The sequence below is a fragment of the Microtus pennsylvanicus genome, chromosome X (genome assembly GCF_037038515.1).
Source record: "Microtus pennsylvanicus isolate mMicPen1 chromosome X, mMicPen1.hap1, whole genome shotgun sequence".
In the NCBI taxonomy this organism is placed as follows: Eukaryota; Metazoa; Chordata; class Mammalia; order Rodentia; family Cricetidae; genus Microtus; species Microtus pennsylvanicus.
Genome location: NC_134601.1, coordinates 36,416,777 through 36,488,210, shown reverse-complemented (window position 1 = coordinate 36,488,210; position 71,434 = coordinate 36,416,777). Strand labels below are relative to the sequence as shown.

Genomic DNA, 71,434 nt, shown 5'->3' with positions numbered 1-71,434 from the left:
CAAGATATCTCTTTCCTCATATCTGGATGGGGGAAAGACAGGATTCCTTATGGAGATGTTGCTTTTAAAAAAAAATCTCAAGCACAAATTTTTCCCCTATAAAATATTCACTCTTGGCCACCTATACTTTCAGAATGGGGACTTAGGCTCTATCTTAATGAAAGGGTATTTAAATTATATGTAATTGTTCTGCACAAGGTATTTGCTCTTCTCCATTTGTCCATGTACTCCACTTATTGCCATGTAAAACTACTTCACATGTTTTTGTTGCTCTAATTATTTCTTCTTTGGTCATTTAGAGCTCTTTCAGTGGTCTCCTGTATTGAATTCATGTGCCTGAGTTGTGGAATTTATATTCTATGTTCATTCACTACTAGACGCTCTAGCCAAGCATAGTGGTACATACTTCTAATACCAGAGGATCTATCCTGTCAGGCTAGCCTGGGCTACATAGCAAGCCCATTCCTTAAACAACTACAGTAAAAGATGTTTTAGTCTTACCTTACATACGTCCTGTTCAATTCCCAGAGTCATGCATTTCACCAAGAATTTGTGATACATTTTTTTTTTTGGAGAATGGCATTTAAAACCAAATATGTGGCTGGGTGTAGTGGCATGCACTTTTAATCCCAGTACTTCATAGTCAGAGACAGTGGATCTCTGTAATTTCAGTGCTAGGCTGATGAACATAATGAGTTTTGGGACAGCTGGAGCTATATAGTGAGACCTTTTCTCAAAAAAAAAAAAAAACAAAAACCAAAGAACAATAACAAAAAAAGTTTAAATCAAGGATGTGAGTGTCTGCCATACTCATTGCTATGCTATATAATTACAACTCATCCTTAGTTAAAATATCAAGCTCATATGTACACGTTTAGTTAGTTGCAGATGAATATATGCAGCATCTGCCCCAGGTATTCAAGTTGCCACAACTAACAGCTTCTCTCCCAGGCCATGGCTGGCAGCCTGGAACATGCACTTTCACCATTAATTTCTGTGCTTAGGATCATGTGCTTTGCAGTCATACATGTGTATGAAGAAAGGGCAGTGCTATCTCACTAGCAGGATGTGGCAGACATTCAATTAGAAGCTCATGGAAAGAACATGAAGCTGGGATCCTCTTAAAAACTACTCTATAGGCACTAGCTGCCTTTCCTCCCTGGAGATGGAGAACTGTGTGGCCAGAGATCCTCAGCTTGGTTACAGATGACTATCACCTTACAATCCTTTTCTAAACCCTTAACTGGCATTATCTTATTTCTGGAAGCAGGACTTCTAGATCAAAAGCCATTCATGCTATTAAATGAAATAATGTGCTGAGAGAGGAGATTTGTCCACTTGGCAGTGTTCAAAGACATAGTTGGCACATTAAAATTTTTAGCAGTTTGTATAGATAGAAATTCATGAATACGTTATTTCCAAACTATAGGTGGTTTGGAGTCGATTGAAGCAGCAATGAAGGGTAACTTTTATGAACTGCTCACAGAAGGATGAAATCAAATACATTTCGTTGGTTAAAGTAAAAGTTTCTAGTTAGAGGTTAATTTGATGGCTTCATGTTGATTAAGGCCAACACTTGTTTTACTGTTGATGTTTGGCTGGATTTTGTTTTGGTTATGTAATAACACAAGGGGCAAGAATCATTTTAACTTAAAGTTATCGCATAAATTGGCTTGCTTCACAGCACTGACAAATGAATGGTTGCCCATTGTCCCTTCATTCTACAAAAGCATTAGGGTTTTCCCAGAAAAACAGAAACAGAAACAACCCCTCCCCCCACAATACATAGAGGTTTAATATAGAGGTGTTATGGAATGGGCTCATATGACCATGGAAACTCAGGAAGACACATTACCTGCAACCCATAAGCTGGATACCTATTTAGGCCAGTGCTGCAGGTCAAACTGAATCTTAAACACCATGGGAGTTGAGCCTAAGGTGTAAGTTGAGTCTCTGTCCTATACTGGAGGCCCAAGGACCCAAGAGTTAATTTCCGGTGCAAGTTTGCAGAATTTAAAGGACCAGAAGCTGGAGTTCCACTAACTCGATGGATTAGATTCAGCTTCCTCGCACTGTTGAAGATGGATGGATCTGCCTTAGTCTACTGACTGAAATTCTAAGCTCTTACAGAATCAAAATACTCAGAAACTTCTTACCATCTGCTACTAGTGTCAGTTGTCTCAGTCAAGTTGGCATAAATTTAGCCATCACAGCCAGATATTGTCAGCTTTTATCTCTATTATCAATCGGATCTGCTTGGATTTCATGAGTCTGTTCATTGGAAGGCTCCTTACAGTTGTTAAATTTGGAGATTCCTGAGAGTTACCAGGGTTAGCAAATGAAGATACAGACACTCAGCTGAAAGTCAGCTTTTAACTTTTTAAAACTTTATTAGTGTGTGTGTGTGTGTGTGTGTGCACGTGTGTGTCAAGGTATGCATGTGACGATTGGAAAACACTGTGGTGTTGATTTCTTCCACCTTTGCTTGGGTTATGGGAATCAAACTAGTTTGTCAGGCTTGAATATCAAGCACTTTTACTTTCTGAGCCATTTCACCAATCCCTGAATCTCAGTTTCAACCAAGAAAATCATATATACCACAAACAGGAAAAGATACATGTGTAGGAATAAATTTTAATTGATTTAAATTAGCATCTGGCATAGTCCCAGCTATGCTAGAGACTGAGGCAGGAGAATCACAATTTCATGACTGCAGATTGAATTTAAGGCCAGAATGGGAAAGTTAGTGAAATCCTGTGTCAAAATTTAAAAAGTAGAAAGAGGGTTGGGATTGCAGCTCAGTGACAGACTTCTGGTCTAGCAAGAACTCAAGTTCAGTCCTAGCCCTGCAATGATAACCAGATCACCGTCACTTGGCAACAGTGCAGGCTTTGTGAAGTAGCCTCAACATTCTCCCACCTGACACATCCACCATTGTTTAGCTAATGAATGGGCTTTCACAGGTGTCTTGAAGGATGCAAATGTTTTGCTCTGAAAGAAAGGCAAAAGCAGTTTTCGATCTGGGGACCGGGAGAGCCATCATTGGGGTGAGTGAGTGTGGCGGCGGGGAACAGGGAACTCAGACCTTCCTCATCCCTCCTCCACTGCCTAGTCATCCTGCAGGGGCTATACTGCCCAATACCTCCTCTCTCTTCCTATCCCACCCAGCTTACATCCAGAACCCCCTGCCCCCTGTCTCCCTCCCTCCCTCCCTCCCTCCCTCTTTGGCGGCATAGCACCTCCCAGCTCAGCCTGCTTGGGCGCTGGGAATGAACCCGAATCGGGAGGGCAAAGGGGAGGGCAGTAATTCCTTTGTCTCCATAGCCAGCCTGCAGCAAGCAGGGTGGGCCCTTTGTTTGCAAGCTACCCAAGCAGCACGGAGATCCGATCTGGATACCAGGAGAACCATCACTGGTGAGTGACATCACTGAGAAGGTACATCAGTGGGCAAGAAGACATGATCCTGTAAAAGAAGATCCATAGGGGAGTATTCGTAGGAAGAGATGGGCAGGCGCCAATGCAAGAATACACCCAACAATCTGAAAAACAACATGAAACCACCAGAACCCAGCAACCTCACAACAGGAGGACATGAACACCTTAATCAAGAAGAAGTAGAAAAAACTGATTTTATGAAAGGAATAGAGGCCCTTAAACAGCATATAAAAAACACCCTCATAGAAATGGATGAGAAGTATAACAGAAAGTTTGAGGAATTGAATAAATCAGTGAATGATACCCTAGGAAACCAAGGAAAAACAATCAAGCAGATAATGGAAACAGTTCATGACTTGAAAACTGAAATGGAGGCATAAGAAAAATATGATCTACAGACATCAACTAAGGAGGGCTCATAAGGATTCACAAAGATTGAAGCAACAGTCAAGTTGCTGCAAGGGCCTGCAGTAATTCCTCTGGATATATCTTAAAAACTTCCATGGTTGTTAGATTTGTGGATTTTTTGTTTTATTTTTTAACTTTTTATTGATTCTTTGTAAATTTCACATCATGTACGCCCCACACTCATCTCCTGGTCCCACTCATCACCTGATCCATCCACATCTGCCCTCAGCCCTTGCAACCTAATCCCCAAAACAAAACAAAACAAAACAAAATAAAATCTTTCCATGGAAGCTGCAGTGTGGAAGTTACAGTATGTCATATAATATACACTTTTGCCAACATAGCTTTACCAGCAAACATCCACTGCAGTGAATCGTTAGACTGGTTTGAGGCCTCTGGCTTCTGCTGCACTATCAATACTGAATCCTCACCCAGAGCTTCTTTCCTCCTCTCTATTATCCTGCTGTTGCCCTGTGTCATGGAAATCCCACAGCTTGTGTTCTGCAGTACCAGCCCCTTCAGACACTTCAGCAGCTCATAGATGGGGAAGATTTTGGGTTGCAGCAACTCAAAGACGAGGATCTAAGCTTGGATGGTAGCTGAGTTGGTCAGCCCACCTGTTCTCCTGCACCTTCACCACCAGAACCAGCTCTCTGCCCTACCCAGGTGAGAGATAGGACTAGCTTTCCTGTCTGTGGCAGCTGGCAAGGAATAGGACAAGATCTTCTGGTGGGTCCCATACCATCAGGGCTAGTTTTTCCTCATCCAGGACAACAGGGCCAACTCCCCAGCACTGGCCTGGAGAGGAGCAGGAACAGTTCACCCAAGTGCTGCAGCCACTAAGAAGCAGGGCCATCTTTCCCACACCCACTCTACCACGCTGCCGGAGCAGGACAAGTCTAACAAGTGCTGCAGCTGTGAGTGGCAGGACCAGCTCTCCTGCAACCATTTCATTAAGACTGGATATCTGTTTTGTGAATATCTTAATGGTGGGAGTAAGGGTATCTCTGACACTTTCATCTTCTCTTGGGACCCTTTTCCTCCTACTAGATTGCCTCATCCAGCCTTGATATGAGGGTTTGTGCCTAGTTTTAGTTTGAGCCATGTGTTCAATGGATATCCTTGGGAGGCTTGTACTTTTTTGAAGGGAAATTTTAAGAAAATGGAGGTATGTGGGAAGGACTGGGAGGAGTGTAGAAAGGAAAATTTCAGTAGAGGTATATTAAAAACAAACAAAACAAGAAAGAAGGAAAGAAAGAGAGAGAGAAAGGCAGAAAGAAAGTACTTAGATCAGAAGGATACCTTATGCTCTATGTGATATACATAATTTTCATATATATTTGTTATATAAATATGCATATATACCTTTAATATGTGTATACTTCTAAATATACATTCAAATTTACATATAATTCTTTACTACATCTCATATATCTTTGCACACACACATACATTTATTTATCTATTATATCTTTGGTTTATTCATTTTCTTAATTTGCTTTGTCCTTGAATCCTTTTTTCCTGTCAGAATCCTACACTTCCACTAAGACCAGAGGTATTATCTCTGCTATCTCTGGTCTTCAAGTAGTAAGGGGACTTTCTAGTTTGCTATATTACTTGACAGTATGTCCTTGGATCAACAAATGGAGACCATTACAGAAGACCACAACTGGGCAAAATACAGAGAACAATAGATCTTGTGATACCCAGCTCCAGTAAATAAATCTGGACCATAGCTAGTTCATCTATGGATCAAGGAACATCCTTGAAGATGAGGATAAATGAGTGTAAAAGCCAGAATATTGGGATATCTGTTGTGAAAGTCTCTCATAGAAATAAATGTATAAGGGCAGGAGATATGACTCAGTGGTTAACAACAATGGCTGCTCTTTCAGAGGACCTGGCCTCAAATCCCAGCACCCATGGAAGTTTTTAACAATCAGTAACTCCGTTTCCAATGTTCTGACATGCTCTTCTGCAGGGAACCAGGCATGTGTTTGATATACAGACATACATGAATAGAAAATGTCCAAACCTACAAGATAAAATAATGAATAAAAAATGTACAGAAGCAAGACCAGAACAATGACAATATCATCATGCTAACACAGAATGGGAAAAAAAAAACAATTTCACAAGGTCCTATCCATAAACAGAGTGCAGCAAGTATATAATCACAAAATCAAGGATAAATAAAACAATACACAAGGCATAGAAGCAAAAATGATATAAATAATCAGATTTAAAAATTAAAATAGTAAATATGTATGTATTAAACTCAGTACTTTGAAAATAGGGGATCTGTGAGTCCAAGGTCTGGTCTACAATGTGAGTTTCAGAATAGCCAGGGCTGTTACACAGACAAAACCTGTCTCTGAAAAACAAACTAACTAACCAGAAAATAGGACTATTCGACTGTGTATGTATGTGTTTTAATAATAATTCTGCTGAATTTTATTGAAAAACATAGTTTCATGCCAGTAAGAGATCGTATGATTGAAACTTCTGGGAGACAATAAGAAAATAATTAATTTTACAATCAAATACTTAAGAAGAAACCATAGTACAATTTTTAAATTTTATGAAGAATTAAAACAGCCCAAACAATAATGTATTTCTAATCCTTTCTTAATTTACTAATATTTTCAAAATAAATGAACAATTCTAGAAAAAAAATGAAACTTTTGTCATTTCCCACAATTATGCTGTAAGACATTAACCTACGTCTTGATTAACTCAAACCAGTGATAAAAGGAATATACTTGGTACAAATACAGTGAAAGCAAAGACTTAAAAAAAGAGAAAGAAACATATACAGTACAGATGTTTGGGGAATGGTAGCACACACATAATCCCATCACTCAGAAGTCTAAGGCAGGTGAATGACAACTTCAAGGCCAGTTTGAGCTATATAGAGAGAGTCTATTTTAGAAAACAAAAACATAAAGGGAAAGAAGGAGAGAGGGAAGAAGAGAGGGAGGAACACTAAACAAATAGAAGGTTGACTTGATTATTAAGCAAAAATCTAGTGTCTTGGATTTGGTAACACAACATATATAAAATGTATAGGGATCTCTACAGCCTTCACAAGCCTGAAGCGAGATGACCGACTGGATGCAAGAAAGCAGTCCTGTTCAGTATAACTAAGAAACCAGTGTTGATTCAAACTTCTGGAGCCTGACCCTGGGTAGTTCTTTTTTCCTTTTTTCTAATTATTTAAAAAAAAATACCAATCCAAATTCCCACTCTCTCCCCTATTTCCACTCCCTCCACACACCCTCCCACCTCTCCCCCTCCAATCCTAAAAGAGAGGAAAGCACCCTGCCCTGTGAAAAGTCCAAAGTCCTCCCCACTACATCTAGGTTGAGCAAGGTATACATTTAAAGAGAATAGGATCCCAAAAAGCCAGTACATGCAGTAGAGACAAATCCCAGTGCCACTGTTAGTGGCCCCTCAGTCTGCCCCAAATGCCAACCACATTCAGAGGGACTAGTTTGATCCCATTCTCGTTCACTCCCAGTCCAGTTGGAGTTGGTGAGCTCCCATTAGCTCAGACAAACTGTCTCAGTGGGTGAACCCCTCATGGTCTTGACCTCCTTGCTCATATTCTCACTCCTTCCATTCTTCAACAGAATCTTGGGAGATCAGTCCAGTGCTACAATGTGGGTCTCTGTTTACATTTGTTGTTGGAAGAGGGTTCTAAGGTGATATTTAAGATAATCATCAGTCTGACTACAGGCCAAGGCCAGATCAGGCACTCTCTCCTCTATTGCTTAGGGTCTTAGCTGGGGTCATCCTTGAGGATTTCTGGGAATTTTTTTAGGGCCAGGTTTCTTGCTAAGCTCATAATGGCTCCCTCAATCAAGATATATCTTTCCTTGCTCTCATATCTGTCCTTCCTCCATCTCAATTATCCCATTTCCTCAAGTTCTACTCAACCCTTTCTTTCTCCCCTTCCTTCTACCCCCTTGCCCCCATGCTCCCAATATTGTCAGGAGATCTTGTCTGTTTCCAATTCCCAGATGGTCTATATATGTTTATCTTTGGGTTCACCTTATTACTTAGCTTCTTTAGGATCATCAATGTCCTTTGCTCATAGCTAGTATCCATGTACAAGTGAGTACATACCAAGTTCATTTTTGCGGGTCATCTGGGTTGCATCACTCAGGATAGTGTTTTCTAATTCCAATTATTTGCATGCAAAATTCAAGATGTCATTGTTTTTTAACACTGAGTACTCTAATGTGTAAATGTGCCACACTTTTTTTTATCCATTTTTCAGTTGAGGGGCATCTAGGTCGTTTCCAGGATCTGGTTGTTAAAATAATGCTGCTATGAACATAGTTGAACAATTGGTAAGATTTCCATATTACTATGTTGATCCTTCCTACCCAAGAGCATGGGAGATCTTTTTATTTTCTGGTATCTTCTTCAATTTCTTTCTTCAAAGACTTAATGTTCTTGACAAATAGATCTTTCACTTCCTTGGTTAGTGTTACCCCAAGATAATTTATTTGTGACTATTGTGGAAGGTGATGTTTCTCTGATTTCCCTCTCAGCTTCTTATCCTTTGTGTATAGGAGTGCTACTGAATTTTTTTTTGAGTTGATCTTGCATCCTGCCATATCACTGAAGGTATTAGCTGTAGGAGTTTTGGGGGTCACTGATGTACACTATTATATCATCTGCAAATAATGAAAGTTTGACTTCTTCCTTTCCAATTCAAATCCCCTTGATCTCTTTATGTTGTCTTATTGCTATTGTTAAAACTTCAAGAACTATGTTGAAGAGATAGGGATAGAGTGGACAGCCTTGTTTTGTTCCTGACTTTAGTGGAATCACTTTGAGTTTATCTCCATTTAATTTGATGTTAGCTGTTGGGTTGCTGAATCTTGCTTTTATTATATTTAGATATGATCCTTGTATCCCTAATCTTTCCAAGACCTTTATCATGAAGTAGTATTGAATTTTGTCGAATGATTTTTTTACAGCATCTAATGAAATGATTATGTAGTTTTTTTTCTTTCAGTTTATTTATATGATGGATTTTATTGAAAAACTTTTGTATGTTGAACCAACTCCACATGTCTGGGATGAAGCCTACTTGATCATGATGTATTTTTTTTTTTGATGTAATCTTGGATTCGGTTTGCCAGTATTTTATTGAGAATTTTTGCATCGATGTTCATGAGTGAGATTGATCTATAATTCTCATTCTTGGTTGAGTCTTTGTGCGGTTTTATTATCAGGGTAACTATAGCCTCATAAACATAATTTGGCAATGTCCCCTCTGCTTCTATTATGTGGAACACTTTGAGGAGTATAGGTATTAGCTCTTCTTTAATGTTCTGGTAGAATTCGGCACTGAAACAATCTGGCCCTGGATTTTTTGTGGGAGGATGGGGCTTTTGATGACAGTTTCTATTTCCTTGCAGCTTATAAGTCTATTTAAATTGCTAACCTGGTCTTGATTTAATTTTGGTATATGGTATTTATCTAAAAAATTGTCCATTTCTTTTACATTTTTCAATTTTGTGGAGTAAAGATTATTGTAGAAGACCTAATGATTGTTTGAATTTCCTTAGTGTCTATTGTTATGTCCCCATTTTCATTTCTGATTTTGTTAATTTGAATGGTCTCTCTCTGCATTTTGATTAGTTTAAATAAGGGTTTGTCAATCTTGTTGCTTTTCTCATGAAACCAGTTCTTTGTTTCATTGATTCTTTGTATTGTTTTGTGTTTCTTTTTTGTTGATTTCAGCCCTCAATTTGATTATTTCCTGTCTTTTACTCCTCCTGAGTGAGTCTGTTTCTTTTTTTTTTCTAAAGTTTTCAGGTGTGGTGTTAAGTCACTAATGTGAGCTTTCTCCAGTTTCTTTATGTGGGCGCTTAGTGCTATGAACTTTCCTCTTAGCACTGATTTCATAGTATCCCATAGGTTTTGATATGTTGTGTCTTCATTTTCATTGAATTCAAGGAAGACCTTAATTTCTTTATTTCTTCCTTGACCCAGGTATTGCATTCCTTCCCTTGAAGGAACAACTCTGTGTGCTTAACATTCTGGGTACTCCAATTATTTATCTGTGAACAGGAATGTTTCCTACAATAATGGGTGTCTGAATACTTAAGTGGATGATGAAGCAACTTTGTTTGCTACCAATCACCTTAATCTCTTTTTTTTATTGAGAAAAGGAAGAAAAACTAGTTTCCGCCTCCTCCCAGCCTCCCATTTCCCTCTCCCTCCTCCCACCCTTCCCCCCCTCCTCCAACTCTTCTCCCCCTCCCCCCACTCCTCTCCCCCTCCCTCTCCAGTCCAAAGAGCAGTCACCTTAATCTTTTAATGTTGCCAATATTAAATTCTGTAAACAAATACCCAATTCCCTTGTGCTCCAATGACTCCTTCCTACTATGTTATTTTATGTTTCTATTATTGTACTGTTCTATATAACCCTTATAAGTAAAATCACACATATTTGTCTTTGTAAGAGTGCCTTAGTTAACATATTGTTCTAAAATACTTTTCTCACGTTCTTGGTTTTCTCCTTACTCTATTGATTATGAACTTTGATATACAGAAGTTTTAAGGATTACTGCAGTGCAAGTATCACAATTATCTGGTTATTCCTATTGTTCCTTATGCGGACATCAAATATTTAAATCTATAAAAGATGCAAAAACTTTGTGGCAGATCAATACAGGGCTGTAGAGAGAATGAAGATGAAATAAATGAACATATGCTTAAGTTTAGAAATGAAAAAGGAACCATGACAAAAAAAAACCTAAAAATTTTATTAGGTTCCATTTTACAAAACTATAATAATGTTTTGATAAAAATACATAGATTAATTCTAAACATTATTTGAAATAATGAATAAAAATAAATACTTCATATAGTACATTAGAATTTAAAAGCTGCCCAATGCATGAAATTATAGTAATGGAAAGAACATGCTATGATCACAAGGCTAGAAAAATAATGAGAGAGAAAATAAAGTCTAAAACCAAACATGAGCTCATAGAGTAAAACCATATATAATAAATCCTTGAAGTATGGATGAAGTATTCATCAAATCTGCTTAGGACAATTTTTATCAATCTCATTTTAAGGTCATTCAAAATTTAAATTACCTAAAATGTTGCAATTAAGGAGTTAAAGAAACGCTGTAAAATTTTAAATATACTGGGAAAAAACAGAGAAAGTGCTTTCTATATTTAAATGTGAATAAGGACTGTCTAAGTAAAACAGAAAACCTAGAATGCCACAAGAAAGCTCAGCACATTTGAATATGTAAGCATTTACCATTTAAAATTAAGCATCATGAAGGAAAGTAAAATGCATGAGGTAAGGCAAAAGAAAATATGTAAAATGTAAAGTATGGATAGATCAATTATCAGAAATTGTCTACAACTTCTCACAAACTAAGACAAAGACAGCAAAGCCACCCAATTGGAAAAGAGAAAAGTATAAAAATTTTTTCATAGAAGGACTATAAGGGCAACTAATACTTTAAATAATGTTCTTATAATTATTAATTATAAAATTAATTTAAGAATAAGAACAATCTTGTTATATTTATTTTTATAATGAAATTTTAAACTTTTAATAATATTTACCACTATGAGTGATTATTTAGTTTCACTTGTTATTGGGGACTAAGACAAATGATAGTATTTTAAAGGGAAATTTGGCAGGGTCTCCATAAATTTTTCAGTGCAAACATTATTAAAAAATGATCACAGTTTTGTTTAAAAATATTTAGATTTCTTTTCCAAATATGAGTCATGCAACAAGATGTGTACTCTGCCATTGTTGGGGAACAACCCAAATTTCTATTAAATAGGTTATGGCTAAGAATATTAAAATATTACTTTGAAACCCAGTAATGTATCAACAGCCATAGAACGATCTCTAATATGTTACTTAGTTAAAATATATAAGTGAGAAAATGACACGTGAAGCCCAATTGATATAAAAACTTCCAATGATACAAGTACATAGCTAAAATGTTATCCCAAATTGTTCACAATTGTTTCTGGGAAAATAGTAATAAAAGGCAAGCTTTCTCCTTTTATTCTGTGAAATTCTTTCTCTTGAGCAAATTATTTTTCTTTAAGCTTCATATGTTTTCTTATTTCTTTTTAAATATAGGTACAACCATTCATTTAAAAGTTTCCCTTATTTCATTAATTTATTCTAAAAGCAAATTTTAATCATAGTGAATTTATTCTGCTTACTTAGAGAATTACAAAATAATTAAAAAGCTGCATACCTGCCAAATTGTATTTGTTTGCAGGTAACCAAAAAAAAATCACTGGACATTTTGTCAACAGTCACAGTAAGTTCAACACACAGTATATTCAGTGGTTACCTGGTGAGCCTAATCCTTAGTCCAGAATGCTGGTAAGTAGCCAAAACTTACAGTGAATAATAACCTGTTTTATTTCAAAGTCGTTGTATCTACCATACTGTCACTATGAGTCATAATCATATTAGTCTTTGCTCAAAATGTGAATCATGGTGATTATGAACAACTGGCAGCTTTTAATACTTAAGCAGTATATTCAAGCAGTATACTTCAAAGCAGTTTTTATTTATAAACATTTTATCTTCTTTTGCATCTCATCTGAATAAAATAAATAAACCAGTATTTTACTTTTGTTGATATATACTAGATAATATTTGATATATTTTAAATCTTGCTCTTAAAACAAAGAATTTTACATTTTCTCAGAATATCTTTCAGCCAACCATACAAGATAATGTATCTAGTACACTTGAACAATCTCAAGTCTAATGAGAACTTTGCAGTTTCATTCTTTAAGACGTAGAATAAAACATATAATCTTGACAAACCTCATTTTTTCCATGTATAAGATATAAGAAAATATTTGTCCTTGTCTTTTCACAAAACTGTTTAGAAGATTCACCTTCAATAATGTGTGTGTAGGGGAAGTGGAGTCTACCAACTGCAAAGCATAATATAAACATGATATGTGACTGTTAGATGAAAATCAGGCAGTTATTGATTCAATTAACAATGAGATGAAATAATGATTTGAGCCATGTTTTTCTCTTCAAATTGTTTTCTTGTATTGTAGAACCAAGGTTCAAGAATAAAATGTAATAAATATATTTCCAAGTCACAATCCTTAGGGTTACACAGCTGGTATAGGACAATTGTCTGTATTCTGTCAATTATATTTTAAATAAATGCTGATTGCCAGGTAGCTAGAAAGTATAGGCGAGACAACCAGACAGGAAGTAGAGGCAGGTCAAGGAGAACAAGAGAATTCTGGGAAGAGGACGCAGTCCTGGCCCAGCCACAGAAGAAACAAGATGCAATTGCCTCGCTAGAAAAGGTACCAAGCCACATGGCTAACATAGGCAAGAATAATGGGCTAATATAAGTTATAAGAGTTAATAAGAAGCCTGAGCTAATGGGCCAATCAATTTATAACTAATGTAGACCTCTGTGTGATTTCTTTGGGACCTAATGACTGTGGGAACCAGGGAGAGCAGAAACCTCTGTCAACACAGAGCTCTATAAGAAGATGTAAAATCTCTTTTATTATGATGGCTTAAAAATAAGAATTAGTCCTTTTTATGCCCACATTGTTATCTTTTGGTTGGTTATGCTCTTTGATATTGGAACTGCTGTTTCAGTGTCCTGAGAGAAAAAATGAGTTTATGTGATATGGCAGGAGGTTTGCAGAAACCAGAGCCAGGCAACAGCATCCATTAACTGTATAATGACTCAGTGCTTTTATTTAACTAAATGGTACATTAATTTTATTTAAAAAATATCTTTTGCTATAAAAATCTTTAAATGCTAGGAACAAAAGAAAATAAAAATGTTTGCATTTTTAATGTTTTTCCACATTGCAGCTTGGTTCTATGACACAAGAAAATAAATTTTGAAAGGGCAGAATAAGGCTCAAATCATTATTTTGGCTCATTGATGACTGAACATGTACATATTCTATCCACTATAAACTAGGCTCAGCTTGGATACCAGGGAAAACCCCAAACAGTGATGAGATTTGAAAATTGCTAGAAACTGTAAACACAGTAACAGAGCAAAGAGGATGAATGAATGGACGTCTGCCTGATGATCAGACCTGAGTACTTCTGGTGCTTCTTGTCATTGGCTAAAAATTACCTTGAAAGAGTTCAGTTCTACCTGACAAGCTGAGACATGACCTGAGAGATTAATCATTTATTGCTGGCAACAGTCAGAGCACATGGGTCCACTTATCTCATGGCCAGGAAGAAAATAAAAGAAAAAATGTAGAAGAGGTCTTGGTTCCCACAGTCTCCTTTTATAGTTTGTCACCCCATAACTTTTTCTAGGCCTTAACTCCTAAAAGTTATTTTACTTTCAGATGATATCAACATAGGAATCAAGTCACAGAAGGATCTGAGAGACATTCAACATTCAAACTACTAGCTTTCATGTTATCTCTACTAGTCTGTATTGGTAGACTGTAACAGTCTGTGAATATGACATGGTTCAGAAAGAAATCCTTGAACATCAGTTTATCGGATGTCCAAGATGCAAGAAGAGCAATGTCAACATGCATAATTAGTCCAGAAACAAAACTATACCTTTATTCTTCTGAGTTTCATTTTAGTTGTTATTAACCCTCATTTAGAAGATATTATGTGTCATTCTATTTTCTGTTACTCTAAGAAAACACCAAAATATGTATAGTTTTTGCAGAATAAAAGCCGATTTGACTCACATTGTCTTATGCTTCTTGAGGTTGAGAGGTTAAAGATGGTGCTGCTAGTATCGGGTCAGCATCTGCTTTGCATACTTCTGCTCTAGCAACAATATAACATAGTGAATGAAAAGCACAGTTTAGGGTGATTGTCTCCTATCCTTAAAATAAAGTCACCAAATGCCATTATGAGAGCTCTAACTTCATGACCTCCATAATCTTAATATTCTCTCAAAGATCCCACCTCCAGATCCCACTAACATGTAACTTTAAGAATTAGTTTCTATATGCTTTTAATAATGGACAAATATAAGGGGTAAGTGTGTGCCCACCTGGTCGGCCGGATGCCCCAGGAATGAAGTATAGGCACCCTCCAATCCCCTAAAGTTTCTGGCCATTCAGTAGGACTTCTCCCTGGCTACTGGCTTTATCTATCCCATCCCAACTTTCCCCCAAGCAGCCCCTTCCATCTGCAGGGTCCTAGAATCCCCCAACTCAGCTGGCTTCGGGGCTGAGGGCCTGGGGACAGAGTGGTGAGTGCTAGTGCTGTATGGGTTTCTTTGTTCCACTAACCCTGTACCTTCCAAGCCCACCCTTTTGTCTGTGAGGTCCTTGGCCAGCAAGAGGCCCTGATCCTGTACCAGGAGGTCCATCCAAAGGGGTAAGTGTGTACCTGCCTGGCTGGCCAGACACCCTGGGAATGGATTACAGGCAACCTCCAATCTCCTAAACTTTCTGGCCATTCAGGGGGACTTCTCCCTAGAAACTGGCTTTCTCTAGTTACCTCATCTCATATTTCCCCCAAGCACTCATTTCCATCTTCAGGGTCTTTAGATCCAACACCACAGCCTACTTCAGGGTGGGGGGGATCTGAGAGCCAACTCCAGTGCTGAGGGGTTCTAAGAGATGGCAGACCAAGAAAAAAATCCAAAGTACACAGTTTGTCACAGCAAATATTGAACCAAGACGCCACAACTCTCCTGACTGCATTTGAAGGAAGAGATGGGGAGGCGCCAATGCAAAAATTCTTCCAATATCCTGAAAAGCAAAATGATAACACCAGAATCCAGCGAACATGCAACAGAAAGACTTGAACACCCTAATCCAGAAGAAGTAGAAGAAATCAACTTTAAACATAGCATTATAAAAGTGATAGGGACCCTTAAACAGGAGATAAAAAACTCCCTCAAAGAAATGGATGAGAAGACTAACAAAGTTTGAAGAAATCAATAAATCCCTCAAAGAAACCTAAGAGAACCAACAGAAAGCAATCAAACAGGAAATGCAAACAGTTCAAGACTTGAAAACTGAAATGGAGGCAATGAACAAAACACATACTGAGGGACGACTGAATATGGAAAATCTCGGTAAATGAACAGGAACTACAGAGACAAGTATAACCAACAGAATACAAGAAAAAGAAGAAAGAATCTCAGACGCTGAAGATACTATAGAGGAAATAAACTCATTGATCAAAGAAAACAGCAAATCCAACAAATTCTTAACACAAAACATGCAGGAAAACTAGGACACCATGAAAAGACCAAACCTAAGAAAAATAGGGGTAGAAGAAGAAGAGTTACAGCTCAAAGGCCCAGAAAATACATTCAACAAAATTATAGAAGAAAACTTTCCCAACCTAAAGAACGATATTCCTATGAAGGAACAAGAAACATACAGAACACTGAATAGACTGGATCAAAAAAAATTCCCTCGCCGTATAATAATTAAAACACAAAACATACAGAATAAATAATAAATATTAAGAGCTGCAAAGGAAAAAGTTCAAGTAACATATAAAGGTAAACCTATCAGAATTACACCTGACTTCTCTATGGAAATCAAGAAAGCCAGAAGGTCTGTGATAGATGTGCTGCAGACACTAAGAGACCATGGATGCAAGCCCAGAGTACTATAGCCAGCAAAGCTTTCTTTCACCCTTGATGGAGAAAACAAGATATTCCAGGACAAAAACAAATTTAAACAATACGTAGCCATAAACCCAGCCTTACAGATAGAACTAGAAGGAAAACCACAACCTAAGGGAGCCAACAACACCCATAATAACACAGACATCTAACAACCCTCTACCAACACAACTCAAAGAAGGGAAACACACAAACTCTACCACCAAAAAAATAATAATAACCGTAGATAACAACCACTGGTCATTAATATCACATAATATCAATGGACTCAATTTACTTATAAAAAGACATAGGTTAAGAGAATGGATACGAAAACAGGATCCAACATTCTGCAGTTTACAAGAAACATACCTCAACCACAAAGACGACATTACCTTAGAGTAAAGGGTTGGTAAAAGGTTATTCAATCAAACAGACCTAAGAAACAAGCAGGTGTGGCTATACTAATATCAAAAAAAACCTGACTTCAAATTAAAATCAATCAGAAGAGCTGGAGATGCACACTGTATACTTCTAACAGTCTCAATCCTGAATATCTATGCCCCTAATATAAAAGCACCCACATATGTAAGAGAAACATTACTAGAACTCAAAGCACACATCAAACCCCACACACTAATAGTAGGAGATTTCAACACTCCTCTCCCACCAATAAACAGGTCAACCAGACAGAAACTTAACATAGAAATAAGAAAACTAACAGTGGTAATGAATCAAATGGACTTAACAGACATCTATAGAACATTCCACCCAAATAGGAAAGAAGATACCTTCTTCTCAGCATTTCATGGAACCTTCTCAAAAATTGATCACATATTCGGTAACAAAGCAAACATCCACAGATTAAAAAAAAATTAGCAATCACGTGTATCTTATCGGATCACAATGGAATAAAGTTAGAATTTAACAACAAGTCTCCCCCAGAAAGCCTACAAACTCATGGAAGCTGGACAGTCAACTACTGAACCACCCCTGGCTCAGGGAAGAAATAAAGAAAGAAACTAAAGTCTTCCTAAAATTCAACGAAAAGAAAGACACAGCATACCCAACCCTATGGGACAATATCATAGCTCTAAGTGCCCAAAAAAAAAAACAGAGAAAGTTCACATTAGAAACTTAACAGTACAACTGTAAGCTCTAGAAAAGAAAGCAGACTCACCCAGAAAGAGTAGAAGGTGAACCCAAGGAAAAACACATAGTTATCCTCTTGGCTTTGGGAAGTAGACAAAATTGCCGGGGAGAAAATTAGGATCTTGGGGGTGGGGTGGGATGAGGGTAAGGGGAGATGGGGAGAGAAAAGTGAGAAGGGAAGGAGGGGGGGAACTTGGGGAAACAGGAGGATTGGGATAAAGGAAGGTTGGACAGGGGAGCACAGAAACACAATTCTTAGTTAAGGGATCCACCTTATGGTTGGCAAGAGACTTGACCCTAGAGTGGCTCCCAGGAGCCCAAGCTGAGGTCCCCAGATAGTCCCTTGGGCAGCTGAGGATAAGGAACCTGAAATGACCCTATCCTATAGCAATACTGACGAATATCTTGCATATCACCATAGAACCTCATCTGGTGATGAATGGAGATAGAGACAAATACTTTTGTGAGGGAAACCTTAGGGACTGAAATTATACTGTGTTTATAAAAAGGCTAAACTGTAAAAGGCTGGCTATTAAAATAAGCCATCAACAGAGAGATTTACCTAAGGAAATAGCTCAATTAAATTATGTGGTGCCTCTGGGGTTAGAGGAATGAATAACACCTACCTCTCATAATTAGACACTAAGAAGAGGGGTAGGGACTCATGAAGAAAATCACAAAGGTTTCAGGAAATAGAAAAGTTTCTGTTTCTGAATGTCTTTATCTGTTTTTAAGTCCTCATTACAAATGAACTTATTACATGACCTTTGAAGTGTTCGTTGATCATGGTATAAGATGCCAGATAAGGCTTTGTAAATAGTTATCTAATTATATTTTCTGTTATCATAATATTAATGTTCTGTAGATCCTCAATTATTATATAATAATTCTCATTCCTAATATATCATGACATTTGTAATTAGACCTCACAATTAAACTATAATGCTGGAATACTCATCATTTAGTCCACATATTTTTTCTTCGTACTGGGCATTGAAATTAGGGTTTCATGCATGGTTAGGCAAGGCCTCTTTCACCAGTCCTCTTTTCAGTCTTTATTTTGATGCAGTGTCTCACTAACTTCCCCAGGCTGGTCTTTCAGTGGTTTCTTTTATGTATTTTTAATTTTTTAAATTGAATCTTTAGGGGTTTCACATCATGCACCCTAATTCTCTTCACCTCCCAGTCTCGCTGTATTTCCCATTATCCATGTACCATCCCCCCACAAAACAAAATAAAGTAAGCAAGCAAGCACAAAAAAGCAAGAACAAAAAAAGAAAACCCAATAACACAAAAACAAAACCAAAAACCACACGCAAAACCAAAAACTCTCTGCTTCTCTTTCTCTCCCAAATCTCCATCACCTTTTTTATCCATCCTAATGGCATTGGAAGTTTCGGTGTGTCATATAGTATACTGCTTTTTCCCATCAGCTTGACTGGCAACTGTCCATTGCAATGAGTCACTGGTCTGATTCAAGGTCTCTGAGTTTTGGTACAATATCCTCAGTGGATCCTCACCAGAGTCCAGATAACTTCCTTTTCCTTACACTATCCTCACATGAAAGGGTACCACAAGCGCCTAACCATCAGAAAAGCAGAATAATAATTTCAACATCGTAGGATCTTTTGGTTACTTAATCATGTGTCTCTCAGCCTCTAGAAGTGGGTTAAAATAAGTAGATGTAAAGCTACATGTTTATGCTATTTTCTTATGTAACCTAAATAAACTAAGATACTAATGGTCTGTTGGAATAAACACTCTGTAGCGATCAAGTTAGTGCTTTACTTCAGTTCAGAAGGTCAGCATAGGGAAGATTCTGAGGTTCCCAATGCCTAAGGGCTGATCTCTATGTACCTGATCTTTCAGAGATCAATGTGAAGCACCTGAGTAAGTGGTGTCAGTTTGAAACTCTTTCTAGAAGAACACACATACTTTTTGGTTATAACTAATCATGTACAAAAAGAACATTCATTTCTTGCTAAAGTTGAATAAGAATTCACTGTCATGGAAAGTTCTTAGAACTTTGTAAATCAGTATATAAAACTTGCCTAGGGTGAAACTGTAAGTCAGTTACCCAGAACCAAGAGTCCTTACAAGGCACAAATCTCTGTAAGGGACAGTCTAAAATGGAACACTTTCTTAGAAAAACATAACCTTAGAGAAAGAAAGAAAAGGGAAAGTATGTACAAATGAGTATAAGCGCATGTGATCAGGGCTGTAGTGGGGATATACAAAAATGCTTGAGTGACACAAATGAAGTGTAATTAATTCTGTGTGGGACAGTTAGAAAAAAAATCACAGAAGGGAAATCAAATTTAGCTAGGCCTTCAGGGCTGAGTGGGTGTTCACAAGTTATGCAAAAGGTAAAGAATGCATTTATCACGAATCCTTATCTGTGTGTTTGTATATGTGTTTGGGTGTGGGAATTTATATTTTAAAATATTGATTAACATAATATTAGTTTATACACCAAAGCTATACATTTGTGGTTTGTACAGTAAAATGTATGTATATGTATATATGTAGTACAACAGGTGAACAATATTCAATAATATTTTATATTAAATATATTAAAATAACTAAAAGAATAAATTTAAAGTGTATCAGCATAAAATGAAAACTAAATAAGGTGATGAATGTTTTTTATTAGCTTTATTTAGCAATTTCACATTGTATAAAATTAGACTATTTCATTCTTGGTTTCTTTGCTTCAACTTTTTTTTCTTTTTCTTTTTTTATTGAGAAAAGGAAAAAAAAGTATCCGCCTCCTTCCAGCCACCCATTTCCCTCCCCCTCCTCCCACCCTTCTCCCCCTCCCCCCAAACTCCTCTCACCCTCCCTCTCCAGTCCAAAGAGCAGTCAGGGTTCCCTGCCTGTGGAAAGTCCAAGGTCCGCCCCCCTCCGTCCATGTCTAGGAAGGTGAACATCCAAACTGGCTAGGCTCCCACAAAGCCAGAACATGAAGTAGGATCAAAACCCCGTGCCATTGTCCTTGGCTTCTCATCAGTCCTCATTGTTTGCCATGTTCAGACAGTCCAGTTTTATCCCAGGCTTTTTCAGTCACAGTCCAGCTAGCCTTGGTGAGCTCCCAATAGATCAGCCCCATTGTCTCAGTGGGTGGGTGCACCCCTCGTGGTCCTGACTTCCTTGCTCATCTTCTCCCTCCTTCTGCTCCTCATTGGGACCTTGGGAGCTCAGTCCGGTGCTCCAGTGTGGGTCTCTGTCTCTATCTCCATCCCTCACCAGATGAAGGTTCTATGATGATATGCAAGATATTCGTCAGTATTGCTATAGGATAGGGTCATTTCAGGTTCCCTATCCTCAGCTGCCCAAGGAACTAACTGGGGACATCGCCTTGGGCTCCTGGGAGCCACTCTAGGTTCAAGTCTCTTGCCAACCCTAAGGTGGCTCCCTTAACTACGATTTGTGCTTCCCTGCTCTCCTATCCAACCTTCCTTTATCCCAATCATCCTGTTTCCCCAAGTTCCCCCAATACTCCCCTAGGCATATTTTGTCTTTAGAACATAGTGTTTGTCTATTTTTCTGCTTTTTGGCTATTATTGCTTTTTTTTCCCTTTATATCTATATAAATGCTAGAAAAACAAATCTGTCAATACACAAAACACAATGTTTTTCTTTTGTCTCTGCCCTGGAGTGCCTTTGATAAAAGGAAGTCTAAGCCAGCCTATGACCTCCTTTCAGGTCAGTGCCAGGGAGCTTCATCCAGACAGGTTCTTTGAATTCCAGCAGTCATGTTTGCCTCCAGCCAGCTCCATGCCTATGGTGTGGTAGCATTAGGGACTGTGACCAGCTGCAGTATTTTAGTGACTATTTACAGAAGTTGTCAACAGTCATGAATCCCAGGACCATTTCTCATCCTCACTTTCATTATAAAAACATAAAATAAAAACCAACCAAACAATGCAAAAAAAAAACAAGTATTCACCCCTAAGGCATCTAAGTGCCAAAAGTTCTGTAGTTATGATAAGCTTATTTGAATATTATAATTCCCAGTTATAGTGCCCATTCTACCACAAAAGAGCTACAAAATCACACTCTGAAGCTTTCTTCGATAATGCAGAGAATCAATGTAAACCCTAGAATGGATGTCAAATGAATTAGCACTCTACAACCATGTGAACTCACATAAATTATTTTCTTTCTTGAGCCTCAATTGTTTGACCTTTTGAACTCTCTTGCCCAGTCCAGGGTTTACAACAAGCCTTTCATCTGGATCACAGTTGATTCTGTGATAGCCTGTAGCACTCTATGTTGTCGATGTTCATTAATATTTACTCTCTTCCTATTACTGTATAAATGTCCTCACCTCATAGACTATATCATATTCATTCATGCATCCCTGGACCTACCATGGTTCTCAGCATATAACAGTATTAGACAATGAGCCAAATTTTCCCTTATGCTTGGTAAAGTTCCAGATAGTATTTTCCTCCAAATAAACAGGAGAGAACAATTGACAGGGCCAAATGTGTTGTGATTATTTTTTTTCAAATCATTTTCTTTTTTGTTTCTTTTTTATTACTTTATAAATAATACCAATCAAGATTTCCCCTTCCTCTCCTCTTCCCACTTCACTCTTGCTCCCCCACCTCCTTTCTCCACCCCCTCCAGTCCTACTTTTTAATTTTTTTTATTTATTAAAAATTTCCACTTCCTCCCCTCCAATTCCCTCCCTCTTCCCCCTCTCCAGTCCTAAGAGAATGCAGGGTACCCTGCCCTGTGGGAAGTCCAAGGCCCTCCCCTTCCATCCAGGCCTATGAAGGTGTGCATCCAAACAGACTAGGATCCCAAAAAGCCAGTACATGCCATAAAGACAAATCCCAGTTCAGAATTTTAAGGGCCAAGTGATCATAATGAAATTATGAGGATTCAGCTAGACTCCCATGAACATTAAAATTAAATATTCTACATGTTGCTTTTCACTTAGTCAGCTACTTAGGCACATTGAAAATTCTACTATTTTCTTTATCTCTATGCTAAGGTACATGGAATCCAAAGATAAACAAGATAAGATTTGTACTTCTGATGGGTTCAGTCAGTGGGAGGCAGAATAATTCTGATATAAAAAATAAATAATTATTATACACAGTTACTGCCTGTTATAGAATGAGAACGGAGTGTTCTGTGGGATGAGAGGTAGTGATTAGCCTCACCTTCATGGGTGGAGCTTCAAGGGGCAATCAGAAAAAAAAGAAGAAAGAAGAAATAGAACAAAGACTTAAAAGTAGAGATGAGACTTGAGAAATGTCTGAAATCATTACCATCAAATTCTTAAGTGAAGGAAATAAATATCAATATTTCTTGCAGAAGAGGCACCCATCATGGAAGGATGAGAAAACAGAGCATGCAGGTAATAAGAAACAACTTTGATATGATTAAAGAAACTCAAGAGGTTGGGAAAGGTGAGGTAGTCCATAGACAAAGGTTACTATCAAACCAAACCTTCAATGTGAACAAGAGTACAGAGATGAAGGAGATATGGGAAAATAAACCATAAAGGCAAGAGAGGCTAAATAAAGTTGTCAGAAACTGTGGCAGAGAGTAGAGGAAAAGGAACAGTTGCTTGTAATTCTTGAAATGAAAATATAAGAGCTTTCTGGAATATCTAGGGAATTAATATAGAACAAAAGTTGAGTTTCTCCTATAAACAAGCTAATACCCAATTAAATTTCAGCCACAAACTAGCCACTGTACAGGGCAACTGAGTAGGTATTTTTATTGACCTAGAAATAAAACAGTACATTAAAAAGTTCTACGTACAGTGTATGTCCTATGCAGTAATTGACAAATACCTAAGTCTTTTGTGCAAATTTACTCAATCATGATTTTTTCTACTATAATACAAAGCACATTCCTAGATGGAGTACGTAGGAAAGCTGTATATACTCTCTTGAAGTTTAGTGTTTTGGCTTTCTGTTGTTGAAAGAAAAATAACCATAACCCAGTGGTTTTATTTTAATTTATGTAAATTAAAAGACATATTGGTACAATTTAGATAGATGAACTGCTTTTGGGTTCGATCAGTTTGCAATCAAGTTAGTAGCAATGGGTGTAATCTCATTAGAAGTTCAACTTGGGTATGGTATGGTATTGACAGAATTCTTTCTCCAAGGTCAGTCCTAGAAGGAGTTTCTCTGACTCGGGGAAAGCTCAAATACCTTTTTTAAAGGGCTTTGTCTAAGTCTGTTTAATTCCTAATGATCTGGATTAAACTTCCCTTTTATGAAGTCTAAACTAATTATTGGCCATAATTGTATGTATAAAAATATCTTCATCCTGTCATAAACTACAAGTTAGATGTTAGTCACTGGTTCTGCCCACACTTGAGGGACATGATTATGTTGATATAAAAGGTGGAGAGAATATTATTGTTTATATTTGATGATTTCCAAAGTAAACATATCATAGATTTGAACAAGTCTAATCATATATTAAATGCATAAATATGTATTGATTCTACTCTCAAAATTATCTTGCTGAATTGCTACTTATGCAAATACCCAAATCTCTAGACCTAATACTCTATTCCCTAGTTAATTATAAAGTAAGGGCAACCATTTATATTTATCCAAACAAATATACTTCAACCTCAATCACCTTTTCCATTATTACTTCATGACCCTGCTTTTTCACAGGGCCAAGTTTTTTCTAAAATATTGAATAAACTTAGTTTGGTTGAAACTGAACAAACACATATTTACATTAAAGGTCTCCATCCCTCTATTTTCAATTACATATTACTGATTCTCCCTCTCTAACAATTACAAAAACACTTTCAACAACAAAATTATATGGAAGTTATTCTATGATCAAGTGGATTGCAAATTTTTGAAGTTTGCAAAAGAGAGAAAAGAGACTTTAAAAATGTTTCTTCTACCTTCTCCTCTTCTCCCTCTTCCTTTATTTCTATAGCCTTCTTTTATTTTTTACTTTTTGTTCTTTTGAGAAGAAAGCAAACTTGCCTTGTGCCTCTGAAGAAAAAAAAAGCAATAACTATTTTTTCCTTTTGCACATTCCAATTTTATAAGGGGCCATGGGAAAGAAGAATATCTATCAGTGATCACTTACATTTTCTGAAAAATGTTTATCAACAATATATATGCTCATAGAGATTTAATCCTATTCTTGTCAGAATGTCTATGCTCCAGAAATCAAAGTAAAAACAAATGCTGATGAGGATTTGTAGAAAGGAGAACCTTAATTTCTGTTGTTGAATTACAAACTAGTACAGCCATTATATAAATGGGCATGGAAAAAAGATAAAAATAAATCAACCATTTGACCTAGTTATATAGCTTCGTGTTGTATGCCCTAAAGACTGTATATCTACTCTACAGGTATGTGTTCAACCATATTACTCCAGCCACAATAGCTAGGAAATGTAAACTTCTTAAATGTCTTTCAATTGATTAATTGATAATAAAAATATGGTAAATATATACTATGGAATACTATTTAGCCATAAAGAATGAAATCACAAAATTTGCATGCAGGTAACTGAATGGAACGAGAAAATATTATGCCGAATTGAGATAATCCAGACCTAGAAAGACAACTGCAGCATGTTTTGTCTTATTTTTGGATCCCAGCTTCAAAACATTAGATAAGTGTATATAACCCAGAGTTACTATAGATACCATGAAATTGTAAAGGGCCCATAGCAAGGAAGTGTAAAAATAGGAGTTCTAGAAATGGAAGTAGAAGGACACAGATGCTTAAGAAGGCAGAAATGGGGGAAAATAGTGGGGGAAACAACAGGGAAGGAAGAAGGAACACAACACCAAGGAAGAGACGTTCATCTGAAATAGAAAGTATACACTGTGCCTAGAACAGGGCCTAGCATATTCCAGACAACTAGCATATTCTAGGTACCGTATAAATATATTTGACTTTGTAAATGAAGCAGTGAAGAAAGAAAAGTGTTCAGAAGTCAAGTCATACAGAATTAAATTCCAGTTCTATCCTGGTCCTTATAAATTAGATGATATTAATAATTCTTGAGCTAGAATATTACTTTTCATATTAGTACTTCCCTCACAAAAAGCAGAATAGAGCATTTGTGAGTGTCAACTATCAAACCAGACCTCTAAAGTGTATACATAGATTCCACAGCCACCGCATTTTTGGCTACTGGGGCCTCAACAGGTTATTGTGAAAATGATTAAAAATACTACTTAAAAGGTTTTAAGGCAGAATGTAGTGATGTTCAGGAAACATTAATTTTTGTTGTGTTTCATTTTTATAACCTAATAATAATAATAGCAGGCAGTTATTGTGACTTCCAATATATTTTATTTACTACATTTAGTACAGGCAGCATTATATTTTTTGTGTCCTTTAAAAAAGATGGAGTTTCTCATTTTCTCTTTTTCCATATACCTTCTTACGTGAAACAGTAAGTGGTGAATGGTTTGATGAGACACAAAATTATTAGTTTGCAAATTACATTCCCTCAAACTAAGTCTCTTGAATCATTTACCTCTTCTTTTTCCTGATCTTGATCTACACACACACGCACACACAGAGGGAGAGTTTTATAATTCTTTCGATATGAATTTGAATGTTTCCCCTGACACAGCTCCTCATTTTACCCTTGATATTTTCATTAGTTCATTGAAAATTTTATATAATGTATTCCATATATTTACCCTTCTCCTTCCATATTTGCTTCTTCATTCCTTATCACTCATTTTTTTTTCAGATTTCTTTATTTTTGTAGTTGCTTTTGTTTTTAAACCCATCAAGTACAGTTGCTATCCTCTTCTATGTGTGGCCTTCTACTGGATCATGGTCAACCTGTCAAGGACCACAGCCTTAAATAAAACTGATTTTCTCTCTCCAAAGACAAAATTGTCAGTAGCTCTTCCATGCACAACTCCTCCTTCCATGTTGTGATTTTGTCTAGCTGGAGCTTACATATGTCTTGTGCATGTTGTCTCAACTACTGTATTTTTACATGTGAAACTGTCCTACTGTGTCCAGAAAACAGTTTAATTTTAGTTATATAGATATTTTGGCTCTGAGAATACCTCTACCCTCTCCTTCACAGTAATCTTTGAGCCTTGGAGGGGATAGAATTTGATATAGGCTTTCTATTTAGGCCTGAACATTCCAGTCTCTTATTTTCTGCGACTTGACCAGTTGTAAGTCTCTGTATTAATAACCATTTACTGCAGAAGTGAACTTCCTAATGAGGTCTGAGAGGGGCACTAATCTATGTGTAGAATAATAATTCTTTAGGAATCAGTTTAATACTCTATCCATTTAGCAGAATAATGGTAGGAGGCTTTCCCATGTGACCCACAAGCTATCTAGTTACATGGTCTTGGTCCTGATATCAGTTCCGTGACATTCATACAGATGTTGCACCAATGGGCATCTCTTTCCAAGTTGGCCATTCTTGTAGCTCGCAGGTTTCTCAGTTGGCTAAGATTGATTTCCTCCTCAGGTATCACCTTCCAGAAATATGAAAGTTGTTCAGTAGAAATGAAGTTTCTAGTTGGCTTCCAGCTAAATTTCTCTGTGCTTTATCATTGAACCAACTTTATCATTGGTTTCTTTAATTATAGAGTCTAAACCATCACATACTGGCAATAACCAGGAGCAATGTCAGTAATTTACAATGTTTGGGAGTCTATGGGACCTCATTGGACAACAGTTCCAAAATAAGTAACTCATTCCTGGCACTGGACTTTTTGTTTGTTACCCAATGATGTCTAAAAGAATCATTGCCTTCTTGTTATAGGGTAATTCTATTTTAACTTTTTGTGTGTGTTTATGTATATATTTTATGAAGCTTCAGTTGTGGCGGGTTTTTATATGACTTTAAAAAATAATTTTAGTGTTAATTTCGTCTCCCCATATTCTTTCCTCTTTGCTGATCTCTCACCTCCAATCTTATTTAAATCTTCCTGTTCCATTATTTCCCTTTACCCTTTTATACTTTTTGAATCTTCAGATTTGTTTATTCTAGTTAGAATATCCATAGAGGCCAGAAAATTAGCAAATAACTTATGTTTTGAATGCTTGTTCTTTAGATAGTGGTGGTGTTTGGAAAAACTATGGAACTTTTAGGTGGTAGGACTCAAGTCTGAGGTTTTTGTCCTGCCCAGTTCCCTCAACTGTTAAGTCCCAAAGAAATCACACAGAGGTCTATATTAGTTATAAACTGATTGTCCTAGTAGCTCAGACTCATTATTAACTCTTACAACTTATATTAACCCATTATTTTTGTCTATGTTAGTCACGTGGCTCGGTACCTTATTCAGCGAGGCAGTTACATCGTGCTTCTTCTGTGGCTGGGTCATAGACTGCAGAGAGATGGACTTCCTTCTTCCCAGAATTCTCCTGTTCTCTTTGATCCACCTTTACTTCTTGTCTGGTTGTCCCATCTATACTTCCTGCCTGGCTACTGGCCAATCAGCATTTATTTAAAATATAATTGACAGAATACAGACCATTGTCCCACACCAGTAGGGCCTGGCTGGCAGAAGTTGAAAACTAGGGGTAAGGCTTTGGAGGTTATAACCTAGCTCCTAGTTTTTACTGTTATTTTTTCTTTCTGGTCACCATGTGAGCAGACACTGCCATTTTTTGCACCTCAATACTGTCATGCCTTTTCCATCACGATGGACAGAAATTATTCAAATTCAAGAACAACATATGTCTTTCTTTCATAAGTTGATTCTGTCATAGAAATACAAAAGGACTACATTTAAATTACTAGTTCCTTCCAAATCAAACAGAAAATTAAAATTAAGCATAGACACCTGGAACCTGTAATAGTGATGTCTCCCATGATGATGTACAGCCCCAAAGGAACACTATGACCCATTCTCTTTGTTAGCAATTAGATTAGGATTGAGAGTGTGAGGTAATTCTGGTGATGAGAAGTTTGCCATGGGATTTCCTATATAGATTCTTCTGACAATAAAATAAATCCTAAGAAAAATATTCTTCCTCTTTTGACTTTGCTTGGGTATGATGTCTGCAAAGTGCCAGACAGCTTATAGCTATGAGAAGAATAAAATGAAGGGAAAACCACTGCACAACCAATGCCTAAATGAGAGATGGAATGGAATGTATCTGTCCCTACAAGGACACAGCTGAAACAAAATTATCGGGAGCTTTCTTGTACTTGAGATATCTATCTTGTTTTGTGTGCTAATTTATTCTTACTGTTTAAGCCATTGTTTCTCCAAAAGAGATATTGTTAGAAGTGTGAATTCTTGAGCCCCACCCCTAACCACTGAATCTAAACCTCAAAGTGTTTGAGTGTAGTGGTGAGGCCCTAGGATGTGGGTGACATCTGTGACACCTCGATCAGTGACATCTGTGACACTGTTACTTGAGGGCCACTAGTTGCTTTCTCCTGTCAGGTGCAGATTGGCTGTGAGCTATGAAGGGCCTTGTGAACTCTGGAGAACTCTGAGGGTTTGCTTTCTATTTTGGAGGCAGGGTGTCACTGCTTAGTCCTGACTGGCCTCAAAACATTGAGCTCCAGGGTCACAGGAATGAGCTGCCATATCAGGCTGGAACTCATTCATTGAAGATGATGATTAAAATGTGAAGCAAGCTTTCCCAAGCAAGCATGCCCTCCGTGATAGTGAAGGGAAAGCTTTGGATAGAGGCTAGTTGTGCAGAGGGCTGGCTTCCAGAGCCTGTTTGCATTATTTTATGTTTAATCTTGAAAAACAAACAAACAAGCAAAAAATGAAGCCAGGTGTCCTAATTCAGTTTTAGGTAAATGTATTTAGTTCATTTGAAGAGTTAAAAATAGCTGAGCTGTGGTGGCATACCTTTAATCCAGCCTGCTCTACAGAGTGAGTTCCAGTACAGCAAGAACTACATAGAGAAACGTCTCTACTTAAAGCTTGGTTTTAAAATGTTAAAGAATAGTTAATATTTACTGTGTATCTTCTGCATATATTGGTTCATTTAATCTTGAGATGAGACAACGCTGATGCCAACCACTGCAGTTCTTGAAATTGCATGTGTTCGTATTGATACCTACCTCCACCATCTGGTCCACTAAAACTGGCCGCTCCTCTTACTGACGTGCCTTCACTGGTTTCCAGGGCAGCTCACTCCTTGTGTTCCTCTTCAGCCTCATTTTTATCTCCTCTTACTCTTACCAGTCTACTAATGGTAAAGGATTCTTGAGTTGTGTGATTGCTTGTTTTAATTTTATGGCTTTAAGAACTCCAAAGAGCTTTGCCTCCCAAGTCTTAAATATTTACTCTTATTATCTTAAATTATGTGTACTTGTGAGTACCTGCACATATGTGCAGGTACCTGTGGAGGCCAGAGGTATCAGATCCTTCCAAGGCAGCATGGCATGGCTGCTAGGAATTGGCCTCTGGTCCTCTGGAAGAACAGAACAAGCTCATAATCACTGAACCATCTCAATCCCCAGCCTCCCACGTGCTAACACAGACCTTGATCCAGCAGTCTCCTTAGGACAGTTATCTATAGGCAAAGTGCATGTCTAAATATGGTGCAGGGTGTAATCAGAAATACATTTATTTTTAACCAGCAGAATATCATTTAAAGGTTTATTTACACATGTATTTTATTTATATGAGTGCTTTGTCTACATGTCTACATGCTGGGAATTGAACTCCGAACCTTTAGAAGAGCAGCTAGTGTTCCTAACTGCTGAACCAACTCTCCAGTCCGCAGCTAGTATCATTTTATTTGTGACATAAGCTTAATTGTTAGCTCTGTACTGTATTGTATGTTGTTTTCTTTTCTTTCTTGGTTTCTCAGAACAGGATTTCTCTGTCCTAGAACTTGCTCTATGGACCCACCTGTTTCTGCCTCCCAAGTGTTGGGAATAGAGGTAGCAGCTTGCCCAGTCTAAGTGTTTGTTCAGTTGTTGTCCTTCCCCTTTCCTCCTTTTAGATCTTAGGTGTGATGTGCAGGGAATTTGGGTGACAGAAGACAGATCATTTTAAAAGTAACAACTCAATTCTTTCCCCATCTGTATTCTTCAGCATATTAAATCAGTTCTGATTTTTTAGGTGTCATCTTTATCAGAAAGAGAGGAGTCTCAGGACTCATCTGACAGCATAGACTCCTCACAGAAAGCTCATGGGATCCTGGCCCGGCGACCATCTTGCAGGTTGGTACTTTGTTTTCAAATGTGTTCAGATAGTTCTGTGAAAATCTAAAGACGGCAAGCATGGTTAAGCAAGGTCACAGATCTTAAGAGAAGTAGGTTGGAGCTGGGCATGGTGGCACACATGTTTAATCCCAGCACTCAGGAGGCAGAGGCAGGTGGATCTCTGTGAGTTTGAGGCCAGCCTGGTCTACAAAACTAGTTCCAGGACACCTAGGACTGTTACACATAGAAATCCTGTCGGGGGGTGGGGGAGGGTGAGGTAGATTGGAAGCGCATTAAGCAGAAGAATTTATATTTGAAAATAGTTTGCTGTTTTTGAGATGGGGTCTTTCTATGTAGATTAGGCTGCCCTTGAACTCACAGAGATCTCCCCTCCAAGTGCTGGGATTAAAAGCATGTGCCGCTGCCCTGCTGGTAGTTTTTAACTCTAATAGCCATCTAAAAGCAGGACTGCCAAGTGCAGGATTGGACTGAATTGTATGCTCTTTCTTCTCTGTCTGCGTCTGAGCCTTTGTTCAGGCCCTCTACAGCATGTCTGAAAAGCTTGCATTCCGCACAATTCCTGTATGTGCTTACCAGAGCGTCTGCTTACCTCTTCCTGACTGCCCTGAGACGATAAGCTTTCTTCTCTAGTCCCTTTTAGTGCTTGTTAGTGTATGTGTGTATGTGCTTTTAGATTCATTTATGTTCATGATGTTTGCCTGTGTGAGTCTGTGTGTGGCATACGTATTAAGGAGGGTAGAAGAGCCTCTCTGTAACCTCATAGAATTCCATCTGAAAGGGATGGCCATGTTTTTTTTTTTTTTTCCGTGATGCCAGGTTCTAGCAGAGTAACTACACATCCCTTAGTAATTACTTGCTGAGTGAATGGGATCTGGAAGTAGTACATCTAGCTGACAGAAAGCCTCTGGAGTTAGATGTCTGTAGTTTTATATGGATAGGAGTAGGGATATATTTCGAGTAAGTGAATTTATTACAAGTTCAAGGTTGAATTGACCAACAATAGAGGCTGTGTGGTAGGAGGACTCAGAGACAGTATGACAAAGTGTGTAAACAGTGTAGTAAGATTTTAGGTGGTATGAGAGAAGTATGTATAGGGTCAGTCTGCCTATAGAATAAATAGGCAGGAATTACTAGGTATGAATCAAGTCAACACTAACTTGATCTTTATATGAGAATGGGGCAGGCAGAGTTTTGTAAGGCAGAAAAACCTAGCAGAAGGGCCCCTTCAGCTAAGGACAACATAATCCAGGATAAACCAACAGAGGGAGAACAGGGCTCCTAACTGTTGAGCTGTCTCTCCAGCTGCAACAATAACTGCCTTTTTGGTTTGTTTATTTGTTTGTTTGAGACAGGGTTTCTCTGTAGTTTTGGAACCTGTCCTGGAACTCACTCAGTAGACCAGGATGACTTCAAACTTACAGAGATCCACCTGCCTCTGTCTCCTCCTCCCTAGTGCTGAGATTAAAGGAAAGTACCACCACTACCCAGCTATAACTGGCTTTTTATTTTTATTTTATCTATCTATCTATCTATCTATCTATCTATCTATTTTGTTTTTTTTACATTCTTAACAATTTTTCCTACCACCCAATTTGACACTTTGTTTTGGGGAGGTGTCCTCTGTAGTATCATGTGTTAAAAGTTTGATGGTGAATTTGTGCTCGAATAGGGTGCTGGGACGCATCCACCTTTGCTGCCTATGCACCATCAAGTTCTTATCTACCACGTGCTTCTAACCATGACAGGCTCCAAAACAATGGAGCCAATCATGAGACAAAACCAGTAAAACTGAGCCAAATCAATGTTTTCTATTTAAGGAAATTAAGTTTAAAGAAATTAATTTAAGGGATTAATAAAGCTGGTTATCTCAGTTAGGCATGGCGCTTCAGATATACAGTTTTAGAGACAGGGAAAGTAGGCCAATTGTCAGGAGCTTAAGTCTAGCCTGGGCTATAGATCCTGTCTCAAAAAAACAAAACTAAAACTAAAGTTTAAAGAGCCAGTTATAGCCAGGCAGTTGTGGCACACACCTTTAAGCCCAGCAGGGGCAGAAGCAGGCAGATCTCTGTGAGTTCAAGGCCACCATGATCTACAAGAGCTACTTACAGGACAGGCTCCAAAGCTACAGAGAAACACCTTTAATCCCAGCACTAGGAAGACAGAGGCAGGCAGATCTCTGTGAGTTTGAGGCCAGCCTGGTCTCCAGAGCGAGGTCCAGGGCAGCCAGGACTGTTAAACAGAGAAACTCTGTCTTGAAAAAAAGAGAGAGGGGGGAGTGAAACCAGATGGAGGATAGATGCAAGCATGAAGAGCAAATCTAGAGTGCTTGACTGCCCTGTGCGTGGTAGGAAGCGACTCGACTGGGTTTTGTTCACTAAGCTGAGCCCTGAAGGAAGCTAGAATCTGAGAAGCTTCCCAAGGTAAAACTTCTGGGTGTCTGTAGATTACTCAAAGATGAATACAACTGAGAATTCTAAAATATACATGGAGGTGAACTACCTGAAAAATCAGAAAAGGAACTTGTGACGGTTGTCATCCAACCTTGCACTCACACACATACACACTCACACACACACACACACACACACAAATCTGTAAATAACAAAGAATCCACAGAAAAAATACTTGGCAGAAAAACTCTTTATGACATTCAACACCTATTACCATTTTAGCAAATGAAAGCTAGAAATGGCTTCATAAGCACATGTGGACTTTTGAGAACTGAAGAATGTACAGGAGAAGCTGTGGCTCAGAGTGTAGCCTGCTGTCCTAGGAATAGATCCAATCAGTACTGCAGAATTTCTGAGAATTAAATTGATACTGGAACCACAGTAGACAGATGGCTGATCAGAACTTGTACCTTAGATATAACTAGATTGATAATAACCTAAAATAGTAAGAAATTCTCTCTAAGGATTTAAACAAGACTCAGAAGTTGATAAAAGAATACTGAAAATGTTAAAATCACTTAGCAATAACCTGAAAAAGTCCCTTCATGGGTTTGCGGGGCAGGGCTGTCAGCAGATTCTAATACCTAGATAGAGATGATGGAATTATGTGGTAGAAACTTAAAAGGATTGTTAACAAAAATGTTCTAGCAAGTAAAGAGTTAGTCCTCCAGAAAAAAAATGGAGATAGAAACTCTGGGCAGACTTAGAGAAATGTAACAGAAGTAGAACTCATGTGTTCAATAGAATAATGGGGTGAAAAGAAAAAAATCCACCAATTTTGGAGAATAGTGAAAAGAGTCAGGAAGGTTCTCTGGCACACATGAGATAAGGCTACTTAGCACTGGGGACAGAACAAGGGTGTGTGACATTGAGAAGGGAGCATACACCCTAAAGTTGAAGTGTAGTGACGGCTGCACACCCCTGAGGATAGACTAAAAGCTGAAGTCACACTGCAAATGAACTAACTACAAGATGGTTGAATTGTCTTCAAATCTTTTATTTTAAAAGGCAAAGATGATTAGAACAGATTAATAAGAGACTCACTTCATATATAATGCTATAACTTGGCTAAAGTAAGGATAACTAAAGACAAAGGCAAACTCTTCTCTCTCTCTCTCTCTCTCTCTCTCTCTCTCTCTCTCTCTCTCTCTCTCTCTCTCTCTCTCTCTTTCGAGACAAGGTTTCTCTGTCATGGAAACTAGCTCTTGTGGACCAGGCTGGCCTTGAACTCACAGAGATCTGCCTGCCTCTCTTAATTCTACCATGTGGGTGCTTGGAATTAAATCTCGGTCTTCTGAAAGAGCAGTCAGTGCTCTTAATCATAGAACCATCTATCCTGTCACTAAACAATGCTATTTCAAAGGATACAGTAATACTGAACTCTGGGTGATAGGCTGTTTAGTACAGAGACTTACAAATGAGCTCACTGATTCACTGGGAATGAACTATATATAACCCACCATATGGTCAAAATACAGCTGAGCCACCGGGCAGTGGCATGCATGTACACACAGGAACACACATGGAAATGTCATAAAACAGCAAACTTTTGTACAACATCCAGGACAAATAACTTAGTTGTCTTGAGATCTGAAGGGAGAATGTACACAGAGGAGCCTTCCACAATTCCTGTCCACTCCTGATTTCCCTACAGGGAGGCAGCTGCTTGAGTTCAGTGTATAGTCACTACACATATTCATAGGTAAGGCAGTAATCCCAGTATTCAGGCTGAGACGTGAGTTCCATGGGTTCAATAATAGCAAGGTCCTCTCTGGAAAACACACAAAAGGTTGAGAATAAAGCCAGATGGTGGTGACTTACACCTTTAATCTCAACCTGGTCTAATGAGTTCCAGGACAGCCAGGGCTGTTAGAAAACCCAGTCTTGGTGGGGGGAGGCTGAAAATGAAGCTCAGCTATGCTTGCCTAGTAGGTACAGTGCTGAAGGTTCAATTGCCAGCACCAAATGAGCCAAGATGGTGGCTTTAGTCTCTAAGCCCAGCACTGTCAAGGCAGAAGATTGAGAATTTGAAGCCAGCCTCACTTGCCCAGCATGCACAAGGCCTAGGGTGCGATTCACAGCACTAAAAATAAAGCAGTGCAATTCATGTTTTGGACTAAAACTGAACATCAGGCTTGCAAATGATTCAGTGGGCAGAAGTACTTGACCCAAGAACCAGTTCCCAAACATCCTCCTGATGCATAGACATGCTCCCTTGCACTTACATCATGCACAAGTGATTGTTTTTAAATTAATAATCAAACTGGAGACCTGGCTCGGAAGTTTACAACATTTGCACTTGCAAAGGACCCTTCTTCGGTTCTAGGCACCCATGTGGCAGTACATAACCATCCCCAGAACTCTAAACATCATGACCAACAGGCTTAGGTGTGCTGCACAGACATAAACAGGAGAACCAAGTGGAGTATCACACACCATTAATCCCAGTGCTTGGGAGGCAGAGACAGACAGACTTCTGTGACTTTGAACCTAGTCTGGTCTGTAGTGGCATTTCATTTGTATTTTAATAAATAAAGCTTTCCTGAAGTTCAGAGAATAAAACTGAGATCAGAGATTAAAACAGCCCCACTGGTCAGCCTTACAAACCAGGCAGTAGTAAAACACACCTTTAATCCCAGTAGCCACACTAGTTGCCATAGAAACCAGGCAGTACCTGCCTTTAATTCCAGTATTGCACAACTTCTTTTAATTTGGTTTGGTTGCAGTATTTTTTTAAAATTTTTATTGCTTTATAAATAATACCATTCAAAATTTCTACTTCCTCTCCTCCTTTCATTTCTCTACCCATCCCTTTCTCCTCGCCCCTCGCCCTCCAGTCCTAAGAGAGGGCAGGGTACCCTGCCCTATGGGAAGTCCAAGGCCCTCCACCCTACATTCAGGTCTAGGAAGGTGTGCATCCAAACAGACTAGGCTCCCAAAAAGCCAGTACATGCAGTAGGATCAAAACCTAGTGCCATTATCATTGGCTTCTCAGTCAGCCCCCATTGTCAGCCACATTCAGAGAGTCCAATTTGATCACATGCTCGTTCAGTCCCAGTCCAGCTGGACTTGGTGAGCTCTCATTAGATCAGTCACACCGTCTCAGTGGGTGGAAGCACACCTCGTGGTCCTGACTTCCTTGCTCATCTCCTGTTCTTCAACTGGACCTTGAGAGCTCAGTGGCTGTCTCTATCTCCATCCATCACCAGAAAAAGGTTCTATGGTGATATTCAAGATATTCATCAGTGTGATTATGGGACAAGGTCAGTTCAGGCATCCTCTCCTCTACTGCCCAAGGACCTAGCTGGGGACATCCCCATGGACACCTGGGAACCCCTCTAGAGCCAAGTCTCTTGCCAACCCTAAAATGGCTCCCTTAATTACGATATCTTCTTCGCTGCTCCCATATCTGCCCTTCCTTCATCTCAACCGTCCCACTCCCCCAAGCTCTCCCCAATCCTCCCCTTCTCCCTTCTCTCTCTCCCTCTCCCCTACCCCTCATCCCACCCGCACACCCCTGCTCCCAACTTTTGCCTGGCTATCTTCTCTGCTTCCAATTTCCAAGAAAATCTCTATATGTTTTTCTTTGGGTTCACCTTATTATTTAGCTTCTCTAGGATCAATGTCCTTTGTTTATGGCTAGAGTCCACTAATGAGTGAGTACATAGCATATTCATATTTTTGGGTCTGGGTTATCTCACTCAGGATAGGGTTTTTTATTTCCATCCATTTGCATGCAAAATTTAAGATGTCATTGTTTTTTACTGCTGAGTAGTGCTCTAATGTGTATATTTTTCACACTTTCTTTATCCATTCTTCCATTGAAGGGCATCTAGGTTGTTTCCAGGTACTGGCTATTACAAATAATGCTGCTATGAACATAGTTGAAACGCTTTTGTAGTATGACTGGGAATCTCTTGGGTACATTCCCAAGAGTGGTATTGCTAGATCTTGAGGTAGGTTGACTCCCAATTTTCTGAGAAACTGCCACACTGATTTGCAAAGTATTTCTACAAACAATGGATGAGTGTTCCCCTTACTCCACATCCTCTCTAGCATGTGTTATCATTGGTGTTTTTGATTTTAGCCATTCTGACAGGTGTAAGATGGTATCTCAAAGTTGTTTTGATTTGCCTTTTCCTGATCACTAAGGAAGTTGAAAATGACCTTAAGTATACTTTGGCCATTTGAACTTCTTCTGTTGAGAATTCTCTGTTCAGTTCAGTTCCTCATTTTTTTAATTGGGTTATTTAGAATTTTAGTGTCTATTTTCTTGAGTTCTTTATATATTTTGGAGATTAGTCCTTTGTCTGATATGGGGTTGGTGAATATCTTCTCCAATTCAGTAGGTTGTTTTTTTTTTTGTCTTAATGACAGTTTCCTTTGCTTTACAGAAGCTTCTCAGTTTCAGGAAGTCCCATTTATTCATCGTTGCTCTTATTGTCTGTGATACTGGAGTTATACATAGGAAGTGGTCTCCTGTGCCCATGTGTTGCAGGCTACTTCCTACTTTCTCGTTGATCAGGTTCAGTATGGTCAGATTTATATTGAGGTCTTTAATCCATTTGAACTTGAGTTTTGTGCATGGTGATAGATATGGATCTATTTTCATTCTTCTACAAGTTGACATCCAGTTATGTCAACACCATTTGTTGAAGATGCTTTCTTTCTTCCATTGTGTAATTTTAGCTCCTTTGTCAAAAATCAGATATTCAAAGGTTTGTGGGTTAATATCTGGGTCCTCGATTAGATTCCATTGGTCAACATCTCTGTTTTTATGACAATACCAAGCTGTTTTCATTACTGTAGCTCTGTAATAGAGTTTGCAGTCAGGGATGGTAATGCCTCCAGAAGTTCCTTTATTGTATAGGATTGTTTTGGCTATCCTGGGTTTTTTGTTTTTCCATTAAAAAGTTGATTATTGTTCTCTCAAGGTCTGTGGAGAATTTTGTTGGGATTTTGATGGGGATTGCATTAAATTTATAGACTGCCTTTGGTAGAATTGTCATTTTTACTATATTGATCCTACCAATCCAAGAGCATGGGAGGTCCTTCCATTTTCTGGTGTCCTCTTCAATTTCTTTCTTCAAAGCCTTAAAGTTCTTGTCAAATAGATCTTTCACTTCCTTGGTTAGTGTTTTAACAAAATACCTTATGCTATATGTAGCTATTGTAAAAGTTGAAGTTTCTCTGATTTCCCTGTCTGCTATTTTATCTTTGTGTATAGGAGAAATACTGATATTTTTGAGTTGATCTTGTATCCTGTCACATCACTGAAGGTATTTATCAGCTGTAGGAGTTTTTTGGTAGAGTTTTTGTGGTCATTTATATACACTATCCTATAATCTGCAAATAATGAAAGTTTGACTTCTTCCTTTCCAATTCGAATACTCTTGATCTCCTTGTGTTGTCTTATTGCTATTGCTACAACTTCCAGCACTATGTTGAAGAGGTATGGAGAGAGTGGACAGCCTTGTTTTGTTCCTGATTTTAGAGGAATGACTTTAAGTTTCTCTCCATTTAATTTGATGTTATCTGTTGGCTTTATGTATATTGCTTTTATTATATTTAGGAATGATCCTTGTATCCATAATCTCTCCAAGACCATTATCATAAAAGCATTTTGTCGAATGCTTTTTCAGCATCTAATGAAATGATCATATGGGTTTTTTTTCTTTCAGTTTATTTATATGCTGGATTACATTGGCAGATTTTCGTATGTTGAACCAGCCCTCCATTTCTGGGATGAAGCCTACTTGATCATAATGGATAAATTTTTTGATGTGTTCTTGGATTCGGTTTTCCAGTATTTTATTGAGAATTTTTGCAACGATGTTCATAAGCGAGATTGGTCTGTAATTCTCTTTCTTGGTTGGGTCTTTGTGTGGTTTTGGTATCAGGGTAACTGTAGCTTCATACAAAGAGTTTGTCAATGACTCTTCTGCTTCTATTATGTTAAACACATTAAGGAGTATAGGTATTAGCTCTTCTTGGAACATCTGGTAGAATTCTGCATTAAAACCATATGGTCCTGAGCTTTTTTTTTTTTTGGTTGAAAGGTTTTTTTTTTTATGATAGCTTCTATTTCCTTGTGACTTGTAGGTCTATTTAAATTGTTAACCTGGTCTTGATTTAATTTTCTTTTATTATTATTTTTACATAATTTAATTTATCTAAAAAATGCCCATTTCTTTTACATTTTCCAACTTTGTAGCACACAGGCCTTTGTAGTAAGACCTAATGATTCTCCGAATTTCCTCAGTGTCTGTTGTTATGTCCCCCTTTCATTCTGATCTTGTTAATTTGTGTGTTCTCTCTCTCTCTGCCTTTTGATTATTTTGGATAGGGGTTTGTCAATCTTGTTGATTTTCTCAAAGAACCAGCTCTTTGTTTCATTGATTCTTTGGATTGTTTTCTGTGTTTCTATTTTGTTGATTTCAGCCATCATGTTGATTATTTCCAGTCTTCTACTCCTCCTTGTGAGTCTGCTTTTTTTTTCTAGAGCTTTCAGCTGTGCTATTAAGTCTCTAATGTGAGCTTTCTCCATTTTTTTTAATGTGGGCACTTAGTGCTATGAAACTTCCTCTTGGCACTGGTTTGGGTATGTTGTGTCTTTATTTTCATTGAATTCAAAGAAGACTTTAATTTCTTTCTTTATTACTTCCTAGACCCAGGGGTGATTCAGTTGTTGACTGTTCAGTTTCCATGTGTTTGTAGGTTTTGTGAGGGTAGAATTGTTGTTAAATTCTAACTTTATTCCATGGTGATCTGAGAAGACACAGGCGGTTACTAAAATGTTTTGTATCTGTGAATGTTAGCTTTGTTACCAAGTATGTGATCAATTTTTGAGAAGGTTCCATGAGATGCTGAGAAGAAGATATATTCTGTCTTATTTGAGTGGAATGTTCTATAGATGTCTGTTAAGTCTTTTGATTGATTACCTCTGTTAGTTCTCTTATTTCTCTGTTAAGTTTTTGTCTGGATGACCTGTCCATTGTTGAGAGAGGAGTGTTGAAATCTTCTACTATTAGTGTGTGATGTTTGATGTGTGCTTTGAGTTCCAGTAATGTTTCTTTTACATATGTGGGTGCTTTTATATTAGGGGCATAGATATTCAGGATTGAAACTTCATCATGATGAATTGTTCCTATATAAAGTGTCCTTCTCCATTTCTTCTGATTGATTTTAGTTTGAAGTCAATTTTGTTAGATATTAGTATAGCCACATCCACTTGTTTCTTAGGTCTGTTTGATTGAAAAACCTTTTACCAACCCTTTACTCTGAGTAGATGTCTGTCTTTGTGGTTGAGGTGTGCTTCTTGTAAACAGCAGAATGTTGCATCCTGTTTTTGTATCCATTCTCTTAACCTGTGCCTTTTTATAGGTGATTTGAGTCCATTGATATTAAGTGATATTAATGACCAGTGGTTGTTAACTCCGGTTATTATATATATTTTTGTTGGTGGTAGTGTTTGTGTGTTTGAGTTGTGCTGGTGGAGGGTTGTCAGATGTCTGAGTTATTGTGGGCATTGTTGGACTCCTTGGGTTGTGGTTTTCCTTCTATTACCTTCTGTAAGGCTGGAATTGTGGCTACATATTGTTTAAATTTGTTTTTATTGTGGAAAATTTTGTTCTCTCCAATATAGTGAACGAAATCTTGGCTGGGTATAGTAGTCTGGGCTTGCACCCATGGTCTCTTAGTTTCTACAGCACATCTATCCAAGACCATCTGGCTTGCATGGTTTCCATAGAGAAGTCAAGTGTAATTCTGATAGGTTTACCTTTATAAGTAACTTGACCTTTTTCCTTTGCAGCTCTTAATATTCTTTCTTTATTCTGTATGTTTTTGTGTTTTGATTATTATATGGTGAGGGGATTTTTTTAGATCCAGCCAATTCGGTGTTCTGTATGCTTCTTGAACCTTCATAGGTATATCTTTCTTTAGGTTGGGAAAGTTTTCTTCTATAGTTTTATTAAATATATTTTCTAGACCGTTGAGCTGCACTTCTTCTCCTTCTTCTACTCCTATTATTCTTAGTTTTGGTCTTTTCATTGTGTCCCATATTTCCTGAATGTTTTGTGATGAGAGTTTGTTGGATTTTCTCTTTTCTTTGATCAGTGTGTTTATTTTCTCTTTGGTATCTTCAGAATCTGAGATTCTTTCTTCTATCTCTTGTATTCTGTTGGTTATGCTTGTTTCTGTAGTCTCTATTCATTTACCTAGATTTTCCATATCCAGCTGGCCCCCAGTTTGTGTTTTCTTCCTTGCTTCCATTTCAGTTTTCAAGTCTTGAACTGTTTCTATTATCTGTTTGATTGTCTTTCCTTGGTTTCCTAGGTTATCATTCACATATTTACTCAATTCTTCAAACTTTTTGTTATTCTTCTCATCCATTTCTTTAAGGGAGTTTTTCTCCTCCTGTTTAAGGGCCTCTATCACTTTCATAAAGTCAATTTTTTCTACGTCTTGATTAAGGTGTCCATGTCCTCCTACTGTAAGTTCGCTGGGTTCTGGTGGTTTCATGTTATTTTTCAGATTGTTGGGTGAATTCTTGCATTGGCGCCTGCCTATCTCTTCCTCCAAATGCTCACCTATCAATCTTCTTTTACAGGATCAGATCTCCTTGCCCACTGATGGAGCAAGTCTCCTTGCTGGGCAAGTAGCTCACAAACAAAAGGCCTACCTTGTTTGCTACAGGCAGGCTATTGAGACAAAGGGACTCTTTTCCTCCCGTTTGCACTCACGACTAGGTCCCAGTGCCCAACCAGGCTGAGCTGGGTGATGTTATGAGCCCAAAGAGGGTGTGGAGGCAGAATGGGGGTTTTCTGGGTGCAGGATGGGTGGGGTAGGAAGAGAGAGACAGTAGCTGAGGATTTTAGCCCCTGCAGGAAGACCAGGAAGTATAGAAGGATGAAGAATGTCTGTGTTCTGTGTCTCGGGCTGCTGTAGCGGTTTGGGAAGTCACTCACCCCACTGATGTCTCTTCGGGCACCGAGATCAGATCTCCTTGCTCGGAAGGTAGCTCGCAAACAAAGCCTGTGCATCCTCTTTACTCATGCTCCCTATTATCCCCCTCCATCTGCTACTCTTCTTTCTCCTCCTCCTCCCTGGTCCATACTCTTTCCTCCTTCCTATTTGCTTAGCTTTCCCTTTCTATCTCTTCTTTTTCCTCCTATCTCTTTCCTTTTTTCCTTCCATTTCCCTCATCTTCTCTCTTTGATTCTCTTCCTTCATCTCTATTTCTACCAATCTCTTCTCTCCTCTTTAACTATCCTACATCCCTTCTCTTCCCTTCTCCAACCTCTATCCTCACTTCCCTCCTCCTTACACTTTCTTCTCTTTTCTTTCCCCCTGTGCTCTTTACCCACCTACCCCACTTAATCTGCTCCCTCCTCTTCCATCTTCCTTCATCTTCCCTTCTTGTTCTTCTCCTCTTTTCCTGTCTTTCTTCCTCTCTTCTACCCCTTTCTTTTCCCACCTGGATCCTTCCTTCTCTTCCTCTTCTGCATGCCTCTTCTCTCTTCTTACTCCCTCTTCTCACTTCTTCCCTCTCATCTTGTTCCTCTCCCCCTTTCCTTCCACTTTCCTTCTATTCCTAACCCCTTCCCCCATCCTCATCCCTCCTCTGTCTTCCTTCATCCCCCTTCCATCATTTCCATCCTTTCTTTTCTTCCCTCATATTTCCTTCTCCTTTACCCCTCCTCACTTCTTTTCCCTCACTTCTATATCCTCCATTACTCTCCTTTGTCTTCTTCCCTCCTTCCTTCTTCCTTCTCTAATATTGGTGTACCCTCCCCTTCTACGTCCTCCCTTCTCATCTTTGCTACTACCTCTTCTGCTTTTCTCTGCCCTATTACTTCTTCCTTCCACCCTTCTCACACCTATTCCATCTTATTTCTTCTTTTCTCTGTTATTTCCTCCCCATATCTCCCTCGTCTTCCCTCTTCCCTATACTTTCCTCCTCCCTAGTCCCTCATCTTCCCACTTCATTATCTTCTACTTCTTCCACCACACCTCTTACCATTTCTCAAATTCCCTCTTTCCTAGTCTTCCCTTCCTTTTCCTCCCCCCTCCTCTTTCCTCTTGCATCCTTCCACTTATCACCCTTTCTATACTTCCTTCCTCCCTCCACTTCTCTCTTCCCTCCTATTCCCTCTTTTTCCCACCAATCTTTTCCACATCCCTCTTCAGACCTTCTCCTTCCTCTTCACTAGTCCTTTCTAGTTCTCCCCCCTCTTCTTTCCTCCTTCCTCTTCCCTCCTCTTCCCTACTTCTTCCTCTTCCCTCTTCTCTCATCCCTCCTGTTCCCTCTTCTCTCCTGTTATTTCAATTTTTCGACCCAAATTAGCTACCCTGACAGCAGGACAGTTTTATGGTGGAGTAGACAGAGGCTTATGTTGACTGCTAACTCAAAGCAATTCTGTTTGTGCTCATCAAGCCTGAAATTAATTAACCAATTGACTATTTCCTGTATTAGACCAGCTGATGGTAGTGGTGAACATGTGTGGTAGTTCATGCCTATAATACTAGCAACTAAACAAAGGCAGACTGCTTTGTATGTTTGAGGCCAACTTGATATACCTAGAGAGTTCCAGACCAGCCAGGACTGTAGAGTGAGACAAAAAACTTTTGATGAGTAATAGGTGGCTGATTATTTTCCTTGCTTGTTGCTTGCCCATCTCTAGGGATCAATACCACTATGTTCACTTTTTTATGTTCTGTTATAAACTGATTTCTGCTTACAGGCCTGCCTAAACATTAAAAAATATCATATCTAGTCTATGAGCAGATTCTTCAGGTTGTCCCAAGGCTTGCAAGAGAAATCCTAAGCCAGGAGGAAGTTTGGGTGGGTAATGATAAAGAATGATCCCCTCCCAACACACAGGTGGCGAGCAGAGGAGGTTCTTAGATGAGCAGGTGAACAGCAGTGTATAGACTGTGGGTTTAAGAACTGAACTGTTCTTGGATATGTATCAGCAGTTACAGTGACACAAATACCAGCAAGAACTTTAGTCGGTTTTGTTTCTCAGAACACTGTTTCTCTACATATCTGCATTGTACATTTTAATTGTAATGTAAGATATTCAGAATATATAGTCCTGAGTCCTCTGGCCCCTGGCAGCAAGCCCCAGTATTAGTTATCTTTGGTAGCTGTAACCAAAATACTTGATGAAAGTAACAGGTTGTGAAGGGTCTACTTAACTGGGGCTTCAGAAGGCTCGGGCTGCCTGCAGTTTCTTGGGCAGAATACCCTGGCAGCAGGAGATGTGCTGTTGGAGGCTCTATCTCATTGGAGACAGAAGCACGAAGGTTCAGGACATGGCTAGGTCCAGGAGGATTGCCCCCATTCGTGTACTTCTTCCAGGGAGGCTCCACCTGCCAAAGTTTCTACCAAATCCCCAAATTGTACAAGCACAATGGGGTTTGAGTCAGCCATGAGCCTGTGGCAGTTTCCATTCCAATGACAGCAGACCTTTATCGCCATTCATTGATGATGCTGTGCTTAAACTCAGGGCCTTATGCATAGTAAGCATGTTCATGTTTATGATTCCATATTCCTATTCCAGGCAGTTATTACAGAGGGTAAAGGAGTGAAGGATGCCAGTGTCCCTAGAGATGTTCTTCCCATTCCATGTTGCTGTAAAGGCTAATAGGTGTTGTGTTGCTGTGTAGTATATTACAGTGAAGCCCAGCCAGAGCGAAGTGCTCAGAGGAATGTCCGTGCCATCCTGTTCAGGCTGTAGCACTTCACAGATTGAGCAGGCTGTAGGCATCGTGGGAGCTGTCATCATGTTACACAACATGTACCTGCATTCCGCCTTACTCAAGGTGAGCAATGCCCGTCCATATCCTTTAAGTACAAAGGACTCAAGCTTAGTTTCTGACTGCTAGAACTCTGTAGCAGCTGTGCTCCGCAGGAGTGCAGTATTCCTAAGGCTGGAGGGTCTGTGTTTATCACCAAATTGACCAGGAAAAGTGATCCTCAAATTTTGGGCTAGTGTTCTTCATAAAAGGTCTGGAAGTTTTGAGGTCCAGAGATAAGGAGGGCTTTCCCAGTAAGTCAGGCTTTGCTTGCCTGAGATAGGTCAGACACTTGACAACTAGTCCACTACACTTAGAACTGAGATAGTCTCTGGGAGCTCAGCCTGGGTGCTGGCTGCCCCATTTGGGGGTTGTGCACTGTTGTCAAAGGTGTGGAGTTCTTTGTAGCTTAGTGAGCTAAGATCTGTTTCATCTAGCCAGTTGTTTGCCCTCTTAATCTTTCAGCTGACTCCAAAGTTCTGAGTTGTTACAAATAAACTTTCTGCAACTAATGGAAAAATTACCGCTGCCTTTATCTCTCTAGTCTAGACAGGTAAACTGGGTTAATAAGTGGGAAGTCCGGGAAGCCAACAAGTACTTTTTTCATTGAGTCCTGCATCGCGTTCTTTGTTTCCTTCATCATCAATGTCTTTGTCGTCTCTGTCTTTGCTGAAGCATTTTTTTTGGGAAAACCAACAAGCAAGTGGTGAGTAAGCCAGGGTTGTGGGTGGTGAATGCCAGGTGAACTGCATGCCTGAATGGGGACAGTAAAGAGCTATGACTTGGAACCCAAGGAAACTTATCTGAGATCTAGGTGCCCCTCCTATTCCTCCAGTCTACACACCAGCCACTCTATGGTGTAGGGCTAGGAAGCCTGTTCCCACCCATTCCAGGGGTGAGTTGGAAGAGCTAGCCTTGGACTCACAGTTGCCTCCTGATAACATAGAGGTGTAGCATCTTAGCTGTTTGGCCATTGTTATTTCTGTTTCCTTTTTATTAACTGCTGCCTGTGTGTCTGCTAGTCTTGATGGTTGTGCTGAAGAAAGGTCAGGAGGTGTCAGCAGAAAGGAAGCATGCTCTGACAGGGCAGGCCTTGACTGACAGGGCGGAGCTTAGCTCATTTTGAATTCTCTCCCATCCATTTTATTTGTTTGGTTTTTTTCATTGAGGTTTTTTGTTTACTGTGGAGTGTTTTAAGATGCCAGGGTTGAACTCAGGACCTTGTACATGATGCTAAGTAAGTGTTCCATCACACAGCTGCTCGCCCTCATTGCTATCTAGTTTTGGTCATCTTTTATGTCTACAGGACCTCTTGACCTTGGTTCTTTGACCCAGGTCCTCTAGGTGCTGATGTCCTCTCATGATGTGGGAGTGTCATATATCAATCTGTTGCTTTCATTGGTTATTTAATAAAGACACTGCTTGGCCTGATAGGTTAGAACATAGGTGGGTGGAGTAAACAGAACAGAAGGCTGGGAGGAAGAGGAAGTGAGGCAGACGCCATGCCTCTCCTCTCCAGGGCAGACATGAAGAAGCAAGCCACCAGGTCAGACATGCTGAATCTTTCCCGGTAAGACTGGTGTTACACAGATTACTAAATATGGGTTAGGCAAGATATGAGAGTTAACCAAGAAGAGGCTAGATATAATGGGACCAGGCAGTGTTTAAATGAATACAGTTTGTGTGTTGTTATTTTGAGGCATAAGCTAGCCAGGTGGCCAGGACCCAGGCGGTAGGAACGCAGCCCACAGCTCCTTCTACACTCTCACATTTGAAGTCTTCTGATTTGTTTTCTTTTTTTTTTCGTTTTTTTTTTTTTTTTGGTTTGTCTTAATTTGGGAGGGTAGCCCGCAGCCCCTGGCCTAGGAGTTGCTTTGCTCTGGACTCCAAATCCCAGCATGTCAGGACCACTCCCACAGGGTATTTAAATGAGCTCCAAGAGGGGAAACACGTGGTCTCACATCGCCTTGGGGTCTGAATGGGCTCCCTGCTGTTCTGTCTCCCCTCCATGCGCTCGGCCACCCTAGAGCATCGTTCTTAATAAAATGAGGGGCATTTTGATTTGGTTTGACTTGACCTAATTGCATTTCTTGCACTGGCAGAGCTGCCCTTTTTTTGTATTAATTTTTACTTATCGGTTTTGGTTTTGGCTTTTGACAAAAGGGCTTCATTGTGTAGTCTTGGGTGGAAGCATGAAACTCACTCTGTAGACCAGGCACCTGCTTGCCTCTGCCTCCTAAGTACTGTGATTAAAGGCTTGCATCACCATGCTCTTCATTGAATCTAGTTTTTTTTGGATAAATTCTACTTGTGCAGCCCAGTCTGGCCTCAAGTTTGGGATTCTTCTAGCTCAGCTCCCTGAAAACTGCCCTCTAAGAAGGAAGCCCTCTTAAGAGTTTCTCTTTCCTTACTTGCATTTATAGTGTTCCAGCATTTGCACATTGCCCTGCAGACTGTCTCAGTAAACACATTGGTGCTGGAGGAAATAAAAGGCCTGGGGGAGTGCATCAAGGAGCAGGCTTTGGGAAGTACAGGGTTCTGAAGTATTTAGGGTTAGAGATGAAGGAGTATATGGAGGAGGGATGAAGGGATGCCCAGCAGTCGGGTGGAGCCTCTGGGTCACACCAGCACCTAGTCTCACTGCCTAGCAGTGCCCAGTGCAGCACTTGATGTGCTGGTGTTTCATGAGGAAAGGGAGGTGCTGCAAAGGTCCGCTGTTCTGGGTGTCATCTAAGCACTCACACGCTCCTATCTCTCTCCCTGTCCCAGAGTGTTGTGCTTAGATGTTATTTTGGGCCTGCGGCACTCTACATCCGAGCAGTGGGGATCTTGGCTACAGGACAGAGCTCCACCATGACAGGAACCTATTCCGGGCTATTTGTTATGGAGGTGTGTTAGGGTGAAATACAGGGGAATGGCACAGCGCTTGAGTGTCTAACTCCATGGTTTACAGGTTTCCTTGACTTCCCCAAGCATTTCTCTCTCCTGTCACATGTGGTCACCAGCCCCCATGCTTTCTTCCAGGGATTCCTGAACCTAAGATGTTCACGTTTTGCCCCAGTGATTCTGACACACTTTATTGCCATTAACCCCACTCTCTTTGTTGCTGTCTTCCAAGATGTAGAGCATCTAACAGGGATGAATGACTTCCTGAATGTTCTGCAGAGCTTACAGGTAAGCAGGCAGCTGGGGAAGCTCATTCTGGAGGCTGGATACTAGGGGTGAGTGAGAGGAAGGAAAAGGCATGAAAGTTCATTAAATAGAAATAATGAGCTCTACTTAATATATCAAACACAAATTTGAGGCCACCAAGCTGGTTCAGTGGATAAATGCTAGCTTGTACTAGTTGTACAAGTGTAAAGTCCTAAATTTGAATCCCTGAAGACTCAGTAAAAGGAAAGAACTGTCTCCAAAAGTTGTCCTCTGATCTCCATATTCACCCACAACATGGGCATGTCTGTCTGTCAGTCCGTCTATCCTCTCTCTCTCCACTAAGTCTCTGTCTGTCTTTTTCACACACAAATAAATAAGTAACTTAGTAATACATAAAAATCCACAGCACTCTAGCTCATTAATGCAGCCAGGGTAAATCATTAAATAATTTTAAGGGCACCACTACCTCCTGTGGAGTTTACAAGACAAGTCACATCCAATATGTTATTTATTTAAGATTATGTGTTTTTATTTACATGTATCAATGTTTTACCTTTGTGTGTATATGAGCACTGTGTGTGTGCCTGGAACCTGCAGAGTTTGGAAGAGGGCATCAGATCCCCTAGCACTGGAGTTGTAGACAATTGTGAGCTGCCATGTGTCTGCTGGGAATTGAACCCTGGTCCTCTGCAAGAGCAGCAAACAAAGTGTTTTTAACCATGGAGCCATCTCTCCAGCCCCCAATGCTCTGTCTTTTGTGTTTAAACAAAGGTACTTAGGATCATGATTAGTGCTGGGTTAAAAATAATGTTTGGCAAAGGCAAGGTGATAGGAGCAGCTATTACCATGGCATAGATGAGATAGGGTTTATAACTCCTGTCTGTGAGCAGTGCTGGTGTCTGTGTGGTACAGTAACCAAGATTGATGTGGAGGGAGAGAGTACACCAGAGCCAGGCCAGTGCCAGTAAGCAGCATTCCTCCGAAGTGTCTGCTCAGGTCCTGCCCTGACTCTCTTGGTGATTGACTGTGACCTGGAAGTATAAGCCAGATAACCCCCAACACCTTCCCCACATTGCTTCTCATCAATGTTTAATCACAGTATTAGAGATGAAACTAATGCACCCACATAATTCCATCTGGTTTTTCTGGCTTCCCTTCGCTCTAATACCCATCCTCTCCTTTACCAGCCTGCGGCCAGTGATGAATGATTTCTCCAATGGAATGTGAGTACACTTGTCACCCTCTCCAGGAGGATACGGGAGGTGACTTTTTACCTAGCAGGCCAGTCAGAAATGTCTTCTTTAGGAGAACTATGTGTTTCCAGAGCAGTTTCTAGCTGCTTCCTCTTGGGACATGAAGATACTGGCGAGGGTGAGCTACAGTAAGGAGAGCTGCTCCACACTTTCCTGTTCTAGCTCTTCACTCTCTGCTACTGAGATTTGAATTCTGTGCACTTCAGTAATATGTTCTGTGCACACCTTGAAGGGATATGTGGGGTGTGTTCTAGTTTCATTTCTGTAGCTTCGACAGATATCATACCAACAAGCAGCACAGGGTTGGAAATGTTTATTTGGTTTACAATTCCAAATTGCTGTCTATTGTTCTGGAAGTAGTCAAGGCAGAACTCAGATAGTCCTATCACAGGCACTGTCAGGAACAAGGGATAAACACATCCTTGCCTGCATGTTTGCCCTAAGCTTGCTTCTTTCTTATACTGTTGAGGATGCACTGGCTGGGTAATGGTGCCACCCTGAGTGGGCTGATTGTTCTGCATCATCCCTACTGATGTGCCCACAAGCCAGCCTGGTATAGATAATTTTCCTTTGAGACTACCTTCCCATGTGGTTCTTGGCTGTGTCCTGTTGGCAGTTAAAACCAATCAGTGCAGGTGCTCATGTGAACTGTTAGGGTCCCAGGGTCTCTAACTGTCACCACTCTAGAGATGGTGGGACCTGGGAGAGTGGAGTTGACAAAAGAGGCGGACTGAAGTCTCATGCAATAGCCAACTTTATTCAGAGCCTCGGACAGTTAATACTCTGAGGGCTAAGATAGTCATGCATGTGAAGTTCTCTGAGTTCAAGCTGTGTACACGGGACTGGCAGCATGCGGCAAGAACTTGTTTTCCTATAGAGGCCTGTACAGGAGAGCTTAAACATTTAATTGAATAACAACAGCAAACAATAACGATTAACTCACTCCTGTCTACTGCACCTGGGTGGCAAGCGAGATGACACAAAACATTAAAAGAACAGTGCCATGGTTTTGGAGAAATTGAGGTCACAAGACTCTAGTCTTGACTCCATTCCTGGACCATGTTCTGATATCTAATGAAATGGCTCTGTGTTTTTTCCTTTTTTTTTTTTTTTTTGAGTGTGCTTTTTCAAAACAGAATTTCTCTGTAGCTTTAGAGCCTGTTCTGGAACTTGTTCTGACCAGGCTGGCCTTGAACTCACAGAGATCCGCCTGCCTCTGCCTCCCGAGTGCTGGGATTAGAGGCGTGCACCACCACCGCCTGGCAGGACCTGTTGTTGATTTCTAGGGTCTTAAATGCTAAATTTTTGTGCCAGAAAGATGATAGGTCAGTCAGTGGGTAAATATGCTTGCCCCACAAGCCTGAAAACCTGAGTCTGATCTCTGGGACTCATATGAAGAATGAAGGAGAAAAATAAATAAGTCTACAGATGTGATCTTCTGACCTTCACATGCATGTTATAGCATGTATGCCCACACATGTACTCGTCATTCATATGCATACATTAATAATAGATAGTTAAATGCTGGGTTCAATTTACTCCAGCCCTTCCCCCGTCTGCTCTATCACTAATTTTGACACTCTTAAGTTTTCTTAACCTGTGCCCCATTTACCACATGAGACATAGGTTTCTTTTCTGTCTGTGGCTTGGTTGAACTATTGCACACTCATGTGCCCCTTGTTTCACAGAGGCTGGAGGATCACTGGTGGAATTTTGGCCCTTATTGTCTGCTCCATCAACATGTACTTTGGAGTTGTTTATGTCCAGGACCTAGGGCACTTGGCAGTGTATGTAGTGGCTGCAGTGACCAGCATGGCTTATCTGAGCTTTGTGTTCTACCTGCTGAGTCCACTGTGAAGGGAGCAGGGGCAGTGGTATCTGGGTGTATAGGTGGGGCTAGCTGCCTTTTAGAAATGAATGATCCCCAATGAAGTTTACTGAGGCAGTTCATATGGCATTGTTAAATCAGCTGTTTCTGAAATTCTATTTCTTTTCTGGTTTTGGTATTGGAGATTAAACACAAGGCTGTGCCATGACAAGCAGATATCTAATGTTGCACTCTGTTCTCAACAAGATGTTTGTATTTTGAATCATTAATTTATTTTAAGTTTTTTTTTGGAGGAGGGGATGTTTCTTGAGACAGAGTTTCTCTGTGTAACATCCCTGGTTCCCCTGAACCTCACTTTGTAGACCAGCATGACCTCAAACTAATAATAATTTTTAATTATTTCATCCCATATAAAACTTTAAATTACAGAGATCTGCCTACCTCTGCCTCTCAAGTGCTGGGATTAAGGTGTGTTCCACCATGCCTGGCTTATTTTAGTCTTTAATACCTAGAATTTTTCTATTTCTGTTGATTTTTTAAGGATCCAATATTTAATTCCTAAAAAGAATTTATGTATGGTATGTTTGAAAAACAAAATGTCTCAGTGGTTGCACAGCAAGCATAGGGACCTGAGTTCAAATCCTCAGGACCCATGTTAAAAGATGGGCATGGTGGGCATGGGGTTGAGTGAGCCTGTAACCCCAGCACTGGAGGAAAGGGGCAGCAATGGGAGAGTCATCAAGGCCTGCCAACAGATTCAGCAAGAGACCTTGTCACAAAGGAATAACTGACAGAAGAGAAAACAGAAAAGGTGACCTCCAATGGCCTCTGCAAGCACGTGAGCCATGCATGCACGCACACACACACACACACACACACACACACACACACACACACACACAGGTCAAATATAAATGTATTCTCTATTCCCCGATCTTTCTCACTGCTTTTTTTTTCTCAGTGCTTTTTTGTTTGATTGATTGGTTTTTGTTTGTTTGTTTGTTTGTTTTTGAGACAGGGTTTCTCTGTAGCTTTGGAGCCTGTCCTGGAACTAGCTCTTGTAGACCAGGCTGGCCTCAAACTCACAGAGATCTGCCTGCTTCTGCCTCCCGAGTGCTGGGATTAGAGGCGTGCGCCACCACTGCCTGGCTTCTCACTCTTTTACTAGTGAAAAATCCATAGCAATAAGAACAGATTGGATTATCTGTTTAACACAGAGTTCATACTGAGGTTGGGGATAAGAAGTAGCAGTGTTGAAGATGGAGGCTAGAGCCCTGCTGTTCTCTCTCATGCATTTCACTCCATGCGTGCCATTTCTTCCACAGGTTAGAGTCTTTTAGAGAAAAACTTCAAAACTTCAGTGCATAGTTTAATATGTGCTCTGGATCAGTGAATCTTTTCCTTTTCCAGTAAACCTTGGGCATCCAAGGTTATACTCACCATAGGACTTTGGAAACCAGAAAACTGAATGTTTTGAACTCCTATTAGAAGGTCAACTAGAGGTACGTTCATGCAAATTGAGTGTGTTGACTCAGTATACTAAGACTAATGAGCTAGTATGTAGCCTGCCTCTGTCCCTGTCAGAGATGTGCTGTCTCACTGCTAGTCAGTAGCCTGCCTCTGTGTCCCTGTCAGAAATGTGCTGTCTCACTGCTAGTCAGTAGCCTGCCTCTGTGTCCCTGTCAGAGATGTGCTGTTTCACTGCTAGTCAGTAGCCTGCCTCTGTGTCCCTGTCAGAGATGTGCTGTCTCACTGCTAGTTAGTAGCCTGTCTCTGTGTCCCTGTCAGAGATGTGCTGTCTTGCTGCTAGTCTATAGCCTGTCTCTGTGTCCCTGTCAGAGATGTGCTGTCTCACTGCTAGTCTCCCTCTGTGTCCCTGTCAGAGATGTGCTGTCTCACTGCTAGTCTGTAGCCTGTCTCTGTGTCCCTGTCAGAGATATGCTGTCTCACTGCTAGTCTGTAGCCTGTCTCTGTGTCCCTGTCAGAGATGTGCTGTCTCACTGCTAGTCAGTAGCCTGTCTCTGTGTCCCTGTCAGAGATGTGCTGTCTCACTGCTAGTCTATAGCCTCTCTCTGTGTCCCTGTCAGAGATGTGCTGTCTCACTGCTAGTCAGTAGCCTGTCTCTGTGTCACTCTCAGAGATGTGCTGTCTCACTGCTAGTCAGTAGCCTGCCTCTGTGTTTCTGTCAGAGATGTGCTGTCTCACTGCTAGTCAGTAGCCTGCCTATGTGTCACTGTCAGAGATGTGCTGTCTCACTGCTAGTCTGTAGCCTGTCTCTGTGTCCCTGTCAGATATGTGCTGTCTCACTGCTAGTCAGGAGACTGCCTCTGTGTCCCTGTCAGAGATGTGCTGTCTCACTGCTAGTCAGTAGCCTGTCTCTGTGTCGCTGTCAGAGATGTGCTGTCTCGCTGCTAGTCTGTAGCCTGCCTCTGTGTCCCTGTCAGAAATGTGCTGTCTCGCTGCTAGTTTGTAGCCTGTCTCTGTGTCCCTGTCAGAGATGTGCTGTCTCACTGCTAGTCTGTAGCCTGTCTCTGTGTCCCTGTCAGAGATGTGCTGTCTCACTGCTAGTCAGTAGCCTGCCTCTGTGTCCCTGTCAGAGATGTGCTGTCTCACTGCTAGGCTGTAGCATGTCCCTGTGCCCCTGTCAGAGATGTGCTGTCTCACTGCTAGTCATTAGCCTGCCTCTGTGTCCCTGTCAGAGATGTGCTGTCTCGCTGCTACTCAGTAGCCTGCCTCTGTGTCCCTGTCAGAGATGTGCTGTCTCACTGCTAGTCAGTAGCCTGTCTCTGTGTCCCTGTCAGAGATGTGCTGTCTCACTGCTAGTCATTAGCCTGCCTCTGTGTCCCTGTCAGAGATGTGCTGTCTCACTGCTAGTCAGTAGCCTGCCTCTGTGTCCCTGTCAGAGATGTGCTGTCTCACTGCTAGTCAGTAGCCTGCCTCTGTGTCCCTGTCAGAGATGTGCTGTCTCAGCGCTAGTCAGTAGCCTGCCTCTGTGTCCCTGTCAGAGATGTGCTGTCTCACTGCTAGTCAGTAGCCTGCCTCTGTGTCTCTGTCAGAGATGTGCTGTCTCACTGCTAGTCAGTTGCCTGCCTCTGTGTCCCTGTCAGAGATGTGCTGTCTCACTGCTAGTCTGTAGCCTGCCTCTGTGTCCCTGTCAGAGGTGTGCTGTCTCACTGCTAGTCAGTAGCCTGCCTCTGTGTCCCTGTCAGAGATGTGCTGTCTCACTGCGAGTCAGTAGCCTGCCTCTGTGTCCCTGTCAGAGATGTGCTGTCTCACTACTAGTCAGTAGCCTGCCTCTGTGTCCCTGTCAGGGATGTGCTGTCTCACTGCTAGTCTGTAGCCTGTCTCTGTGTCCCTGTCAGAGATGTGCTGTCTCACTGCTAGTCAGTAGCCTGTCTCTGTGTCCCTGTCAGGGATGTGCTGTCTCACTGCTAGTCTGTAGCCTGTCTCTGTGTCCCTGTCAGAGATGTGCTGTCTCACTGCCAGTCTGTAGCCTGTCTCTGTGTCCCTGTCAGAGATGTGCTGTCTCCCTGCTAGTCAGTATCCTGCCTCTGTGTCCCTGTCAGAGATGTGCTGTCTCACTGCTAGTCTGTAGCCTACCTCTGTGTCCCTGACAGAGATGTACTGTCTCACTGCTAGTCAGTAGCCTACCTCTGTGTCCCTGTCAGAGATGTGCTGTCTCACTGCTAGTCTGTAGCCTGTCTCTGTGTCCCTGTCAGAGATGTGCTGTCTCACTGCTAGTCAGGAGACTGCCTCTGTGTCCCTGTCAGAGATGTGCTGTCTCACTGCTAGTCTGTAGCCTGTCTATGTTTCCCTGTCAGAGATGTGCTGTCTCACTGCTAGTCTGTAGCCTGCCTCTGTGTCCCTGTCAGAGATGTGCTATCTCACTGCTAGTCAGTAGCCTGTCTCTGTGTCACTGTCAGAGATGTGCTGTCTCACTGCTAGTCAGTAGCCTGTCTCTGTGTCCCTGTGAGAGATGTGCTGTCTCACTGCTAGTCTGTAGCCTGTCTCTGTGTCCCTGTCAGAGATGTGCTGTCTTACTGCTAGTCAGTAGCCTGTCTCTGTGTCTCTGTGAGAGATGTGCTGTCTCACTGCTAGTCTGTAGCCTGTCTCTGTGTCCCTGTAAGAGATGTGCTGTCTCTCTGCTAGTCTGCCTCTGTGTGCCTGTCAGAGATGTGCTGTCTCACTGCTAGTCTGCAGCCTGTCTCTGTGTCCCTGTCAGAGATGTGCTGTCTCACTGCTAGTCTGTAGCTTGTCTCTGTGTCCCCGTCAGAGATGTGCTGACTCACTGATAGTCAGTAGCCTGCCTCTGTGTCCCTGTCAGAAATGTGCTGTCTCACTGCTAGTCAGTAGCCTGTCTCTGTGTCCCTGTCAGAGATGTGCTGTCTCACTGCTAGTCTGTAGCCTGCCTTTGTGTCCCTGTCAGAGATGTGCTGTCTCACTGCCAGTCTGTAGCATGTCTCTGTGTCCCTGTCAGAGATGTGCTGTCTCACTGCCAGTCTGTAGCCTGTCCCTGTGTCCCTGTCAGAGATGTGCTGTCTCACTGCTAGTCTGTAGCCTGCCTTTGTGTCCCTGTCAGAGATGTGCTGTCTCACTGCTAGTCAGTAGCCTGTCTCTGTGTCCCTGTCAGAGATGTGCTGTCTCACTGCTAGTCAGTAGTCTGCCTCTGTGTCCCTGTCAGAGATGTGCTGTCTCACTGCTAGTCTGTAGCCTGTCTCTGTGTCCCTGTCAGAGTTGTGCTCTCACTGCTAGTCAGTAGCCTGCCTCTGTGTCCCTGTCAGAGATGTCCTGTCTCACTGCTAGTCAGTAGCCTGTCTCTGTGTCCCTGTAAGAGATGTGCTGTCTCACTGCTAGTCAGTAGCCTGCCTCTGTGTCCCTGTCAGTGATGTGCTGTCTCACTGCCAGTCTTAAGCCTGTCTCTGTGTTTCTGTCAGAGATGTGCTCTCTCACTGCTAGTCAGTAGCCTGCCTCTATGTCCCTGTCAGAGATGTGCTGTCTCACTGCTAGTCAGTAGCCTGCCTCTGTGTCCCTGTCAGAGATGTGCTGTCTCACTGCTAGTCTGTAGCTTGTCTCTGTGTCCCTGTCAGAGATGTGCTGTCTCACTGCTAGTCAGGAGACTGCCTCTGTGTGCCTGTCAGAGATGTGCTGTCTCACTGCTGGTCAGTAGCCTGTCTCTGTGTCCCTGTCAGAGATGTGCTGTCTTGCTGCTAGTCAGTAGCCTGCCTCTGTGTCCCTGTCAGAGATGTGCTGTCTCACTGCTAGTCAGTAGCCTGCCTCTGTGTCCCTGTCAGAGATGTGCTGTCTCACTGCTAGTCAGTAGCCTGCCTCTGTGTCACTCTCAGAGATGTGCTGTCTCACTGCTAGTCTGTAGCATTACTCTGTGTCTCTGTCAGAGATGTGCTGTCTCACTGGTAGTCTGTAGCCTGTCTCTGTGTCCCTGTCAGAGATGTGCTGTCTCACAGCTAGTCAGTAGTCTGCCTCTGTGTCTCTGTCAGAGATGTGCTGACTTACTGTTAGTCAGTAGCCTGCCTCTGTGTGACTGTCAGAGATGTACTGTCTCACTGCTAGTCTGTAGCCTGCCTCTGTGTCCCTGTCAGAGATGTGCTGTCTCATGCTAGTCTGTAGCCTGACTCTGTGTCCCTGTCAGAGATGTGCTGTCTCACTGCTAGTCAGTAGCCGGTCTCTGTGTCCCTGTCAGAGATGTGCTGTCTCACTGCTAGTCAGTAGCCTGTCTCTGTGTCCCTGTCAGAGATGTGCTGTCTCACTGCTAGTCTGTAGCCTGTCTATGTGTCCCTGTCAGAGATGTGCTGTCTCACTGCTAGTCTGCATCTGTGTCCCTGTCAGATTTGTGCTGTCTCACTGCTACTCTGTGGCCTGCCTCTGTGTCCCTGTCAGAGATGTGCTGTCTCACTGCTAGTCAGTAGCCTGTCTCTGTGTCCCTGTCAGAGATGTGCTGTCTCACTGCTAGTCAGGAGACTGCCTCTGTGTCCGTGACAAAAATGTGCTGTCTCACTGCTAGTCAGTAGCCTGCCTCTGTGTCCCTGTCAGAGATGTGCTGACTCACTGCTAGTCTGTAGCCTGTCTCTGTGTCCCTGTCAGAGATGTGCTGTCTCACATCTAGTCAGTAGCCTGCCTCTGTGTTTCTGTCAGAGATGTGCTGTCTCACTGCTAGTCAGTAGCCTGTCTCTGTGTCCCTGTCAGAGATGTGCTGTCTCACTGCTAGTCAGTAGCCTGCCTCTGTGTTTCTGTCAGAGATGTGCTGTCTCACTGCTAGTCTGTAGCCTGTCTCTGTGTCCCTGTCAGAGATGTGCTGTCTCACTGCTAGTCAGTAGCCTGCCTTTGTGTCCCTGTCAGAGATGTGCTGTCTCACTGCTAGGCAGTAGCCTGCCTCTGTGTCCCTGTCAGAGATGTGCTGTCTCACTGCTAGTCAGTAGCCTGTCTCTGTGTCCCTGTCAGAAATGTGCTCTCACTGCTAGTCAGTAGCCTGCATCTGTGTCCCTGTCAGAGATGTGCTGTCTCACTGCTAGTCAGTAGCCTGTCTCTGTGTCCCTCTCAGAGATATGCTGTCTCACTGCTAGTCTGTAGCCTGTCTCTGTGTCCCTGTCAGAGATGTCCTGTCTCACTGCTAGTATGTAGCCTGTCTCTGTGTCCCTGTCAGAGATGTGCTGTCTCACTGCTAGTCAGTAGCCTGTCTCTGTGTCCCTGTCAGAGATGTGCTGTCTCACTGCTAGTCAGTAGCCTGCCTCTGTGTCCCTGTCAGAGATGTCCTGTCTCACTGCTAGTCAGTAGCCTGTCTCTGTGTCCCTGTCAGAGATGTGCTGTCTCACTGCTAGTCAGTAGCCTGCCTCTGTGTCCCTGTCAGAGATGTGCTGTCTCACTGCCAGTCTTAAGCCTGTCTCTGTGTCCCTGTCAGAGATGTGCTGTCTCACTGCTAGTCAGTACCCTGCCACTGTGTCCCTGTCAGGGATGTTCTGTCTCACTGCTAGTGTGTAACCTGTCTCTGTGTCCCTGTAAGAGATGTGCTGTCTCACTGCTAGTCTGTAGCCTGCCTCTGTGTCCCTGTCAGATATGTCCTGTTTCACTGCTAGTCAGTAGCCTGCCTCTGTGTCCCTGTCAGAGATGTGCTGTCTCACTGCTAGTCTGCCTCTGTGTTCCTGTCAGAGATGTGCTGTCTCACTGCTAGTCTGTAGCCTGCCTCTTTGTCTCTGTCAGAGATGTGCTGTCTCACTGCTAGTCTGTAGCCTGTCTTTGTGTCCCTGTCAGAGATGTGCTGTCTCACTGATAGTCAGTAGCCTGCATCTGTGTCCCTGTCAGAAATGTGCTGTCTCACTGCTAGTCAGTAGCCTGCCTCTGTGTCCCATTCAGAGATGTGCTGTCTCACTGATAGTCAGTAGCCTGTCTCTGTGTCCCTGTCAGAGATGTGCTGTCTCACTTCTAGTCAGTAGCCTGCGTCTGTGTCCCTGTCAGTGATGTGCTGTCTCACTGCTAGTCAGTAACCTCTATCTGTGTCCCTTTCAGAGATGTGCTGTCTCACTGCTAGTCAGTAGCCTGTCTCTGTGTCCCTGTCAGAGATGTGCTGTCTCACTGCTACTCAGTAGCCTGCCTCTGTGTCCCTGTCAGAGATGGGCTGTCTCACTGCCAGTCTTAATCCTGTCTCTGTGTCCCTGTCAGAGATGTGCTGTCTCACTGCTAGTCAGTAGCCTGCCTCTATGTCCCTGTCAGAGATGTGCTGTCTCACTGCTAGTCAGTAGCCTGCCTATGTGTCACTGTCAGAGATGTGCTGTCTCACTGCTAGTCTGTAGCCTGCCTCTGTGTCCCTCTCAGAGATGTGCTGTCTCACTGCTAGTCAGGAGACTGCCTCTGTGTCCCTGTCAGAGATGTGCTGTCTCACTGCTAGTCAGTAGCCTGTCTCTGTGTCCCTGTCAGAGATGTGCTGTCTTGCTGCTAGTCTGTAGCCTGCCTCTATGTCCCTGTAAGAGATGTGCTGTCTCACTGCTAGTCAGTAGCCTGCCTCTGTGTCCCTGTCAGAGATGTGCTGTCTCACTGCTAGTCAGTAGCCTGTGTCTGTGTCCCTGTAGTGATGTGCTGTCTAACTGCTAGTCAGTAACCTCTCTCTGTGTCCCTTTCAGAGATGTGCTGTCTCACTGCTAGTCAGTAGCCAGTCTCTGTGTCCCTGTCAGAGATGTGCTGTCTCACTGCTAGTCAGTAGCCTGCATCAGTGTCCCTGTCAGAGATGTGCTGTCTCACTGCTACTCAGTAGCCTGCCTTTGTGTCCCTGTCAGAGATGTGCTGTCTCACTGCTAGTCTGTAGCCTGTCTCTGTGTCCCTGTCAGAGATGTCCTGTCTCACTGCTAGTATGTAGCCTGTCTCTGTGTCCCTGTCAGAGATGTGCTGTCTCACTGCTAGTCAGTAGCCTGTCTCTGTGTCCCTGTCAGAGATGTGCTGTCTCACTGCTAGTCAGTAGCCTGCCTCTGTGTCCCTGTCAGAGATGTCCTGTCTCACTGCTAGTCAGTAGCCTGTCTCTGTGTCCCTGTCAGAGATGTGCTGTCTCACTGCTAGTCAGTAGCCTGCCTCTGTGTCCCTGTCAGAGATGTGCTGTCTCACTGCCAGTCTTAAGCCTGTCTCTGTGTCCCTGTCAGAGATGTGCTGTCTCACTGCTAGTCAGTAGCCTGCCTCTATGTCCCTGTCAGAGATGTGCTGTCTCACTGCCAGTCTTAAGCCTGTCTCTGCGTCCCTGTCAGAGATGTGCTGTCTCCCTGCTAGTCAGTAGCCTGCCTATGTGTCACTGTCAGATATGTGCTGTCTCACTGCTAGTCTGTAGCCTGCCTCTGTGTCCCTGTCAGAGATGTGCTGTCTCACTGCTAGTCAGTAGCCTGTCTCTGTGTCCCTGTCAGAGATGTGCTGTCTTGCTGCTAGTCTGTAGCCTGTCTCTGTGTCCCTGTCCGAGATGTGCTGTCTCACTGCTAGTCTGTAGCCTGTCTCTGTTTCCCTGTCAGAGATGTGCTGTCTCACTGCTAGTCAGGAGACTGCCTCTGTGTCCCTGTCAGAGATGTGCTGTCTAACTGCTAGTCAGTAGCCTGCCTCTGTGTCCCTGTCAGGGATGTGCTGTCTCACTGCTAGTCAGTAGCCTGCCTCTGTGTCCGTGTCAGAGATGTGCTGTCTCACTGGTAGTCTGTAGCCTGTCTATGTGTCCCTGTCAGAGATGTGCTGTCTCACTGCTAGTCTCCCTCTGTGTCCCTGTCAGAGATGTGCTGTCTCACTGCTAGTCTGTAGCCTGTCTCTGTGTCCCTGTCAGAGATGTGCTGTCTCACTGCTAGTCAGGAGACTGGCTCTGTGTCCCTGTCAGAGATGTGCTGTCTCACTGCTACTCAGTAGCCTGCCTCTGTGTCCCTGTCAGAGATGTGCTGTCTCACTGCTAGTCTGTAGCCTGTCTCTGTATCCCTGTCAGAGATGTGCTGTCTCACTGCTAGTCAGTAGCCTGCCACTGTGTCCCTGTCAGGGATGTTCTGTCTCACTGCTAGTGTGTAACCTGTCTCTGTGTCCCTGTAAGAGATGTGCTGTCTCACTGCTAGTCAGTAGCCTGCCTCTGTGTCCCTGTCAGAGATGTGCTGTCTCACTGCTAGTCTGTAGCCTGTCTATGTGTACCTGTCAGAGATGTGCTGTCTCACTGCTAGTCAGGAGATTGCCTCTGTGTCCCTGTCAGAGATGTGCTGTCTCACTGCTAGTCTGTAGCCTGTCTCTGTGTCCCTGTCAGAGATGTGCTGTCTCACTGCTAGTCAGGAGACTGGCTCTGTGTCCCTGTCAGAGATGTGCTGTGTCACTGCTTGTCTGCCTCTGTGTCCCTGTCAGAGATGTGCTTTCTCACTGCTAGTCTGTAGCCTGCCTCTGTGTCCCTGTCAGAGATGTGCTGTCTCACTTCTAGTCTGTAGCCTGTCTATGTGTCCCTGTCAGAGATGTGCTGTCTCACTGCTAGTCTCCCTCTGTGTCCCTGTCAGTGATGTGCTGTCTCAAGCTAGTCTGTAGCCTGTCTCTGTGTCCCTTTCAGAGATGTGCTGTGTCACTGCTAGTCAGTAGTCTGCCTCTGTGTCTCTGTCAGAGATGTGCTGACTCACTGTTAGTCAGTAGCTTGCCTCTGTGTCACTGTCAGAGATGTCCTGTCTCACTGCTAGTCTGTAGCCTGCCTCTGTGTCCCTGTCAGAGATGTGCTGTCTCATGCTAGTCTGTAGCCTGTCTCTGTGTCCCTGTCAGAGATGTGCTGTCTCACTGCTAGTCAGTAGCCTGCCTCAGTGTCCCTGTCAGAGATGTGCTGTCTCACTGCTAGTCTGTAGCCTGTCTCTGTGTCCCTGTCAGAAATGTGCTGTCTCACAGCTAGTCAGTAGTCTGCCTCTGTGTCTCTGTCAGAGATGTGCTGTCTCACTGCTAGTCAGTAGCCTGCCTCTGTGTCCCTGTCAGAGATATGCTGTCTCACTGCTAGTCAGTAGCCTGTCTCTGTGTCCCTGTCAGAGATGTGCTGTCTCACTGCTAGTCAGTAGCCTGTCTCTGTGTCCCTGTCAGAGATGTGCTGCCTCACGGCTAGTCTGTAGCCTGTCTCTGTGTCCCTGTCAGAGATGTGCTCTCACTGCAAGTCAGTAGCCTGCCTCTGTGTCCCTGTCAGAGTTGTGCTGTCTCACTGCTAGTCAGGAGACTGGCTCTCTGTCCCTGTCAGAGATGTGCTGTCTCACTTCTAGTCAGTAGCCTGTCTCTGTGTCCCTTTCAGAGATGTGCTGTCTTGCTGCTAGTCTGTAGCCTGCCTTTGTGTCCCTGTCAGAGATGTGCTGTCTCACTGCTAGTCAGTAGCCTGCCTCTGTGTCCCTGTCAGAGATGTGCTGTCTCACTGCTAGTCAGTAGCCTGCCTCTGTGTCCCTGTCAGAGATGTGCTGTCTCACTGCTAGTCTGTAGCCTGTCTCTGTATCCCTGTCAGAGACGTGCTGTCTCTCTGCTAGACAGTAGCCTGCCTCTGAGTCCCTGTCAGGGATGTGCTGTCTCACTGCTAGTGTGTAACCTGTCTCTGTGTCCCTGTCAGAGATGTGCTGTCTCACTGCTAGTCTGTAACCTGTCTATGTGTCCCTGTCAGAGATGTGCTGTCTCACTGCTAGTCTGCCTCTGTGTCCGTGTCAGAGATGTGCTGTCTCACTGCTAGTCTGTAGCCTGTCTCTGTGTCCCTTTCAGAGATGTGCTGTGTCACTGCTAGTCAGTAGTCTGCCTCTGTGTCTCTGTCAGAGATGTGCTGACTCACTGTTAGTCACTAGCGTGCCTCTGTGTCCCTGTCAGAGATGTGCTGTCTCATGCTAGTCTGTAGCCTGTCTCTGTGTCCCTGTCAGAGATGTGCTGTCTCACTGCTAGTCAGTAGCCTGCCTCAGTGTCCCTGTCAGAGATGTGCTGTCTCACTGCTAGTCTGTAGCCTGTCTCTGTGTCCCTGTCAGAGATGTGCTGTCTCACAGCTAGTCAGTAGTCTGCCTCTGTGTCTCTGTCAGAGATGTGCTGTCTCACTGCTAGTCAGTAGCCTGCCTCTGTGTCCCTGTCAGATATGTGCTGTCTCACTGCTAGTCAGTAGCCTGCCTCTGTGTCCCTGTCAGAGATGTGCTGTCTTACTGCCAGTCAGTAGCCTGCCTCTGTGTCCCTGTCAGAAATGTGCTGTCTCACTGCTAGTCAGTAGCCTGCCTCTATGTCCCTGTCAGAGATGTGCTGTCTCACTGCTAGTCAGTAGCCTGCCTATGTGTCACTGTCAGAGATGTGCTGTCTCACTGCTAGTCTGTAGCCTGCCTCTGTGTGCCTGTCAGAGATGTGCTGTCTCACTGCTAGTCTGTAGCCTGTCTCTGTATCCCTGTCAGAGATGTGCTGTCTCACTGCTAGTCAGTAGCCTGCCTCTGTGTCCCTGTCAGGGATGTGCTGTCTCACTGCTAGTCTGTAACCTGTCTCTGTGTCCCTGTCAGAGATGTTCTGTCTCACTGCTAGTCTGTAGCCTGTCTATGTGTCACTGTCAGAGATGTGCTGTCTCACTTCTAGTCATTAGCCTGTCTCTGTGTCCCTGTCAGAGATGTGCTGTCTCACTGCTAGTCTGTAGCCTGTCTCTGTGTCCCTGTCAGAGATGTGCTGTGTCACTGCTAGTCAGTAGTCTGGCTCTGTGTCTCTGTCAGAGATGTGCTGACTCACTGTTAGTCAGTAGCCTGCCTCTGTGTTCCTGTCAGAGATGTGCTGTCTCATGCTAGTCTGTAGCCTGTCTCTGTGTCCCTGTCAAAGATGTGCTGTCTCACTGCTAGTCTGTAGCCTGTCTCTGTGTCCCTGTCAGAGATGTGCTGTCTCACTGCTAGTCAGTAGCCTGCCTCAGTGTCCCTGTCAGAGATGTGCTGTCTCACTGCTAGTCTGTAGCCTGTCTCTTTGTCCCTGTCAGAAATGTGCTGTCTCACAGCTAGTCAGTAGTCTGCCTCTGTGTCTCTGTCAGAGATGTGCTGTCTCACTGTTAGTAAGAAGCCTGCCTGTGTGTCACTGTCAGAGATGTGCTGTCTCACTGCTAGTCTGTAGCCTGCCTCTGTGTCCCTGTCAGTGATGTGCTGTCTCAAGCTAGTCTGTAGCCTGTCTCTGTGTCCCTGTCAGAGTTATGCTGTCTCACTCCTAGTCAGTAGCCTGTCTCTGAGTCCCTGTCAGAGATGTGCTGTCTCACTGCTAGTCAGTAGCCTGTCTCTGTGTCCCTGTCAGAGATGTGCTGTCTCACTGCTAGTCAGTAGCCTGCCTCTGTGTCCCTGTCAGAGATGTGCTGTCTCACTGCTTGTCTGCCTCTGTGTCCCTGTCAAAGATGTGCTGTCTCACTGCTAGTCAGTAGCCTGCCTCTGTGTCCGTGTCAGAGATGTGCTTTCTCACTGCTAGTCTGTAGCCTGCCTCTGTGTCCCTGTCAGAGATGTGCTGTCTGACTGCTAATCTGTAGCCTGTCTCTGTGTCCCTGTCAGAGATGTGCTATCTCACTGCTAATCTGTAGCCTGTCTCTGTATCCCTGTCAGAGATGTGCTGTCTCACTGCTAGTCTGTAGCCAGTCTCTGTGTCCCTGTCAGAGATGTGCTGTCTCATTGCTAGTCAGTAGCCTGCCTCTCTGTCCCTGTCAAAGATGTGCTGTCTCACTGCTAGTCAGTAGCCTGCCTCTGTGTCCCTGTCAGAGATGTGCTGTCTCCCTGCTAGTCAGTATCCTGCCTCTGTGTCCCTGTCAGGGATGTGCTGTCTCACTGCTAGTCTGTAACCTGTCTCTGTGTCCCTGTCAGAGATGTTCTGTCTCACTGCTAGTCTGTAGCCTGTCTATGTGTCCCTGTCAGAGATGTGCTGTCTCACTTCTAGTCAGTAGCCTGTCTCTGTGTCCCTGTCAGAGATGTGCTGTCTCACTGCTAGTCTGTAGCCTGTCTCTGTGTCCCTGTCAGAGATGTGCTGTGTCACTGCTAGTCAGTAGTCTGGCTCTGTGTCTCTGTAAGAGATGTGCTGACTCACTGTTAGTCAGTAGCCTGCCTCTGTGTCCCTGTCAGAGATGTGCTGTCTCATGCTAGTCTGTAGCCTGTCTCTGTGTCCCTGTCAGAGATGTGCTGTCTCACTGCTAGTCTGTAGCCTGTCTCTGTGTCCCTGTCAGAGATGTGCTGTCTCACTGCTAGTCAGTAGCCTGCCTCAGTGTCCCTGTCAGAGATGTGCTGTCTCACTGCTAGTCTGTAGCCTGTCTCTTTGTCCCTGTCAGAAATGTGCTGTCTCACAGCTAGTCAGTAGTCTGCCTCTGTGTCTCTGTCAGAGATGTGCTGTCTCATGCTAGTCTGTAGCCTGTCTCTGTGTCCCTGTCAGAGATGTGCTGTCTCACTGCTAGTCTGTAGCCTGTCTCTGTGTCCCTGTCAGAGATGTGCTGTCTCACTGCTAGTCAGTAGCCTGCCTCAGTGTCCCTGTCAGAGATGTGCTGTCTCACTGCTAGTCTGTAGCCTGTCTCTTTGTCCCTGTCAGAGATGTGCTGTCTCACTGCTAGTCAGTAGCCTGTCTCTGTGTCTCTGTCAGAGATGTGCTGTCTCACTGCTAGTCAGTAGCCTGCCTCTGTGTCCCTGTCAGAGATGTGCTGTCTCACTGCTTGTCTGCCTCTGTGTCCCTGTCAAAGATGTGCTGTCTCACTGCTAGTCAGTAGCCTGCCTCTGTGTCCGTGTCAGAGATGTGCTTTCTCACTGCTAGTCTGTAGCCTGCCTCTGTGTCCCTGTCAGAGATGTGCTGTCTGACTGCTAATCTGTAGCCTGTCTCTGTGTCCCTGTCAGAGATGTGCTATCTCACTGCTAATGTGTAGCCTGTCTCTGTATCCCTGTCAGAGATGTGCTGTCTCACTGCTAGTCTGTAGCCAGTCTCTGTGTCCCTGTCAGAGATGTGCTGTCTCATTGCTAGTCAGTAGCCTGCCTCTCTGTCCCTGTCAAAGATGTGCTGTCTCACTGCTAGTCAGTAGCCTGCCTCTGTGTCCCTGTCAGAGATGTGCTGTCTCACTGCTAGTCTGTAGCCTGCCTCTGTGTCCCTGTCAGGGATGTGCTGTCTCACTGCTAGTCTGTAACCTGTCTCTGTGTCCCTGTCAGAGATGTTCTGTCTCACTGCTACTCTGTAGCCTGTCTATGTGTCCCTGTCAGAGATGTGCTGTCTCACTTCTAGTCAGTAGCCTGTCTCTGTGTCCCTGTCAGAGATGTGCTGTCTCACTGCTAGTCTGTAGCCTGTCTCTGTGTCCCTGTCAGAGATGTGCTGTGTCACTGCTAGTCAGTAGTCTGCCTCTGTGTCTCTGTCAGAGATGTGCTGACTCACTGTTAGTCAGTAGCCTGCCTCTGTGTCCCTGTCAGAGATGTGCTGACTCATGCTAGTCTGTAGCCTGCCTCTGTGTCCCTGTCTGAGATGTGCTGTCTCACTGCTAGTCTGTAGCCTGTCTCTGTGTCCCTGTCAGAGATGTGCTGTCTCACTGCTAGTCTGTAGCCTGCCTCAGTGTCCCTGTCAGAGATGTGCTGTCTCACTGCTAGTCTGTAGCCTGTCTCTTTGTCCCTGTCAGAAATGTGCTGTCTCACAGCTAGTCAGTAGTCTGCCACTGTGTCTCTGTCAGAGATGTGCTGTCTCACTGTTAGTAAGAAGCCTGCCTGTGTGTCACTGTCAGAGATGTGCTGTCTCACTGCTAGTCTGTAGCCTGCCTCTGTGTCCCTGTCAGTGATGTGCTGTCTCAAGCTAGTCTGTAGCCTGTCTCTGTGTCCCTGTCAGAGTTATGCTGTCTCACTCCTAGTCTGTAGCCTGTCTCTGAGTCCCTGTCAGAGATGTGCTGTCTCACTGCTAGTCAGTAGCCTGTCTCTGTGTCCCTGTCAGAGATGTGCTGTCTCACTGCTAGTCAGTAGCCTGCCTCTGTGTCCCTGTCAGAGATGTGCTGTCTCACTGCTTGTCTGCCTCTGTGTCCCTGTCAGAGATGTGCTGTCTCATTGCTAGTCAGTAGCCTGCCTCTCTGTCCCTGTCAAAGATGTGCTGTCTCACTGCTAGTCAGTAGCCTGCCTCTGTGTCCCTGTCAGAGATGTGCTGTCTCACTGCTAGTCAGTAGCCTGCCTCTGTGTCCCTGTCAGAGATGTGCTGTCTCACTGCTAGTCTGTAGCCTGCCTCTGTGTCTCTGTCAGAGATGTGCTGTCTCACTGCTAGTCTGTAGCCTGTCTATGTGTCCTTGTCAGATGTGCTGTCTCACTGCTTATCAGTAGCCTGTCTCTGTGTCCCTGTGAGAGATGTGCTGTCTCACTGCTAGTCTGGAGCCTGTCTATGTGTCCCTGTCAGAGATGTGGTGTCTCACTGCTAGTCTGTAGCCTGCCTCTGTGTCCCTGTCAGATATGTGCTGTCTCACTGCTGGTCATTAGCCTGCCTCTGTGTCCCTGTCAGAGATGTGCTGCCTCACTGCTAGTCTGTAGCCTGTCTCTGTGTCCCTGTCAGAGATGTGCTCTCACTGCAAGTCAGTAGCCTGCCTCTGTGTCCCTGTCAGTGATGTGCTGTCTCAAGCTAGTCTGTAGCCTGTCTCTGTGTCCCTGTCAGAGTTGTGCTGTCTCACTGCTAGTCAGGAGACTGGCTCTCTGTCCCTGTCAGAGATGTGCTGTCTCACTTCTAGTCAGTAGCCTGTCTCTGTGTCCCTTTCAGAGATGTGCTGTCTTGCTGCTAGTCTGTAGCCTGCCTTTGTGTCCCTGTCAGAGATGTGCTGTCTCACTGCTAGTCAGTAGCCTGCCTCTGTGTCCCTGTCAGAGATGTGCTGTCTCACTGCTAGTCAGTAGCCTGCCTCTGTGTCCCTGTCAGAGATGTGCTGTCTCACTGCTAGTCTGTAGCCTGTCTCTGTATCCCTGTCAGAGACGTGCTGTCTCACTGCTAGACAGTAGCCTGCCTCTGAGTCCCTGTCAGGGATGTGCTGTCTCACTGCTAGTGTGTAACCTGTCTCTGTGTCCCTGTCAGAGATGTGCTGTCTCACTGCTAGTCTGCCTCTGTGTCCCTGTCAGAGATGTGCTGTCTCACTGCTAGTCTGTAGCCTGTCTCTGTGTCCCTTTCAGAGATGTGCTGTGTCACTGCTAGTCAGTAGTCTGCCTCTGTGTCTCTGTCAGAGATGTGCTGACTCACTGTTAGTCACTAGCGTGCCTCTGTGTCCCTGTCAGAGATGTGCTGTCTCATGCTAGTCTGTAGCCAGTCTCTGTGTCCCTGTCAGAGATGTGCTGTCTCACTGCTAGTCAGTAGCCTGCCTCAGTGTCCCTGTCAGAGATGTGCTGTCTCACTGCTAGTCTGTAGCCTGTCTCTGTGTCCCTGTCAGAGATGTGCTGTCTCACAGCTAGTCAGTAGTCTGCCTCTGTGTCTCTGTCAGAGATGTGCTGTCTCACTGCTAGTCAGTAGCCTGCCTCTGTGTCCCTGTCAGATATGTGCTGTCTCACTGCTAGTCAGTAGCCTGCCTCTGTGTCCCTGTCAGAGATGTGCTGTCTTACTGCCAGTCAGTAGCCTGCCTCTGTGTCCCTGTCAGAAATGTGCTGTCTCACTGCTAGTCAGTAGCCTGCCTCTATGTCCCTGTCAGAGATGTGCTGTCTCACTGCTAGTCAGTAGCCTGCCTATGTGTCACTGTCAGAGATGTGCTGTCTCACTGCTAGTCTGTAGCCTGCCTCTGTGTGCCTGTCAGGGATGTGCTGTCTCACTGCTAGTCTGTAGCCTGTCTCTGTATCCCTGTCAGAGATGTGCTGTCTCACTGCTAGTCAGTAGCCTGCCTCTGTGTCCCTGTCAGGGATGTGCTGTCTCACTGCTACAGTAGCCTGCCTCTGTGTCCCTGTCAGGGATGTGCTGTCTCACTGCTAGTCTGTAACCTGTCTCTGTGTCCCTGTCAGAGATGTTCTGTCTCACTGCTAGTCTGTAGCCTCTCTATGTGTCACTGTCAGAGATGTGCTGTCTCACTTCTAGTCAGTAGCCTGTCTCTGTGTCCCTGTCAGAGATGTGCTGTCTCACTGCTAGTCTGTAGCCTGTCTCTGTGTCCCTGTCAGAGATGTGCTGTGTCACTGCTAGTCAGTAGTCTGCCTCTGTGTCTCTGTCAGAGATGTGCTGACTAACTGTTAGTCAGTAGCCTGCCTCTGTGTTCCTGTCAGAGATGTGCTGTCTCATGCTAGTCTGTAGCCTGTCTCTGTGTCCCTGTCAGAGATGTGCTGTCTCACTGCTAGTCTGTAGCCTGTCTCTGTGTCCCTGTCAGAGATGTGCTGTCTCACTGCTAGTCAGTAGCCTGCCTCAGTGTCCCTGTCAGAGATGTGCTGTCTCACTGCTAGTCTGTAGCCTGTCTCTTTGTCCCTGTCAGAAATGTGCTGTCTCACAGCTAGTCAGTAGTCTGCCTCTGTGTCTCTGTCAGAGATGTGCTGTCTCACTGTTAGTAAGAAGCCTGCCTGTGTGTCACTGTCAGAGATGTGCTGTCTCACTGCTAGTCTGTAGCCTGCCTCTGTGTCCCTGTCAGTGATGTGCTGTCTCAAGCTAGTCTGTAGCCTGTCTCTGTGTCCCTGTCAGAGTTATGCTGTCTCACTCCTAGTCAGTAGCCTGTCTCTGAGTCCCTGTCAGAGATGTGCTGTCTCACTGCTAGTCAGTAGCCTGTCTCTGTGTCCCTGTCAGACATGTGCTGTCTCACTGCTAGTCAGTAGCCTGCCTCTGTGTCCCTGTCAGAGATGTGCTGTCTCACTGCTTGTCTGCCTCTGTGTCCCTGTCAAAGATGTGCTGTCTCACTGCTAGTCAGTAGCCTGCCTCTGTGTCCGTGTCAGAGATGTGCTTTCTCACTGCTAGTCTGTAGCCTGCCTCTGTGTCCCTGTCAGAGATGTGCTGTCTGACTGCTAATCTGTAGCCTGTCTCTGTGTCCCTGTCAGAGATGTGCTATCTCACTGCTAATCTGTAGCCTGTCTCTGTATCCCTGTCAGAGATGTGCTGTCTCACTGCTAGTCTGTAGCCAGTCTCTGTGTCCCTGTCAGAGATGTGCTGTCTCATTGCTAGTCAGTAGCCTGCCTCTCTGTCCCTGTCAAAGATGTGCTGTCTCACTGCTAGTCAGTAGCCTGCCTCTGTGTCCCTGTCAGAGATGTGCTGTCTCACTGCTAGTCTGTAGCCTGCCTCTGTGTCCCTGTCAGGGATGTGCTGTCTCACTGCTAGTCTGTAACCTGTCTCTGTGTCCCTGTCAGAGATGTTCTGTCTCACTGCTAGTCTGTAGCCTGTCTATGTGTCCCTGTCAGAAATGTGCTGTCTCACTTCTAGTCAGTAGCCTGTCTCTGTGTCCCTGTCAGAGATGTGCTGTCTCACTGCTAGTCTGTAGCCTGTCTCTGTGTCCCTGTCAGAGATGTGCTGTGTCACTGCTAGTCATTAGTCTGCCTCTGTGTCTCTGTCAGAGATGTGCTGACTCACTGTTAGTCAGTAGCCTGCCTCTGTGTCCCTGTCAGAGATGTGCTGTCTCATGCTAGTCTGTAGCCTGTCTCTGTGTCCCTGTCAGAGATGTGCTGTCTCACTGCTAGTCTGTAGCCTGTCTCTGTGTCCCTGTCAGAGATGTGCTGTCTCACTGCTAGTCAGTAGCCTGCCTCTGTGTCCCTGTCAGAGATGTGCTGTCTCACTGCTAGTCTGTAGCCTGTCTCTTTGTCCCTGTCAGAAATGTGCTGTCTCACAGCTAGTCAGTAGTCTGCCTCTGTGTCTCTGTCAGAGATGTGCTGTCTCACTGTTAGTAAGAAGCCTGCCTGTGTGTCACTGTCAGAGATGTGCTGTCTCACTGCTAGTCTGTAGCCTGCCTCTGTGTCCCTGTCAGTGATGTGCTGTCTCAAGCTAGTCTGTAGCCTGTCTCTGTGTCCCTGTCAGAGTTATGCTGTCTCACTCCTAGTCTGTAGCCTGTCTCTGAGTCCCTGTCAGAGATGTGCTGTCTCACTGCTAGTCAGTAGCCTGTCTCTGTGTCCCTGTCAGAGATGTGCTGTCTCACTGCTAGTCAGTAGCCTGCCTCTGTGTCCCTGTCAGAGATGTGCTGTCTCACTGCTTGTCTGCCTCTGTGTCCCTGTCAGAGATGTGCTGTCTCATTGCTAGTCAGTAGCCTGCCTCTCTGTCCCTGTCAAAGATGTGCTGTCTCACTGCTAGTCAGTAGCCTGCCTCTGTGTCCCTGTCAGAGATGTGCTGTCTCACTGCTAGTCAGTAGCCTGCCTCTGTGTCCCTGTCAGAGATGTGCTGTCTCACTGCTATTCTGTAGCCTGCCTCTTTGTCTCTGTCAGAGATGTGCTGTCTCACTGCTAGTCTGTAGCCTGTCTATGTGTCCTTGTCAGAGATGTGCTGTCTCACTGCTTATCAGTAGCCTGTCTCTGTGTCCCTGTGAGAGATGTGCTGTCTCACTGCTAGTCTGGAGCCTGTCTATGTGTCCCTGTCAGAGATGTGGTGTCTCACTGCTAGTCTGTAGCCTGCCTCTGTGTCCCTGTCAGATATGTGCTGTCTCACTGCTGGTCATTAGCCTGCCTCTGTGTCACTGTCAGAGATGTGCTGTCTCACTGCTAGTCTGTAGCCTGCCTCTGTATCCCTGTCAGAGATGTGCTGTCTCACTGCTAGTCAGTAGCCTGTCTCTGTGTCACTGTCAGAGTTGTGTTGTCTCACTGCTAGTCAGTAGCCTGTCTCTGTGTCCCTGTCAGA

At 42.9% G+C, this 71,434-nt stretch overlaps 1 protein-coding gene across 1 annotated transcript; it reads left to right on the top strand.

Moving 5' to 3' along the window:
* Positions 1 to 44,938: 44,938 nt before the first annotated feature.
* Positions 44,939 to 51,288, top strand: LOC142841565 (natural resistance-associated macrophage protein 2-like). Its single transcript, XM_075958505.1, has 5 exons — positions 44,939 to 45,052; positions 47,795 to 47,914; positions 48,050 to 48,198; positions 49,327 to 49,401; positions 51,120 to 51,288. Exons 1-5 carry the CDS (start codon positions 44,939 to 44,941, stop codon positions 51,286 to 51,288), a joined length of 627 nt encoding a protein of 208 aa, XP_075814620.1.
* Positions 51,289 to 71,434: the final 20,146 nt, after the last annotated feature.

Excerpts from the sequence above, each read along its gene's own strand:
- LOC142841565 (XM_075958505.1), top strand. The coding sequence starts at position 44,939 with ATGTCCGTGCCATCCTGTTCAGGCTGTAGCACTTCACAGATTGAGCAG. Across the intron at positions 48,199-49,326 it reads AATGTTCTGCAGAGCTTACA|GCTTCCCTTCGCTCTAATAC; the intron begins GGTAAGCAGGCA and ends CTGGTTTTTCTG. Across the intron at positions 49,402-51,119 it reads AATGATTTCTCCAATGGAAT|AGGCTGGAGGATCACTGGTG; the intron begins GTGAGTACACTT and ends CTTGTTTCACAG.